The sequence below is a fragment of the Dryobates pubescens genome, chromosome 10 (genome assembly GCF_014839835.1).
Source record: "Dryobates pubescens isolate bDryPub1 chromosome 10, bDryPub1.pri, whole genome shotgun sequence".
Lineage (NCBI taxonomy): Eukaryota > Metazoa > Chordata > Aves > Piciformes > Picidae > Dryobates > Dryobates pubescens.
In genome coordinates, this window is record NC_071621.1 from 37,381,393 (window position 1) to 37,452,701 (window position 71,309).

At 49.5% G+C, this 71,309-nt stretch overlaps 1 protein-coding gene across 1 annotated transcript; it reads right to left on the reverse strand.

The window, feature by feature from the left end:
* Nucleotides 1-2,206: 2,206 nt before the first annotated feature.
* RAB30 (RAB30, member RAS oncogene family) lies at nucleotides 2,207-55,321 on the reverse strand. The gene is made up of 5 exons (XM_054164778.1): nucleotides 55,212-55,321; nucleotides 13,074-13,174; nucleotides 11,173-11,256; nucleotides 5,539-5,722; nucleotides 2,207-2,986 (listed from the first exon to the last, which is right to left on the reverse strand). The coding sequence occupies exons 2-5, from the start codon at nucleotides 13,164-13,166 to the stop codon at nucleotides 2,736-2,738; spliced, it is 612 nt and encodes a 203-aa protein (XP_054020753.1). The 5' UTR covers nucleotides 13,167-13,174; nucleotides 55,212-55,321; the 3' UTR covers nucleotides 2,207-2,735.
* Between the last annotated feature and the right edge of the window lie 15,988 nt (nucleotides 55,322-71,309).

The following is a 71,309-nucleotide window of genomic DNA, read 5'->3' on the forward strand; positions in this document are numbered from 1 at the left end:
CATGTCCCTGGAGAAGTCAGGGCTCCACTGTAACTTCAGCCCAACTGCAGCACTCCAACCCACCACAGAAGCACACCAGTGTCTGTGGACTGAGCCCTTATGCAGAGCAGATGTGCTACCAACAAAAAGAACTAATGCTCTGAGTCTCCAAAACAGCCACCTCCAGGTTAGGAAAACAGCGAGACTTTGCCTTCCAGGAACTTCAAAGTGAACATCCAAGAAAGCAAAGTTAACCATTTCTGCTTGTTCAGTCCTGATAGAGTGTTTGAGTTCAACTCCCAGAAATGCCTTAAGGATCACTTCAAAATGAATTTATAACAGCACTCAGAAGGAATGAAAAGTACAGGCCCAGCTCTGAGGCTTTTGGAAATCAGGCTGAGGAGCCCACCAGTGTTTTGGCAGACAGTCTCCTTCCTCCCTCAGTAGCTTGACCAAACAGACCTGCCCTATATGTTACCAAGTCTGCTGACAACTCCAGCCTCTGGAGAGTAAGAGCTCTGACAGATTAAACACACACAGTCTTGATTTTTGAGCATTACCTTGCTCTGCTCTGAATACCTGAAAGCTGTGAAGGGTCAGCTGTCTCAGAGCTGGGTGGCCATCACAAGCTCCAAGGAGGCTGAATTTGACAGTCTGGGGCACACTCCAAGACATTGCTCTCCAGCACAGCCTCTACCATGTGGTCCAGCACAGCCTATGCCATCAAGTCCCACACATTTCAAGATTCTCTGGATTGTTCCATGAGCAGACTGAAAAGGACCAGGGCAACACAGCAGATGACACACCCTTCAACATCTCACACTTACAGCAGCTCCTTGTTAAGCGTTACCTGAATGGCAAACAAGCCTTGTGCCACAACTTCCCTATCTCCCTTTTTATCACTAGCCATAAGAGAAGAGAGTGGCCTACAAAACAGCATGAAAACATTAAAGATGGGCATAGGACACAGTGACTCTGCCTCTCTCTGAGCAAAGGCAGCTCCCCACCACAGATCAAAGGCACAACGTGATGCGGCCCAAGGAAGTCTCTCCAGGACAATGTGAGCAAGCATTTTAGAATTACTTTTTAATCTTTTTTGTTGTTTCCCTTTCTTTCTTTTTGCCTTCCTTTTCATTTCATTATTCCTGGAAAGAGATACTGGCAGCCTTTCACGTCAGTACAAAAGCTCTCTTATGATCTTCAGCATCAGCCAAACAATACTTGATGAGCACTACGTTCCAGCATATCACAGGCATGTAATTGCCAGGAGAGATTTACCCAGATCAGCCCAAGGGAACTCAAACCTCTCCGTGCCATCCCGTTTCACGTGCTCGGGATGTTCCCATTTCACGCTGACACCACGGTTTACGTTTGCAGTGCATCGCTGGCACATGGCACCAGAGGTGTAGGAACATCACAAACTCCACAGTGCTTCCACCTCAGGAGGGTTGTAGGAAGAAAGAGAAATTGCCTACATGTTACACATGCACTGGAGTCTGGGATCAAGACTACAAAGCATGAAGTAAATTAAATGACTCAAGAGCGCCTTGGAGAGCAGTCCCACAAGGCGAGCGCTGGATGGGTCAGAGACAGAATGACTCTTGCAACCTGCTGCTATTTCCACGTGGCGTAAAGGAACCCTCCGCACAGTTGTACAGCTGCCCTGCAACAAGAACTACTAGATCTACAAGCTTTATTTTTAAGCCAGACATATTGCAGACCGCCACCTCAAACTGCTCTTTGAGCCCTGCTACATAATCCACGCACACACAGGATTCTGGTCACATCCGGTGCACTTCCAGCTCCGCCACTAACCTTTCTCAAGGCTCACTTTTAACATCAGGACACGACTAATGAGAGGAGGAACAGTTAAGTTGTTTCTGGAAAGTCTTTTCATCCTGTGCTGGATATCAAAGCAGCACAGTCCTGTCCCACGATGTTCAGGCCTAGAAAAAGAGGTAACAAGATCTTTTGTTTTGATGAGCAGTGCTTGTTAGTGTTTGGGGTTGGGTTGGTTGGCTTGGCTTTCCCTAATCAGTCTAAGTTACACATTCAGAGGACAACGATGCAGTAAGACTACGTTTGGTTTGTGGAGTATCTGCTGAACTGCTAGCACCAAAGGGAGCAACTGAGCTGTATCCACATCTTCTTAGATCTTGAAGACATTGATCAATGTAGCTTGTTTTGTTTTTTAATCCCCTGTTCCTGAAAGTGGCTGCAGCTGAGACAGAACATCCTTTCGAACACCAGAGGCCTCCGTGAAGACGCGCTTGCAGACGCTATGGACGTGTCCGAACAGCTCGCTCGCTGGCAGCCAAGAAGATTGCCAATGGAGTCCAGGGTCAGGGTTCATTGCTGGGGGTTTTTCCCTCATTTTATTTGAAAGAGGACCAAACACACTGCTCTGTAAGAGAGATTTTCATCTCTTCAGTATCTTCAAGAAAGGCTGCTCTGTTCTCCCATAGCAGGAAACACAACAGCTCATGTTCTGCATTGCATGAAGCGCTTGTGCAACTCTTCTTTTCCTAACCCACTCCACAGACTGCAAGAAAAATGAAAATTTAAGCCATGTGATATTCTGCTATGTTACCATGCAGCTAGAGCCATCAGCTGGCCAGGGTTCCAGGTCTGCAGCCTGACTCAGGGCAAGTCAGATGGGTCAGAGTGGCAGGAATTGCCTTCAAGTAGATAAACCCCAGGGAGGTGGGGGAAATCCTCTTGGCCCATGGCAGAAGGGGAAATCACATGCCAGCTCTTTAATTAAAATTACAGCAAGTCAAGTAGCTGATACTCTTCCCCTCTCCTGGCAAGGGGGATGAGACATTGTTCACAAGGGTGTTCTGTCGTGCCTCGCTGATCAACCGGCAAGCCAAGTCCAGGAAGAGCTTTTCCACGTTATCCGACTCTTTTGCTGAGGTTTCCAGATAGTACATGTCCTGGGCTTCAGAAAACTCTGCAGCTCTCTGCTGGGAGACTTCCCTCTTATCAGCTAAATCAATCTTATTACCTGCATTGATAAAATATTTCAGAAGAGGAATTAATTTGATTTCAAAAAACAAACCCAAAGAAAGGTTGATAAAGGATAAAGGAGAGCTTGGTGTTGGATGTATGTGTGGACAGTGGTTTGGATATGAAGCTCTGGGTGCTTGCTTTCCCCTCCAAATCATGGATTCCCTGATACATGCAACCAAGCTCACTTAATATCAGCTCATTTAATGGGATATGCCCTGTGAACACCCAGCTCAGTCACCTTTACATTAACAGCAGCACGTCTGTTTCCTGCTGCCAACCAACATAAAAGGCTTGCCATCTTAATATCTATTAAAACTTCTCCTTGCTCTGGGGAGCTCTTAAAACGTCAGTTATGGCACACAAGACACTAAACATGACACTCCCCACGTCATTACAAGCTTTAGAAGAAGCCTGGCACAGAAGGCAGTTTCCTATTCAATGTTCCCATGAAGGATTTGGCTGCTGAGGCTGAAAGAGGGATGGGCCTGGGGGCATCAACAGAACAAGGTGGGGTGGGAAGCCAGCCCCTTCCTGCAGAGAGCTCCCTTTAGTAGAGATGTGATTAAAGCCTCAAGCAAGTGTCTGACAGGATCCTTCCTTACTACCAGTCACTTCACTTCAAACATGATGTTTTTACCATAAATTCATCTTACAAAGATGATAACAGACCAGGAGTTGTGATAACAGCAGTGGGTTGTGGCCCAGGGAGAAACCTCTCCTGGCCTTGCTTCTACCAGCAGTTTTGTGAGAGGGAGGAAGGGACTGCTTCCACTGGCAAGCCACATCTCATTGCCCTCCTCTGGTCCAAGGCCTCTTCTCTTTCCTGACACAGCAGTTTCCTGGACCAGCTGCATACACCAGCATTTGTTTTCTACACCAAATATGACTCAACACGAGTAGCTCAGGGGTGTCACCATCTCCAAAGTGCCTGCTAAAGCTGCTGTAATGTGTACTTTGTGCTGCAGATGTTGATACTTAACTTAATGATCCCCAAGAAAAAAAATGTACACCTTTCCTAACCATATATTCATTACCTCTGCACCCCTCTCATGAAGCACAGCGAGTTTCCTGCCTGGAAGCTCTGTGACTCCCAAGGCTCACCTGCAATACCACTGAGGCATATGAGACTTGGAAGAGTTTTAAAGCTACCATAAAAACATTTTACAAGCCCCTAGATTCTTTCTTTTAAACAGCAAACTATTAAAGGTGACATAAACACTGCAGGAGGAAACTTTCTGGGTTTTCCTAAGTTATTTGACCATTGTTGTTGGGCCTTTAAAAGCCAAGTCCTGACTACCAGCTGCTGAAAGCAGAGCATGGACAAGTGCTCATAGGCAAAATAAACTTCACCTTGCTTGTAGCAGACAGATGGCCTAAGGCCTGCTTTAGCTTGAGTTGAAGGCCCACAGATTCACATAACATTCAGTTCTTTTTAGTTTCCCTATAATCCATGTAAAAATAGTAGTTTTCCAGCTGACCCACCCATGAATACTACGATCCACTCAACCATTACATCCTGATGTGGTTTCAGAACCTGCCTCACCTGAGATGTGACTATGGTTGTCCCACAGCTAGAGGCTTCAGCAACTCAAAGGCAACCTCAATTTGAGCAGATCCTTGTATATTAGTAGAGATTGGAGCTGGGAGTCACAAGGGAAAATGCTCTATTCCCAGCCCAGCTGGCCCTATGAGACCAAATGATGGGAAATATCCACCTCTGCATGCTACAGCCTCACACCTGAGACAGGCTCAGACTTTGAGAAGTGCCTGTCAGTATCCTGGGGTTGCTTGCAGAAGGAATAGTCCAAGCACTGTGTTTAAGGCATCAGCTGTACCCTGCTCCCACCTGAGGTTACAGCTCTGGTTGGCAACAAGATCTGCTGCACCAGTTCACACAGATGCCATGTGTTCCTGCTGCTGAAACCTCCACCTGCTATCAGCCCCTCAACACACACAGCTCCCCTCTTTGTCACCTCACCCTGCTAGGGACAACGTTGTGGGTTTAGAAACTGGGAAGTCTTAAACCCCGGAGCTGAAAGTCCTCCAAGTACCAGAGAGGTCCAAGGGGGGGATAGAAAATGTAACCTTTTGTTTTGCCATTCCCATAATTCTGCATCTACCCCCATGTAGGTGTAACTTCAGCTTCTGCCCTCTCCTCTCCTGCTCTCTTCCCAGCGTGGGCTCCCCTATCTTTGCTGTGCAGGGCAGCAGGGCCTTGAGCTGGCAAGCTGAATTTTTACTGCATTACTCTTGCCTGGGGAGGGAGGTATGGGGGCTGGGGGCGTTTGAGGCCTGGCTGGGGGGCAGGTTCTGTGAAGGTGGTGGCCTAGTGAGGCTGTTGGAGAAGCCTGAACAGGAGAGCTGGGCTGAACACGAATTGCTGGGTGCCTTTGTGTGGTCTCACCCCGTTACATTTAGTTGATACTTGGGTTTAGTTCCAATTCTTTCCACGCCTGTGCGGAGCGTTTCCTTCCCTGCTCTGGGAAGGGGTGAGGGGCACCTGCCTCACTCCCTGTGGAGCTAGGAGAGCAGAGAGCCAGGGCTTACCCACGAGCACGGTGATGACCTTGTTGCTGGCGTACTGCTCGATCTCGCGCAGCCACTCGGGCAGGCAGCGGAAGGACTCCTCGCAGGTGATGTCGTAGGTGAGGATCAAGGCGTTGGCGCTGCGGTAGTAACTCTGCGTGATGGAGCGGAACCGCTCCTGCCCTGCCGTGTCCCAGATCTGCAGCTTGGGGCACAACAGCAGGGCAGGATTAGCCGGCTGGGGAAAGACCTTGGAGACCACCGAGTCCAACCTCTCACCCAACACCATCCAACCAACTCAACCATGGCACCAAGGGCCACATCCAAGCCCCTCTTGAACACCTCCAGGGATGGTGACTCCACCGCCTCCCTGGGCAGCACATTCCCATGGCCAGTCTCTCTTGCTGGGAAGAATTTCTTCCTAACATCCAGCCTGAACCTCCCCTGGCACAGCTTGAGACTGTGTCCTCTTGTTCTGGTCCTGGGTGCCTGGGAGAAGAGACCAACCCCCTCCTGGCTACAATCTCCTTTCAGGTAGTTGTAGAGAGCAAGAAGGTCTCCCCTGAGCCTCCTCTTCTCCAGGATAGGCAACCCCAGCTCCCTCAGCCTCTCCTCACAGGGCTGTGCTCCAGACCCCTCCCCAGCTTTGTTGCCCTTCTCTGGACACCTTCCAGCAACTCAACCTCTCTCTTGAATTGAGGAGCCCAGAACTGGACACAGGACTCAAGGTGTGGCCTAAGCAGTGCTGAGCACAGGGCACAATGACTTCTCTGCTCCTGCTGGCCACACTGTTCCTGATGCAGGCCAGGATGCCATTGGCCTTCTTGGCCACTTGGACACACTGCTGGCTCCTGTTCAGCTGCTGACAACCAGTACCCCCAGGTCCCTTTCTGCCTGGCTGCTCTCCAGCCACTCTGTCCCCAGCAAAACCAAACCATCATTATTGAACTTTTTTCCTTTGCCAGCACTACCCTTCAGGGTAAGCCAATGCTTGGGAAAGCACTTAACTCTTCTCCCCTTTGGCTTCCCTTCCCCCAGCATTTTTGTTTCTGTTCCTGCACTTGTGGATTGAGATGCAAAGCACAAAGTCAGCTGGCACTGTGGCTGGCAGCCCCTGGAAGGCATAGGTCTGTGAGTTTCCATGGGACTTCTAGTATCTTCCTCTGCTATGGGCAGAGCTGCTGGCCTGGAGTTACAATGCAGGCCCTGTAAGGAGAAAGTCACTTCTCTCATCCCTGAAGTTCAAGCAAGAGCAGTATCCATTCTAAGAAGAAATAAGAAAGCCTCAGCCTCCCCTCCAGCTCCCAAAGCTAGCTCTGCTTATCCTGAGATAATGCACTGATGGGCAGAAACCACAGGACTGGAAAGGGAGCTCAGCTGAAGGCTGACCCAACGTGTTTGCTCTCCACAGCTTCACCCATTCCAGCCACTGCTGCCTGCCTTCCCAAGGTGTCAAACTGGCAGATGTATCCTCAACTGCTTCAAAGGCGTCACGAGTGTCTGCCGAGCCCTCCAGCTCCAGGCAGACCACAGCCAGCTCACAAGACAAACTAAACTCACACTGCTTTCAGAAGTTGGCCATCTGATACTTTTTGGTGGGTCATCAAAACCTCAGTTCTTCAAAAAGGCAAAGAAAACATCCAAACTGAGTATTTCAGCACAGAAGAGCATTTCTCTGCTTCAGCTTTGCTTTTGTAAAGCACCCCTCCCTGGAACTCACTGTGGAACTTCCAGCCAGACTCCTGTGTGCTTTGGGAAGAAAAAGTTAAAAGTATGTAAGATTTTTTCCCCACATGCTCAGCAGCCTGTAAGAGAGGAGAATCTTATTGTTGCCCAGTTCCAAAGCTGAGCTAGGCCAGCTGCTCATCGTAACTGTTTGAAATGAGAGCTCCCAGCAGCAGCTTGCAGATGTGGAATAGGATGTTGGAAAAGTACATTTGGGTTTTTTCCCACAGAGGAAGCAATTTGTGGCTGGGTCACAGCTCCTGGGCACCTTTGTGCTTAATCTCTTGGCACAGTTGTATTTAAACAGCTGAACCTGGCCCTTGCAATTGTGACGTGCCAAACCCACGAATGAAATGGCTTGTGCATGAAATTCAGGTAGCAAACAAGTCCCTGTTAAGCCAGGCTCTGGCAGATGGGGAAAGAGGGCTTGTTTTGTTGTTGTTGCTCAGCTGCTTCCCCAGGAAAAGCATCTACTGACTGGCCTGCTGATTCACCCCAGCTCATACATGTTCCACATGCCCTGAGGAGATCTCCAAGTTGATAAAAACCTTGACATGAGGACGTTCTTCCTTTCCTTCACTAGAACAGACGTTGAAAGAAAAGGGAGGAGAGGAGAGGGCTTCTTACTGCAGCCCTGAGTCTACCTCTGAGCTGACTGCAGAAGCCAGGTAAGAGCCAAGAGCCACTGACAGCCACTGACAGACTCTTCCTGCACACCAAATGTGCATCTCAGACTTCACCCACTGCTTATTTCTGCCAAATAAAATACTTCACAGCAACCATTCTACTTCTTTTTTTCCCAGATGAACCAAAGGACAGTGCCTGACTCAGCCTGCAGAAAACCCTACATGTTCCTTTTCTTGGAGCCAGATGATGCCTCCTGCTCTCCCAAAGTTTGTACACACATTTAGCTTTATGCATATAAACATTTCCACCAAGTGCAGTAAGATCACAGGTCCACAGAGCATAGCCCTCCATTTGCAGCACCGAGGGTGTTCAGCTTTGAGCAGTGTCACAGTTGCTGTCTGCATCATGCTGAGGGTGGTGGAACACCAGAACAGGTTGCCCAGGTGGTAGAAGCTCCATCCCCAGAAACATTCAAGGACAGGTAAAGTCAGACACAGGTCTGAGCAACCAGAGCTAACTGAAGATGTCCCTGCTCACGGCAGGAGGACTGGACTAGTTGGCCCTTTAAAGGTCCCTTCCAATCCTTACCACTCTGTGAGGATGTTACACCTGGCTCAGATTTGGGCATCCTCTAAGCACAGGTCTTGCAGAGAGGTTTTTTCACTTACTAGGAGAGGCCAGGGAGCTCCCAAGCCCCCCCAGCTGCACAGGGCCAGCTCAGGTCGTCTGTCAGCAAGCCCCAGCAGCCCCTCCTACCTCAGCGGGTGTGCACGCAGCTTCACGCTCTGTACCCCAAGGACCTCTCCACTTACTTTCAAATGCACTTTTGAAAGCTGGAAGCCTTTTTCCCCAGAAATCCATCAGTTATTTGGAAGACTGAATGCCTTTTTGGTAAATAGCTCTGCTCTCTCACCCTGGATCCCAGCAGACAGGCAGGAGATGCCTGGCACGGAAGGGGAACCACAGCTTGGGCACTGTTAAGTGAGCAAATAGAAGCACCTCGTCTGATTGAGCTGTTGTTTCTTGCTCTGAGCTCTGACTCATTCCTGCTTTTTCTGTTCATTAAATGTTTATTCTCACTACCACTGCTTACTCAAAAAGTTTCAGCTACAAGATCACTCCCTGAAAGAAATCCATTTGTCTGTCACACTCCAGAGCCTCATTCACATGCCCCAAGGGACTGTCCTAAGCCTGGTCATTGTGGCCAAGTTCCAGTGACTCCAATTTATTCCACTGGTGAGGTCAGGAGGGGGACTTTGATTTAACAACTCATTATTTGCTAAGTGAAATATAGCTGCTGTACCAGCTACCACTTGCTATGGCTCTGTGAAACACAAGCCAGCCCACCAAGGTGATTAAGAGATTTGCTTGGGTGGACACATGCATTTATCAGACACCTGCAGGACAGCTGCAGCTTAACCACACTGAGGAGTTTTCATTTAGCTGTTGAGTTTCCCTGAACCATCCCTGCCCCTGAGAAGCCCATGCTGGCATGACCACTCATAAGGAGTTTGCATCCTCAGCCCAAGCTAGTTTTAAAACAAGATGATGTCGTGGTGACCAGGCAAATGGAGACAAATCCCAAGGGTGAGTTCACCTGTCCAAAAGCCAGACCTCAGCTATAAGTGATGTTCTTACGGCTCCATCTGTACTTGACAGGCAACCAGATTCTTGGAAAGGAGACATGTCTGGAGTGGAAGGGATTCATCTGCCTCAAGACTCCTTTGCATTGACCAAGAAAATCTTGAGACAGATGATTTATGCCAGGGATATAAGGAGAATAATTAATTCTACCTTCAGTGCAGTACTTAAGCCATTTACCAGCTTAGATCCTCTGAGCAGCTCCACTGGACCAGGTTCTGGCTGAAAGAAGCATTTCTGCTGTCCAAGGAGCCTGAATAAGCAGCATCCATGTCCTGGCCAACCCTGCTACACAATGCCTGCTAACGAGCATCACAACCACCAAGCAAAGTACAGACGCTGCAGGGGTTCTACATGATCCCCACTGCTCTCCTGCCTGCTGCTCTGTCCCTTTGCACTGTGATGTGCTGAATGCTAACTCTGTCTTTATCTTGCCCTTCACCTGCCCAGGCTGGAAGGTCTTCTGGCTGAGGATTGTCATTTGCCCCAGGTTTGTACAGCTCCTCACACAGCAGGATGGCACCCTGCTGACATGGCTGTGGCTTCTTAAATCTATCCTAAACTCAGGAGTGTGCCACCTGACTTTCTTCTTAAAACCCTCTGTGCTGAAATACAGGTTAAAAACCACCCAGCCACGACAATCTGAGTCCACTGCTTCCATCCCATCACTTATATAACCTTAAAAATGGGTCTCAATGTCACATCCAGCTGCTGTCACACCACTGCTGCTCTCCCTTGTGCTCACTGCTAGATTTGATGAAGGCAGCAAGGGGAAACCAATGTTTTTCACTTTGATGCCTCTGCATTTAATCTAGGCAGAGTAACTCCAGGAGCAGCTCAGGGTCTCTAGACACCTGATATCAGAGGCTACCCACTCTTGAACACAATGGTGGCTCTAGTAGGATCTCTACTAATGAAAACAGTGGCACCAGCCAACATCTTTGGGCACTGAAACCCAACCATGGATGCCATTAAACATGAGACTGAACTCCAGCGTGTTTCAGCCCAGGCTCTCTGTCAAGTGATAATTTGGCTCCGTTTGGGTATTAGCACAAGGCAAGGAGAGTTTCCCAGCAGCAATGTGGTTGCCACCACCCTATTTTGGAGGGTAAAACGTTGAATATGGAGGACATTGCCCTTCTCAGTAGAACCTGTTGACCGAAGCATGAGTGTTGTGACCATCCCTGCTTCTCCCAGACCTGCAGCTCAGGAGCGGCAGTTGAGCTCTCACGGTGCAGAGCTGCACAAGCTCAGAAGCCTGCTCCCCCTAGCGGCCAGCGCAGGACTTCACAGGAGACCTTCACCAAGCGCCTCCCAGTGGGAATGCAGCACACTTCTGCCTACCAGAAGGGCTGTGAGCAGGGGTTGCAATGAAGCACTTTGTGCTTCCTCAACTCCAGCCAGGCCCGGTGCTAATGTCTCCTAAGCAAGGACTGAGTTTTGCAAGATCTCCCTCTCCCCTTTTCCCCTCAGGGCAGGCTCACTTTTGCGATCCTGACTGCAGAGAGGGGTGCAAAGACTGTTAGACCCAGCACCACCCAAGCCATGCCCCACAGCCCTGGCCCTTCCTCACAAGCCTTTCAGCAGTGGGAGGGCTGCAGGAAGAAACATCAGCTACAGTACTGTCACAGGAGTTTACACTGAAAACCATCAGGCTCCTACCTTTACTTTTTCACCATTTATCTCCACAGTTTTAATCATAAAGTCAACCCCAATCGTGGCTCCTTGACCTGGTGGGAAGAGTCCCTGAAAGAAAAGAGGAATTTCATTATGCAAAGACTCTTTCTGGGTGCCAGGCTTTGCTCTTCCCCACCCTCAAAACCATTCCTCCCTTGTCATCTTCCCCAGATACGTACTTACATCACACTTAGAGAGGAAAATGTAGCATTCCCCCAGCACAAAGGTTACCATAATTCAACCCCAGTGCTTTCCCTGCCTACACCTTCCTAGTCACGTAGCAAGCAGTTGACTCCAGCAGTGGGGAGAGGAAAGGGAAGGAGGATGTGTATAGGAAAAAGAAAAGAAAACAAAAAGCCACAAGAGAGAAAAAGCTCTTCTGCTTCTGTGCAGTGGCAAGAGGCAGGGAAGGGCACATGAGGACCCTCCACCCTACTTCCCAGTGCCTTGATAGCACCACGAGCAGGATGATTCTTCCCTCACACCTTCCCTTTCCCCTCCACCACACAGCCCAGCATGGAAAGGCATTTCTGGCAGCTCCCAGAACTGGGATCACACCCCTGCACAGCTTCCAGGAGCAAAGCACCGAGTCAGCCGCTGCCAGCACAACAGCAGCGGCAAAGGCTGGTGCGGTGCTGGTGGTATCTGCAGCACCATCAGAAAGCAGCAACAGCAAACCAAAGCAACTCTTTTTTATTCCTAGTGTCTAAGCTTACAAAAACACTAAGTGTTTGATTTCTCATGTCTAGGTCTATGAAGCTATGTTGATCTGGGGGCACATCCATCCCCTACAGCAGCTGTGCTGCCAAAGCAGCAGGAGCATCCACAGACTTTTGCAATTAACCACTTGAAGCTGAGTTGCTATATGGCCACTGTCTGTCACAAGTGGTTGGAGAGTGTCTAACACCACCACAGCTTTAGAACTAACATTAACAGTGAGGGAGGGAAAATGCTGACAATTCCTAATGCAGGGAGCAACAAAACCCCCAGAAGTTCAGTTTTATTGTGCATCTTGCAAACCCTTCTCTTGTCTGGACCGCAGAAGCACAGTCTTTTCCCTGTTGCTGTGTGACACAAAACGGTCTGGTGTTTAACAAAGACACTGGACTGACAGCCAAGGACCAAGATGATTTAATTATCTACCAGTGACAAACAACAGGGAGAACTTTGTGCAGCAGTGGCTAGGGAGGAGAAAGCACACATGAGCACAGCAGGAGCTGTGCTGGTCCTTATGACTGGCCCAGCACACCTCCAAATCAGGAGCTGTCCCAGTGGCTTTCAGAGGGGACTTTGTATCTTCAGGGAGGGGTGAGCTTTCTCCAGCACAGGATCCCAAACAGAGCCAAGCAGAGCATTAGATGCAGATAGAATAGAATAGACCAGACCAGGTTGGAAGAGACCTTTGAGATCATTAAGTTCAACCTATCACCCAACACCTCATGGCTAACTAAACCCTGGCACCAAGCACCCCATCCAGTCTCTTCCTAAACACCTCCAGTGATGGTGACTCCACCACCTCCCTGGGCAGCACATCCCAATGGCCAATCTCTCTCTCTATGAAGAATTTGTTCCTAATATCCAGCCTAAACCTCCCCTGGCACAGCTTGAGACTGTGTCCTCCTGTTCTGGTGCTGGTTGCCTGGGAGAAGAGACCAACCCCCGCCTGGCTACAACCTCCCTCCAGGTAGTTGTAGAGAGCAATAGGTCTGCCCTGAGCCGCCTGTTCTCCAGGCTGCTCCAGATGTGCCGCTTGTGCCAGTATGTCACTGTAGGTGGCAGACCAACAGAGGGCTCTGAGGCCGTGATGCTGGCGGCGCCCTGGGCGCCCAGCCGCAGGCTGCAGGCTGCGGTGCCAGCGCCATGCCCGCGGCGGCAGCCAGACGTACCTGAGTGAAGCGCCGCACCAAGCAGGTCTTGCCCACGCCCGCGTTGCCGATCAACACGATTTTGAAGAGGAAATCATAATCTTCCATACTCATTTACGCAGCTGCAAGAGAGACAGAGAGCGCAGCAGGCGGTGAGCCCAGGCGGGGGAAGGCTCTGTCGTTCCTGCCGAACTTTATTGCTCCGCACGCTCAGAGCAAAGGTCCCCGGCGTGTGCGCCGCGCCTCGGATAAGGCAGAAGAGCCTTGCCCGCTCGGAGCCGGGGCATCCACGCAGTCCGGTGTCAGCTGCTGTGAAACCTCAGCCGGGTCTCAGCTTCCACACGCTCTCACCTGGCTGCCCACAAATTAGAGATGCTGATGCTCAGCTTTCTAAGCAGCGCACCACAAGCCCGAGACAGCACTTCCCAGCTTTCTTAGAATGGCTTAGGCTGGAAAGGACCTTAGAGATCATCTACTCTAACCTCCCTGTCACGGGCAGGGACACCTCTCAACTAGACTCAGCTGCTCAACATCCCCAAGGAGGAGGCATCCACAGCTCTCTGGGAAGCCTATTCCAGAGTCCCACCACTCTTGTACTAAGAACTCCTTCCTAAGAGCCGGTCTAAACTTACTCTCCCTCAGCTTAAAACCAATCCCTCTTGAACTGCCACTAGATACCCTTATGAAAATTCCCTCTCCAGCCATCCTGTGGGATCCCTTCAGGCACTGGAAAGGAGCTATAAGGTCCCTTTGGAGTCTTCTCTTCCCTAGGCTAAACAACCCCAGCTCCTCAGAGCAGAGGCATTCCAGCCCTTGGATCACCTTTGTGGCCCCCAGATGTTTGTTTTGCTTCTAACTACATCAGCTCTGAAGGACAGAGAGGACTTTGCTACATTCTCCAAGCAAATCACACGAATTTTTTTCTGTTTAAGGCAATAAGCAGAAAATTCCCTGTGAGCTGCTGCTCCAGGCCAGGGCTGGGTACCCACAGAGCAGGGCTGGAGCACATGAGGACAGAATAGATGGGGAAATTCAGCTTAAAACAAAACCAGCAGCATTTGCCTTAAAGACACAAAGAGCTCTCCTCCCTGGGGAGCAGAGTAACAGTGTGGCTGGAGTACACCAAGGGAGGTGTTTAAGAAGAGACAAAAGAGATGCTCTTAGGAATATTGCTACCAGTATGACAATTGACTTCAGTTCTGTGAGGACTGCTTGCCTAGAGCTCAAATGGGAAGTGAACACGGAGGAGGTACCCAGCACAAGCCACCCTCATCACGTCCAAGCTCCTTGGCAGTGTACAGAGCCTGCCATCTCAGCACTGCCACAGGGCTGCTTACACAGGGGAAGACCTTCCATGGCTTCCTTAGGCCGTTCCAAGTATGGGGAGGATACCTGATGTTTACATCAAGTTTCCTCCTGCAGCTGAGCAAGGCACAAAGGACAAGAATCCACACCTCCATCTGCAGTGCACCCAAGGGTGCTGCTGATACCACGACCACAGAAGGAGCTTCAAGAAAAGCATCAGCCAGAAGAGACTGAGTTGAGGATTTTAGGCAGACTGAAAACTCCACAGACAAGGGAGCAGAAGGACAGTGTTCAAACCTGAGTCCAGAAGGGTCCAGGTATTACACATGGCATCAAAGATCTGTCTTCAAGAATAGTCTGGGTTGATGGCATAGCAGCTGTCAGGGAAGACACAGACTTACAAACTACCAGTTGATATAGCCAGTAAGGTGATAGCTAAGCATCAGTACTTAACCCACCAGCACCCATAGATGAAGCACTGGATGAAGAGATACAGCCAAAGATGGAAAGCCTGGACATGAGTGGGAAGGAAGAAATGGGGGGGAAGTATTATGAAATTGCTATCCTAACTAAAGCCCCAGATGCCTCAGGAGGGGTTTTACAAAGCTGACAGAGACAGCAAATGCAGCATGGGCAAAACAAGCCTCTCAGGCTCAGCCTAAAGGCAGAGGGTCCTCTCCTGCAGCCTCCAGAGGTGCTTCCTTTGGGCAGTGCACTGCCACACACCAGGAGGCCCCAGGTGCAGACCCCAGTTCCACTCTACAGCTGTGATGTGCTTTCTGGCCATTTGCCTATAAGCCTAAGATAAACCTGAGACAGGCTGAGTCTGCTTTCTAAGCACCACCAAGAGCCTGCTGGACCTGAAGGCAATGTGGTAGAAGACTGACTCAGCTGCTTCACACCTATGTGATCCTTGGCCTTTCCAGCAGGCTGAAAAAGCCCCCACAAACTGGATAATCACACCAATTAGTGACTAATGAACTGCATCACATCAGCAGATGGTTAGCAAGGATGCAGTTGAGTCACTGTAAGGACATGTCACTTTGCCTGGGCCAGTGACACAGTACTGCTCCTGCTTTGCTGAGCTGAGGCTACAGTCCCCTGCAAAGTGCCACCCAACAGCAGTAGCTGGAGCTGTCCTGAGGATGCTCTGCCCTCACCTTGCTCCAACACACAAGACCTCATGACTTCCTCTTATCTCTTGGTACAGTGAAAGAACAGGACTGTGAAGAACAGCCTTGGGGAAAAGAAGTCTTTTTTTACGTTCCAGGGTTGTTATTCTGTGCAATCAGTTATCTCCATTCCCAGCTTTCCCAGAGTGGGACTGGGTAACAACAGTACTAAGGACATGTACACAGTGCTCTCACAATGAAGGCTAAATGGTAATACAGGGTTTCAAGCTTTCACACAAGCCAATGTGAGGGGGAAAATGTGATCATCCACTAAGAGCTATTTCAAGACTAACAAGACTTACTCAGCACTGGATAATTATCCCTGGGATGCTTCAAATCCCAGAGGGCACTGCTCCCTCCTGGAGGGATTTCAGTTCTATTACTTGTACCCTAAACAACCCAACATTCAAATTTATCTTCTCAGGAAGCTTAAAAATAAACTTCCTCTGCAGATCTTTGAGCTCAGAAACTCTAAATGGCTCAGACATACCCTAGAGTTATGTCTGATCCCCTTCATTAGGCTCCCAAACTAATCATATGTGATAATGACCCCAAATGGGAACTGAAAAAATGAGCCAAGGCTATAAAACAAACAATGCCACAACGAGATGAAATGCCAGGAGCAAAGGGACAAAAAGCTGGGGCACAGGAGGGGAGAAAGCAAAGGAAGCAGTGTGGAAGGGAGCGAGGCGAGGCGGGAGGTGGAGCGGGCAGGTGAGGTTGAGCGCGGCTGCCCCACCGGCCCCGCTCACCCAGGCCGGGGTTTGTCCCTCAGCTGTGCACACACACTGCCCTGCCACGGCAACACTGCATCAGTTACCCTTCCGAAACACTCCCCTGGGAGCCAAACCTCTCAGCAGAGTCACCTCTGCTGCTGACTCAGGCTCGGCCCAGCCTGCCTCTCCCCAGGGAAGCTGCGTCTCAAGCCCTGCCCGGCTGGCCGTGCCCGGGGAATGTGCATGCCAGCAACACATCACACTTGGAATCAAATGCTTAAGAAATCAGCAAAAAATGATGCAGAGTGAGACTTGTTTGTCTGCTTCTGCTTTCTTGGAGGAGGTCTGGTGTGTTACCCCTTTTTCACTTTGTTTCCTTGTGTTTGTGGGCACAGGGCTCTGCCTTGCATCTCTGCAGTAGTTAAAAGTGTTTGGGCAACAGCTGCTCATCCCACCCTTTGGCAGAGACAAGGCCCTGCAGCAAAAGCAGGGGATGGGATGCTTGTCCACACTTCAGCCACCCCTCACCACATCTGTTTAAATCAGAAGCAAGGCTGGCCACACCACAGAGACGTGTCCTATCATGAGATGAAACAGGAGCAGGGCCTGAGGCGGGCAGCAGGCCACCAAATCAGATCCCTCTTCCCCAAGGCAGTTTACACAGCCCACACCCCCGTCCCTGCAGCTCCTGGTTCCCCTGGGCTAGAGCCACCAGCCTCAAAGGGGATCAGCTTTCTCAGGTTTTATTTCATCTGTGCCCTTGCTATGCTGCACTCCCTCAGGTGGCCCCACACATGGTCCCTGTGGGCAGGAGAAAGGGGCCAAAAGCGGTAAACTGAAGTGGGGTGACCAGCCAGGGAGGCGGCCCATCAGCAGGAATGTGGCTGAAGGATGACAGGACATGTTGCAGGCTTAGCTGCTTTTCTGGGGCAAGACAGTGCAGTAAATGGTCTTGGTATTTTTGGATTATTAATTCAAATTCACCCAGAAGCCTGGTGAGGGGCACCCAGAAGCACAGGGGCCAGCAACTTTCACCTCTCCATTCCCCCATGGAAGCTCCAGCTCCCATGGAGTCACATGAGAAAAGGAGGTGCAGAAGCCATAGGCTACCTTCCCCATGCAGCAGGCACTGCTGCGAAGGCAGATGCACCCCAGTCTTTGGAATAGAATTAACCAGGTTGGAAAAGACCCTGGAGATCATGGAGTCCACCCTATCACCCAGCACCATCTGATCAACTCAACCCTGGCACCTGCTTCCCTCAGGGTCTTGATTGCTAGAAACTCTCCCACACAGCATGGTCAGCAGGTCTTGGTCCTCTTTCACTATGCCATGGACTCCTCACTGCCTGTACATGTGGGACAGCAGCATGGCTGATGGAGAAGAAAGACATCCCATTTGTTTCTCCTGATCACCACAAACCACAAGGCAGAGTTAATCCACCATAAATACATGCCCAGGGAATAAGCTACCCATGTATGCTTTAGTTTATTACCCTACACAGTGTTCTCTCCCTACATCTGCTCCACTTACCTCTCAGCTCTCCCTTATCCCCTTGGGTTTACTTCCCAGTGTCTACCAACAGAACCATTTATTTTACCTTTCTGCAGTGTTTTTTCCACACATTAGTTTGGATGGGCAGAGAGGCCTCATCTCCACCCTGACCTGCTCTGGCCACACCATGCTCAGCCTCTTTGGGTACCCAACAAAGTGGCAGAGACAGTGCAAATGTTCACATACTGCCTGACAGAGAGGAATGGTTTTGGAGTGAAGAGGTTGCCCTCCAAAAGGATGACACCACTCTTCTGCCTGCTCCTCACCAGCTTGTACACAAACACCAGACTTTACACAAAACACCCAGCAAGTATGAGTGAGGCTTTTAGCTGATAGATAAATCTCTGGCACTTCTCTCACTCCTGTGCTCAGAGATTTTCCACCTCCAGGCATGATTAGAGGAGGCTCTACAATGATGGTTTTGCCCCAGTTGTTTTGGCTTGTGAGTGGGGTGCTTCAGAAGAGCAAGAACACTTCAAAAGAGCAAGCCTTTCTCAGTCAACCACAGGGTGTGCCAGCCTCTGCCTGCCTTTACCCTCCTTGAAGATCAGAAGCTAGCTCATGCTCAGGAGCAAGATGAACAAACTTCACCTGAATTAAAAAAGCCTTTGATGTCCAGAAGAATGTTTTGACACCTTCATTTTAGAAGAACAAAAGAGAAACAACCTGCTGTTCCTAAATCTCTATGGCATGTCAGTCCTTTTCTGAATTAGAGGTGCAGCAGCCATGCAGCAGCAGTTTACATCTCCACAGGGTCAGGCATCAGACAAAGACTCACAGAAACATTCAGGTTGGAAAAGCCCCTCAGGGTCACCAAGTCCAACCCAGAACCCTACTCTACAAGCTTCACCCCTAAACCAGAGCCCCAGGCCTTTAAGCACAGCCAGGGCTGGTGACTCAGCCAGCTCCCTGGGCAGCACATTCCAGTCCCTGACCACTCTTGCTGTGACATTTTTTTCCTAATGTGCAGTCAAATCCTACCCAGTCACAGCTTGAGGCCAGTCCCTCTTGTTCTGTCACTAATCACCTGTGAGAAGAGACCAGCACCAGCCTCTCTACAACATCCTTTCAGGTAGTTGTAGACAGCAATGAGGTCTCCCCTCAGCCTCCTCTTCCCCAAACTAACCATCCCCAGCTCCTTCAGACACTTCATACAGGCCCTTCCCCAGCTTCCTTGCCCTCCTCTGCCCTGGCTCCAGCACCTCCACATCTCTCCTGTACTGAGGTGCCCAAAACTGGACACAATACTTGAGGTGTGGCCTCACCAGAGCAGAGTACAAGGGGACAATCACCTCCCTGCTCCTGCTGGTCACAGCATCTCTGATACAAGCCAGGATGCCACTGGCTTTCCTGGCCACCTGGGTGCACTGCTGGCTCATGTTCAGCTGCTTGTCCATTAGAACCCCCAGGTCCCTTTCTGCCTGGCAGCTTTCCAGCCACACATCCCCAAGCCTGTAGCACTGCTTGGGGTTGTTGTAACCCAAGTACAGGACCTGGCCTTGGCCTTGTTGAAGCTCATCCTGTTAAGGTTGGCCATGGATCCAATCTATCCAAGTCCCTCTGCAGAGCCTCCCTACCCTGGTGCAGACCAACACTCCCACCTAACTTGGTGTCATCTGCAAACTTACTGATGACACTCTCTGTGTCTTCATCAAGGTCATCAATAAAGATGTTGAACAGCAGTGGTCCCAGCACTGAGCCCTGAGGAACACCCCCTGTGACTGGCTGCCAGCTGGATTCAACTCCATTGACCACCACCCTTTGGGCCCCTTTGCCCAGCCAGTGCTCTACCCAGCAGAGTGCCAGGCCAGGATTGTTTGCCTTCTTGGACACCTCAGCACACTGTGGCTCATGTTCAGACAGCTGCCAACTAGCACCCCCAGGTCCTTTTTCCCTGGGCAGCTTTCCAGCCACTCTGCCCCAAGCCTGTGGCATCACACACAGTTGTAGTGACCCAAGTGTGGAACCTGAGACTTAGCCTTGTTGGATCTCTCACTGCTGACACTGGCCCATTGATCCAGCCTGCCCAGATCCCTCTGCAGAGCCCTCCTACCCTCAAGTAGATCAACACTCTCTCCCAACTTGGTTTCATCTGCCCTCTTACTGAGGGTGCATGCAATCCCCTCACCCAGGTCATGAGAGAACTGGCCCCAGTGCTGAGCCCTGAGGAACAGCTCCTGTGACCAGTCACCACCTGGATTTAACTCCATTGCCCACCACTCTCCAGGCCCAGCCATCCAGGCAGGTTCTTTTAATGCAGTTAAAAAACCAACCAACAACCTGACAAATGAAAACTCCAGACTCCATCACTGCAAGGACTTCTCCATGTTTAGGGATAAAGATAGAAACTGTACTAATTTGCACCTCAGCTCTACCCCACCTCACATCCTCCTTTACAGCAGACTGCTTCAATTAGACACAGAAGGAGCTGAAGCCTCCTCCACCTGCTGGATCTAACCAGTAGGTCAGGACGTGTTGTGGTGCATTTCTGCAGCTCTTAATGAACAAGTATTTGCTGTCCTTCATCATCCAACAGCCAGAAACAAATTTACCTGAACACCAAGTTCAAAGAGCAGCAGTTATGCACACAGATACTACACTGATCACATGTGCCATATGAGGCAGGAAATTCAAAGCTAAGGCTAGTATTTCAAGCAGAAAATCAGCGCTTGCAGGCCAGGAAATTGCAGGGAAGCGAGGCCTGGACATGCTGCTGCCTTACGTAACTCAGCAGAAAATCTTTTCCTCCCCAAAGCACCTGCCAAGCCAAGGGGGCTCCTGCACTTAGCAAGCACAAGCACAGCTCATGCCCCTCTGCAAACAAGCAGCCAGCATCTCCTTCTGCTCCCTCGTCCACCTTCCCTAGTCCTCCTCTCTACAAGGTCCTATTTCACTTCCATGCACTCTGGAAAAGTTCAGAGAGGCTTCATCCCCATAATGGATCACCCAAGCCTCTGTGCTGCCGGTGGCAAAGCCATAGGCACAGAGGATGCATGCTTGCAGCTTGGTGTGACACAAACTCCAGGGCTGTCTTTCCCAAGTTGAAGGCAGAAAGAGTTACTGCAGGCAGCCGGAGCTTCAGAGCCTGCCGCTCCCCATGTGGCTCAGTGTGCCCCTCAGGAGGGGACGGTGCCTGGCTCCCCATGTGGCTCAGTGTGCCCCTCAGGAGGGGACAGTGCCTGGCTCCCCATGTGGCTCAGTGTGCCCCTCAGGAGGGGACGGTGCCTGGCTCCCTGGCTCAGTGTGCCCCTCAGGAGGGGACGGTGCCTGGCTCCCTGGCTCAGTGTGCCCCTCAGGAGGGGACGGTGCCTGGCTCCCTGGCTCAGTGTGCCCCTCAGGAGGGGACGGTGCCTGGCTCCCGAGCGCAGGAGCGCCACGCTTCTGAGTGCGCCTTCTCGGGCAGAAACACAGCAGCTTGTGCCCCAGGCACGCAGCACTTACAGACTAGTGCTGCACACCCCCCACTGGTGCGTTTGGCTTGCAGTGTCCTCTCACTATCACTGGCAAACTCAGGCTGAGTAAGTCCACACAACACTTCCAAGGAGGCACCAAGCAACCGAGTGCAGGGAGGTGTGGTGCTTCTCCGTGCACAACAGCCCTGCCAGCACTGGCTGACACCTGCCACTCATTCAAAAGCCTTGACATATTTGGATGCAGCTTGCTCTTTTTTTCAGCTTTCCAGCTGGAAAAAATCAGTTTACTGAGAAAGCCTCAGCCCTGCCCCATCTGCAGGAATTCCAGCTCCTCAACCCTTTGGCTCAGGCTCTCTCTCCTACAGAATCCAAGCGAGATGAGTAGGCACAGGTTCTCACGTACCACAAGTATGTTTTATCTTGCAGATACATTCCTATAAATAACAGAAAAGCTAAAACTGAAGGAGTTTGCATAAATGACAGCACAGAGCACACAGCCTCTCCCCTTACCCCTTTTGCCACCCAGGAAATTTGCAGCTTACCTGACTGCCTCGATCAAGCCGTGTTAGCTGGCCTCCAGCTCGTGCAAGTGCTACAAAAGAACTCACTGCCCACCACCTACAGATGCTTCACCACAGAAGCAGGTGAAACCAGCACCAATACCATCCCAAGGAAAATCCCAGAGCAGGATCTCTGCTCTGCTGAGCAGAAGGAGCTCAGGGGAGCAAGAAGCTCAGCTAGGATGCCCACACACAACATGAGAGAGTCCAGCCTTGCCATGGCCCACAGCTGGACATCAGCTCTCTTCACACCCAGAGATGACTGACTGTAGACTGCCCTCTTTGTCTGCTTTACTTAACAGTGCAAGTCACAGATCTCCCAGGCAAGAGCAATCTGGATTCTCACCTGCTCCTGGCATGCCCTGATGGTGGGAAGGCCACGTGTCCATGCTCTCCCCGTCGGGGGCAAGCCTTCTGTGGGGCTCGGTGTTGTGAGCAGCGCTGCCGTGCATCATTACTCATGTCTAGTGGAACGCTGAGGGATGGGGGATGCTTGGCTTGCACTCATCCTGGAGGATCTCTGTGCCACCAAAGACTCTCCAGGAAAGACCAAGCAAGCCACAGCTTGTGCAGTCATAGAATCACAGAATCATTAAGGTTGGAAAAGACCTCAGAGATCAAGTCCAAGCTGTCACCCAACACCTCCTGACTGACTAAACCACAGCTCCAAGTGCCACATCCAATCCCCTCTTGAACACCTCCAGGGATGGTGACTCCACCACCTCCCTGGGCAGCACATCCCAATGGCCAATCTCTCTTTCTGGGAAGAACTTTCTCCTCATCTCCAGCCTAAACCTCCCCTGGCACAGCTTGAGACTGTGTCCTCTTGTTCTGGTGCTGGGTGCCTGGGAGAAGAGACCAACCCCCACCTGGCTACAACCTCCCTTCAGGGAGTTGGAGAGAGCAAGAAGGTCTCCCCTGAGCCTCCTCTTCTCCAGGCTAAGCAACCCCAGCTCCCTCAGCCTCTCCTCACAGGGCTGTGCTCCAGACCCCTCCCCAGCCTTGTTGCCCTTCTCTGGAAACATTAAAGATTCTCAATGTCCTTCTTAAACTGAGGAGCCCAGAACTGGACACAGGACTCAAGGTATGGCCTCAGCAGTGCTGAGCACAGGGCACAATGACTTCCCTGCTCCTGCTGGCCACATTATTCTTGATGCAGGTCAGGATGCCATTGGCCTTCTTGGCCACCTGGGCACACTGCTGGCTCCTGTTCAGCTGCTGTCCACCAGTACCCTCAGGTCCCTTTCTGCCTGGCTGCTCTGTGTCCTCATTTAACTTTCCCACCTCCTGGAGGGAGGGGAGACTCAGGGACATGGGTAATGCACTTCAGTATTAGGAACAGCCATGAAAGCACAGAACACCACGTGAAACAGCAAGTTATTTTCCATCAGATACATTTGAGGATTGGACTGTTAGACAGTGATGATTCTCCTCACACAGATAAATGAACTAATTTGTTTTCCACATTACTAAGGAAAAATGAGGCTCATGCAGCACTTGCAAAACAGCAAGTAGAAAATAAATGTCCTTAGGAATGGCAACACTATACCAAAATGCTGACATGCATACCCCAATGCCACAACAGTGGCTAATCAAACCACACAGCACCAGCAGCATGCCCAGGACACACACCAGCTGGGGAAAACTGTTTCCCAGCATGACAACAGCCCCATACTCCACTTACTGACTGGCAAAATCTGGGTCCTTCTGGGTCAAGATTGCCAAAATAAAAAGGGCATTGCAACCCTAAAAAGCTGTTTATAAAAAGTATGTGTTCAGATGTGCTTGGAAGGAGAGACCAAAGGTTGTGTGCTCAAAACACCGCTGTTGAATTGGCCACATTGCAGCTAGCCACGAGGCCAGCAAGCTGTACGCTCTGCAGCAGCAGTTTTAGATGGAAGTGCTTAAAGACTCAGCCAGCACAGGAGACAGGCTGACTTCCAAGTACAGAGCACTGCATTGCCAGCAGTCCGGCCAAAAGTGCTGGTTTATTCACTCAAACCCAACAGCATTTTCCCAGAGGGAAAACCCCCAGAACAAAGAAGATAACCCACAACCACACACACACCCCCCCAACCCAAACAGCAAAAGCACACACATGCAAACCGCAGAAAAGCAACCCTAAGACCCCAAACAAAACAAAGACCCCTCCCAGAACACGCAAATGATCCTCAAGCAAACAACAAAGCAGTCCACAGAAAGCAACAAAGAACCAAACAAAACAAATCCCAAACCACAACCACCCCCTGACAAAAACAAAACAGGTCTGTGGTGACAGCTTGGACAGATGGATCTTTGAGGTCTCTTCCAACCTGGGTGATACTGTGATACCCAAACCAACCAACCAAACACACACTCCCCACCCCCCCCAAAACAGCACACAAAGCCCCTGAAACAATAAGCCAAACCAAAATGACTTTTTTAAAGCTGCAGCCAAGCATCAGCTGGGACATCTCCTGCATGGAGAGGGCAGGAAATCCTCCTCAGCCCAGCCCTCTGCAATGGGAAATAATGGGCTGCCTGGGGAGGTGGTGGAGTCGCCATCACTGGAGGTTTTTAGGAGAAGACTTGACGGGGTACTTGGTGCTGTGGGTTAGTTGCTTGGGCGGTGTTGGATTGGTTGATGGGTTGGACGCGATGATCTTGAAGGTCTCTTCCAACCTGGTTTATTCTATGTATTCTATTCTATGTATTCTATGTATAAACTCCTGCAGAGTCCTGAGCCACCCAAACAGGGCAATCATGCAAAAATTACCCAAGTGGGGTTGCTTAGCCTGGAGAAGAGGAGGCTCAGGGGAGACCTTCTTGCTCTCTACAACTACCTGAAGGGAGGTGGTAGCCAGCTGGGGGCTGGTCTCCTCTCCCAGGCAACCATCACCAGAACAAGAGGACACAGTCTCAAGCTGTGCCAGGGGAGCTTTAGGCTGGAGGTTAGGAAGAAATTCTTCCCAGAAAGAGAGATTGGCCATTGGGATGTGCTGCCCAGGGAGGTGGTGGAGTCCCCATCCCTGGAAGCATTTAAGAAGAGCCTGGATGAGGCTCTTGGTGCCATGGTTTAGTTGATCAGATGGTGTTGGGTGAGAGGTTGGACTCGACGGTCTCCAAGGCCTTTTCCAACCTGGTTAACTCTGTATTCCATTCTGTATTCCGTAATTCATCATCACCTTGAGTGAGAATTTCTCTGCCTTTAGAAACCAGATGCAGGATGAAGCTGAAATCCCAGGTATCACTTATGAGCTGATCAAGGTTTTGGGAGACAGCAGCCCTACAGGCAGGGAAGTAGAGGCTCCACAGCCTGCAGAGAGGCAAATCTAGCAGAGAAATGATTCACCCTTGGTCAAGAAAGAAAGGGTTGAGCACGTCAGCTGGGCAAAAGGCAAAGAAGTCTACTGGCATGCTGCTTTGCTGAGCTGGCATAGGTTCCAATGGTGTCACAGCTGTATGTAGAGGAGTTTTGACACTGGGTGACAGGGCTCTGATCAAATATTTGCAGGCAGTCTGACCCCACTGTGTTTCAGAAGATAGGAGAAGTGCTGTCATAGCTGAAGGCTTCCAGTACAGCAGTTACACGAACGCTGCGACTCAAGGGAGGCTGTAAACGTGGCAGCAGCATAAGCATGCCATGAGGCAACAGCACAACTCCCAGGAAGGCATTGTGAAACAGGAATATGCACATTAGACAGTTTGGGTTATAAAGGCATGCCCAAGAAACCTTGGGGTTTAACTGCAGTGCCGCCCCGTACTGCGCTCGGCCGCTCCGTGTTGACTGGGCTGTGGTGTGTGCAGAATAAAAACCAACTTGCTGATAAAGGTTTGTTTTATAAGGAGGCTTCTTAATAGTAATGGGGAAAAAAGGGCAGCTATTTCCACCTCTAATTTCTGCTAAACTAAGCTTGTGATTTACTGAGATTTATATCACTTCATTAAACCTAGCAGCAGTAACAAGTAATTAAACCTTCTGCAGGGCTAAGATGCTTAGCACCCTGGGGCTGGGACTGCAGGGTCCATGGAGTACCATGCACAGCTCTCCTTTGCTGTGTCACACTGGTGAGCCCACGCTGGGCCAGCCCAACAGTGTCCTTCAGCAGCAATCAAAAAGATGCAAACTAACTGCTGTATTAAGAGGAAAGCCTGTTTCAGAATGGACAACATCATGGCCCACACAAAGCAACTTTTGGCTCTTGGTTCTGCGGCCTGGGACAGATAGATCAGACCTAAAGGCACTTCTCCTGAAATACATTAATAAGTTAGCAACACCAGAAGTAAAGGGGGAAAGTAATCAGGAAGATAAAAATCATAGAATCCTATATTCCTTTGAGTTTGGAGGGACCTGTGAAGATCCAGTGCAAATGCCTGCCATGGGCAGGGACACCTCACACCAGATCAGATTACTCAAAGCCCCATTCAGCCTCAACTTGAACCCTTTCAGTGATGGCGCATCTACAGCATCTCTGGGCAACCTCTTCCATTGTCTCCCTGCCCTAGTCATAAAACAACAAGTAACAAAACTTTGTAAGACTCTGTCTTGTGCATTGTTCTTGACAATGTATTTCACCATCCACCGGTTTCATCTTACTCATAGTCACAGAACCATCAGCGTCGGAAGGGATCTCAAGCATCATAATTCCAACCCCCCTGCCATGGGCAGGAACCCCTCACACTAGATCAGGCTCTTCAGAGCCCCATCCAGCCTGGTCTTAGAAACCTCCAGGGATGAGGCTTCCACCACCTCCCTGGGCAACCTGTGCCAGTCTCTCACCACCCTCATGGGGAACAACTTCTTTCAAATGTCTAATCTAAATCTACCCTCTTCTAGGCTGGATCCATCCCCCCCAGTCCTGTCACTCCCTGACACCCTAAAAAGTCCCTCCCCAGCTTTCTTGTATCCCACTTCAGCTAGTGGAAGGCCACAATTAGGACTCCTCAGAGCCTTCCCTTCTCCAGACTGAACAGCCCCAGCTCCCTCAGTCTGTCCTCACAGCAGAGCAGCTCCAACCTCTGCTCATCTCGTGGCCCTTCTCTGGACACCTTCCAGCACCTCCTGATCCTTCCTGTAATAGGGGCCCCAGAACTGGACACAGTGCTCCAGGTGGGGTTTCACCAGAACAGAGTAGAGGGGGAGAATCACTTCTGGAGGCTAGATCTCCTGAGAAGCAGACACAGTACCTACCATTCCTCTGCACCAAATTTAACCTGCACCCAGTATCAGCAGATCTTTAGAAGAGAGATGCATGCTCTCCTACTGCAGTGACATGCACTTGTGCTGGTTTCTCTTCAAACAGCAAAATAATCAAAGCCCAAACTGCAAGAGCCAAGACACTACAGCTGTAAGAATTATACCTGCACTGTGGAAACTGCCTAAAACCAGCAGCAAACCACAGCTTAAAAAAAAAAAGAAATGAAAAGAACCCCCAAAATCACATTCCCCTGGATCATCTGAGCCAGAGGTCACCGAGAGCTCAGCCCCTGACACCTCTCACATATGGTGTCACAGCTTCAATGCAGCAAAGAAACCTCCCCAGCACAATTACTTGAAAGTGTTTTCTCCAGGAAGGAACACAAAATTACTAGGGAAGTTAATCTACCTCAAATCAGTTCTTTGCATCTGGATTTTGAGGGGCACTTCCTGCTGCCTCAAGAAGGCAGCTGGCATCCCCAGGAAAAGAGGTCACAGCGCAGCCCCCGGGGCATTCACCCCAAGGAGTACATTTACCACATTCACTCAGAATTTGGAAGGAAAGTGAAATGAAATCTACAAAAGTAGACCAAGTATGTAAGGCAATAAAGATACACAAAGTACACTTACAGGTCACCACCACCACAAGACCCCCTTGTACAGACAATCCATCTCTCTTCCCCCTTGTACAGACCCACATTCCCCTGGGCAGAGCAGGCCAGAGGGCTGTGTATAGCTAAGTTATCTCTATCCCACGCTGTACCTTACCAAACCCAAACAAATCTGCCAGCCAAGTAAGCAAGGTCAAAGGCAGAGAAGCAAGAAGCCAGGCAAGGGAGAGCCCAGAGAGAGTCAAAACAAGCTTGTGCTGCAAAATGTAAGCAGTTCTGCAGCAACTGGACAAGATAAACTCATCTTCCATTATTCTGTCCAGCCCCTAGACTCAAATCCTCTGGCAAACCTTATTTACAATTAAGCATAGCCCTAAAACTGTAACATGCATGCCCCCTAACTGAAGAGCACAGCCTCTTACTACAGAGTAGGGCTGCTAAGAGAAAAAGGGGGGTGGTTGTTTGGGCTGTTTCCAGCTTACTTGAGGAAATAAAGCAGTGACCCTGTCTTTGAGCTGCAGGCTCCCTTATCACAGCTCTACCTAACACCAGCCAGCCACAAGGGAGCTGTGCATCACACCTGTGGGCCACCACGGTAGGAAAGGTGGAGATTGCAATTGCACATTGGTATTCAGGAAGGACTTTCTGCCTGCAATGCATTTTGAAGGAAGGTTTCCTCCCCAGAAACAATGGCTTTTGTGAACGTGCAGGGATGGAGGAGCAAACCAGAGTGGAGCCTTAAAGGCTTCTGCTATGATGGCAGACTGTTCAAATCCTTATGGGAAGAGAGATAAAAAGGTGCTGGAGAAGACAAGGGCAGCTCAGGGAAGCTCGGCTCAGGCCCCCTTTCCCTTGAAATCCCAAACAAGAGGCCTCTTTCTGCCACGAAGATAAGTTTGAAGCAGTGTGTTTAGGCTATTCCTAGGCTGATTATTGCCCCAGTGTTCCCCAGTTCATCACTTCCTTGTATAGTGAGATGGGAAGCCCACTTAGCCTGTAACAGCATCCATGCTCATGCATCCAAGCTTCCCAAAACACCCTGCACCACCAGTGCAAGCACTTGCCCCAGGAAGAAGTTTTCCCTTCTGGAACGTGATGGAACCCCCCAGCTGGGATCAGCCAGCCTGTCTGGCGAGCAGCTGAGCTGACAGAGCATTCTTGGCATTTCTGGAAGAAAAGAAGAAAACCCACACCAAAACCCCCACCACACTTCAGGGCAGTTTTCACTGCAAGTATCTGCCAGAGAAGCAGGTGTTTCACAAACACAAGTAGTTCAGAGTGCAGAGAAACTGGAAATAGAAACTTGTGTGTAGCTTTCGGGGCTGGTTTAAACTGATGCAGGCCCTGCTGCCTCCAAAGGTAAGGTTCCCAGCCTTGCCCACACAGTCCTGCCTGCACACAGCACCCTCTCTTTACTATAATTAGTATCTCCATCAGAGTAATTTCATGCCATGGCCTGAGTAAGCGCTCTGTAAGGATATCACAGGTCTCCTCATAGAATAAGGAACAGTATTCATGTGCTGGGGCAGTTTCAGCTCAGCACTAACACGTAGCCTGTTTTCAGTTCCCCTTATAGTCTCATGGGGTTACATTACTTTTCATTTGCCCTAAACCACCACAGGAACACAGACACTCATCTAGGGCAGCTATCTGCTGTTAAAACCTCCTTTCAGCTCTGGGTCAGCTGCAATTCAAGAGACTGTATGGGTTAAATTTGACACCAAAAGCAGCAGCTCTTCAGTGGAAGCTTTCCACTCTGGGCTCCCTACCACCACAGGGACATGACAGAAGCAGCTTACCTAAAGCCTAAACTCTCAAAGATAATAATAATTTTTAAAAACTATGTTTCAGAGACAGGATCTTTGAGATTTACTGTTAAGAGCTGATGAAGCAATGTGGCACATTAAGGATTAAAGCAGGCTGCCCCCCTCCCCGCCCCCGGAACTATGCATCGTGTGTGTGTGCACATACATTAAAACACTCTGTTGGGCACAGCAGCTCTTGAGCCCAGATAAATCATGTCTTCACCTCTGCACACCTCCACTCCCAGATCAGCTGCTCCCCATCTCCAGCCACACAGATTAATAAATTATTGCAGATAGATCTGCAGCCAGAAATTTGCACCTGGAGAGAAAGTGCAGGAACAATCGCAGCTCCTGCAGCACCAGCATTCACCATTTGGATGTGGTCAGTGTTAACAACCCTATGAAACAGGCCAAGAGCTCCCAAAGCATGGTATTTTTGCTCAAAAATATGCTCTTATGCCAAATAACCTGTGCCAGTCTCTCACCCCCCTCATGGGGAACAACTTCTTCCTAACACCCAATCTGAATCTACCCATTTCTAGTTTTTTCCCATTCCCCCCAGTCCTATCACTCCTGACACCCTAAAAAGTCCCTCCCCAGCTTTCCTGTAGCCCCCTTCAGAGACTGGAAGGCCACAGTTAGGTCTCCTCAGAGCCTTCCCTTCTCCAGACTGAACAACCCCAACTCCCTCAGTCTGTCCTCACAGCAGAGGTGCTCCAGCCAATATTACACCAAACCAGAGAACATCCTTTGCTACTACTGATTTGGCAGCAGCCTAGTGAAGTTCTGACCTCTTTGGGACTGACATTGGGAAGCAGGAAGTTATTTCCTTTTGTTTACTTAAAGCAAACAGTAGCCAGTCCTCCATGGACACCGATGCCAACGTGTACAGCCTGGGCAGTGCTGTCACTGTTCTGCTAAGGACCTTCACCCTCACAGCTTCACGGTCATGAGGATGTGACTCGGCATGTCAGCACAGTGCTTCTGACCATTTATCTGTACTCCTTAGCAACAGAGAGGCTCCTGCCTTCTTTTTGTTGTCTTGTTCTTTTTTCTTTTGTGTTAAATCTGTATCTGGCACCCTGGGGAGATTCCTGAGCAGGAGATAGCCATCTTTTGAAAGCAAGAATAAATGTTGGCTCTTGAGCTTTGCTCACAGTAACACCATCCCCAGGTTTTTGGTTAGCATAGAGTGCTCAGACCTGGAGCTGGCAGGAGTCCTCACATGGCCTGGGCATCACATTTTCTGCCTTTGCAAAACCTTGCTCCAGCACAAGAGGGAAAGATTTGCTGGCTCAAAGCCTCTAAGCCATTTGTATGATGCATAAACCAACATTTCCAAGGCTCTGAACCTCATCACTGTTCAGCAGCACCCATCGGTCTCAATGGTTTTTGTCCTGGGGGAGCCAGGACCCCTCAGCCACAGCATTACCTCACAGAGGTTAAAAGCCAGAGAGAGAGTTCAGGACAGTACAGCAGTGCTGGACTAAGGCACTGCTCTTAGCACCAATCACGGAAATAGCGATACCCTCCAGCTCTCTACAGCTCCCAAGCAAACATGCAAACTAAGTTCTGCCTGATCTACATGAGAAAAACAAATAACACCTGATGTTTCCCAACTCTGTTAGCAATATGGCCTTAAGAAAAAAGAAAAGATTTAATCATAGGAAGGAGAGAGAGATCACATGGCTCCACAGTTTCACTGGTTGTCATGGCAAAGGAAAATCCTTGACTCCACGACTTGTGTGTTTTAGAGGAAAGGAGACAACAAAATTGCCTTTTTATGGCTTGTTTTTTAAGACTAGAAAGAAATGTTTTCCTAATAATCACTCCTGAATCCACTGCACACCATACCTAAGCAGCTGCTCCCTCCTAGGGAAAGCGCTTGCTGTTTCTTACCCAGCGGCTCTCAGGGACCCAGCAGACGTTCAGGCGTGGGTAATGAGAATCATCTGCTTTTAAATGTGGTGACTTCTTGCCTGCCAAAGGGAATCTGAACTAGTTGGGGGGTGGGGAGGGGGTCCTCAGCTCCACGATGGCTCTGCCATCAAATTCCTGGGGAGGCTGCCAGCACAGCACAGGCAGGGAAGCCTGGCAATGGCACAAGTCCCCTGCTCTGCTCCCACACACCGCAGCACCGTGGCGTTTCTTGCCACGTGTCCAACAACAGGACTTGGTTCATATGCTCTCAAAGCAAGCCAAGTCACAGGTATTTGTGCAACTTACAGGCTGCCAGGCAGGTAACAACAGCAAAAACACCCTGACGTTTGCTCCAGCTTTGGCCACCCCTTGCACCCTGTCTGCAACGCCAGCACCTCCTTTGTTGGAGTCGTTTATGAACATAGGTGGGACACAGCTTGGCTGCAGTAACTGGGTCCCCAGACAGCAAGCTCCTCCCAGCCACACTGCTCTTTGGGTTTGGCTGCACGCTAAAAATCTGGGAAGTTTAGAATATCCACACAGCAGATTCCTATCCCTCATTTCACCACTAGGTCTGCTCTGTTTGGTTCTGCCTCCAGCCCTTTCCCTTCTGCAAATCCTCCTCTTCCCTCCCGGGCTCCAGCCACAGCCTTTTGCCCAGGAGGAACAACGGGACTGTATGGAATGATGTTTATTGTACAGTGGTGTAAGCAACGCTCCTCTGGGGCTTAGGCCTTCTTTCTGCCACGACTGCACAGAGGGGACCAGAAGTTGCACAACCACACACATGTGGCTGGCTGGCAAGCAGCCCCTTCTCTAACAAAAGCCACAAGCTCCTTCCCTTATATTCCCCCCAAGAGCAGCTGTGTACAACACCACACAGCCCCGCTCCAAGGCTGCCTGCATGCATGCAGCGGGGCAGCGTCTGACCAAAGGCACGGGCCTCGGCGCGCGCTTGCACCGCAGAGCTTCATCACAACCACAAACCAAACTTCTTCCACAAAGCTGAGCCATGGTCAGGGACAGCCATGCAAATAACTAAAGGCAACAGGAGATAAGAAGGATGACTAATTTGGAGCCTTTATCTTTTGGATACAAGGCGGAAGGAAAGAGATTCAGCATTGTCCCCTCCGGGCACCTGAGCCGGCGAGACACTCACCTCCTCATTTAAAACCTGCACGTATCAAAAGGAGGTCACTTCATATCGAGTGTGAGATAAATCATTTCCACAATAACTTTTCAGCTGGACTAGATGACCTTTGGAGGTCCCTTCCAACCCAGACCATTCTATGAAACACTGTGGATTGTACAACAAGCCTCATACATTAACCCTTACCCACACCGCAGCGCTGAAAGATTGAGACTGCTGAAGTTGCTGGAGACGAAATCACATCCCAGGGGCAAAGGAACTCAGCTCTGCTGCCCAGATAAGTCAAAACCACAGAAAACAAGATCTTTCCACACAAGACTCCATCCAGAGTAGCCCCAAGCATGCTAGTCCCAAAGCATCCCTTCCCTGCAAGGGTGGCTGGCTTGCACGCTCACATCTCCCTCCCAGTTTGGCGTCCGGAGCATTTCTGGATTGCTCTGCATGTGGGTGGATGTGGAGAGGGATGGCTGAAGGAGAAATCCCAGGCTGAAGGGGAGTGAAAAGACAAGCTGAGAAAGAATAAGGGAAACAGAAAAAAAAGTCCCAAGAATAAATCCCTTTAAAGTATTAAACCGGAGGGGGCTGACATCGCTGGATACCACACAGTTCTATTCCTTTCAGTTGAAGTGATGTGACAGAGCAAGTGTTTTTATCCAAGCTAGGAGACATTGTCCTGAGGCTAGTCACAGCTGGCTACACTCAGGTGTTCAAGATCTTGACACACAATCCTGGGAGAAAAGCATTTTGGTCACACCAAAAAAGACTGCATTAGCAGCTTCTTAAATGCATCTGTACTTGGAGACTTTTCTTCAGGACACAGCTTTAAGGAGATGGCAGGAGCGCAACAGACATGCTTCTGGGGCTATGGAACGCTCACATCTGTTCTTTCCTTGCCTTTCCCCAGTTTCAGACAAAACTATTTGGAATACCACCACTTGTTCTTTAACAAAACTCAGCACAAGGTATTCTCATTTAGCAAAACACAGAATCCTCTCCTCTTCCAGTTTACCACTTATTCCAAACACAAATGGAGCCTCACTGCCCACCAGCACAGCACGCTCCTCCCAGGAACGAAGCACTGCACAGACCCCAGCTTCTGCTGCACAGCAAACGCTCACTGGTGAGAAACAGATCCCAGCTAAAGCAAAGGCCTCTCTAGAAGGTCTACATTTACCTCTAGTCCCCTGGATACATATTGCTATACTGCATGTGACTAAAATTGGATATCCAGGACCACACCACAAGTCAGAGAACACATTCATTTTCTGTGTGCATTTTTTTGTGCAGGGAAAAAAGCTAAGGGCCACAACTGGCAATGCATGATGTAAGATTACCTTTCTGGGCTCTGCTGATGACTGCTTGCAGGGCAGGTCCCACCTGGCTCTTTCGGTTTTGTTCTTCCCTAGGAACAATTATGATAGGCATTGTCCTAAAGCACCACTGCAAGACCAAACCCACCCATCCTGCAAAGCTATGTGCAAGGAATCAGCTCGAGATTTCACTTTGACAGTAGATCTACAAAGTCCCTTACTTTCTCTCTGACCAGGGAGGGTTTGAGACAACGTGAACAGCTTTGTTGCAGCAAAGAACAACGCCAGCTCTGAACCACTTTTTCAAACTACTTGTGGTGGGTTGAAGTGTGTGGTTGTGTGTGTGTCCCCCCAACATCAACTTTGCCAGACCAACTTAGAAGCAAATGGAGCTGTATTTACAAGCAAGAACTACACTCTGCAGTGGAATGCAATGAATGTGTACAAAACATACAGGAGTTACAATATGATACAGATATTTACAATTAATAAACAGCACAAGGACCTCCCTGGCCAAGGACCAGGGGAAGCTGCTAGCTTCTCCCTCCCTTACCCCTCTTAGCCCCCTGTACAAAAGGGACAAGAGAAAGGAGCAGAGGAGTTAGACTTAGCCAAGGCCAGCCAAAGCATGCAGATTATCTCTCCTGAGTGAAGCAAAACAGCCAGAGATGAGAAGAGAAAAGGGAAGAATTGTTATGGTACAGCTCCTCTTATTGTAGAATAGAATAGACCAGGTTGGAAGAGACCTTCAAGATCATCACATCCAACCTATCATCCAGCACCTCCTAATCAACTAAACCATGCAACCAAGCACCCTATCAAGTCTCCTCCTGCACACCTCCAGTGATGGTGACTCCACCACCTCCCTGGGCAGCCCATTCCAATGGGCAATCATATCTACCCAATGAATTTATGTAGAATAACCTTTTCTTTTCCTTTTCACATCCAGCAGTGATTTATTTATATTTTTCTAACTTTTCTGCTCAAAATCTGTAACTGAACTTCAAAGGCATAGCCTAAACCCACCACCCTGCTCTGTTCTACAGTGTATTTAGTTTCCCTCCAAGGGAAGAAAATTCTTCACTGCTGCTCCCATGTAACATAAGCACCTCTGTCTCTGCAATAGTCACATGCAGGACAACTTGAGCCAATTTGAACTGGATATATGCATAACAAAAAGCAAAGGAGAAGCTGCTTTGGTGGTGAGAAATAAGGCAAACCCCTGCAGGGTAAGAAGGGTTGCAAAACTGGCCTCGTCTGGACCGTTTGCTTAGCTGGCAGTACTCCGAAGGGCTACAGGTGATGTCGAAAGGAAGCACATGCATAGCTCTAGAAATGTGTTGAAACAAAAACAACAGGGACTTAAAGGAAACATGAGCCAATTTCAGATCCTTCGTGCCCCAGGGATCAGTGCCGGGCCCTGTGCTCTTCAACATCTTTATTGATGATCTGGATGAGGGCATTGAGTCCATCAGCAGTAAATTTGCTGATGACACCAAGCTGGGGGCAGGAGTTGATCTGCTGGAGGGTAGAGAGGCTCTGCAGAGGGACCTGGACAGGCTGGGCAGATGGGCAGAGTCCCGGGGCAGGAGATTGAACACATCCAAGTGCCAGGTTCTGCACATTGGCCACAGCAACCCCATGCAGAGCTACAGGCTGGGGTCAGAGTGGCTGGAGAGCAGTCAGGCTGAGAGGGACCTGGGGGTGCTGGTTGATGGTAGGCTGAACATGAGCCTGCAGTGTGCCCAGGCAGCCAAGAGGGCCAATGGCATCCTGGCCTGCATCAGGAACAGTGTGGCCAGCAGGAGCAGGGAGGTCATTCTGCCCCTGTACACTGCACTGGTTAGGCCACACCTCGAGTCCTGTGTCCAGTTCTGGGCCCCTCAGTTTAGGAAGGAGGTTGACTTGCTGGAACGTGTCCAGAGAAGAGCAACAAAGTGGTGAGGGGCTTGGAACACAGCCCTGTGAGGAGAGGCTGAGGGAGCTGGGGTTGCTTAGCCTGGAGAAGGAGACTCAGAGGTGACCTTATTGCTCTCTACAACTACCTGAAGGGAGGTTGTAGCCAGGTGGGGCTTGGTCTCTTCTCCCAGGAGGCCAGTACCAGAACAAGAGGACACAGTCTCAGGCTGCGCCAGGGGAGGTTTAGGCTGGATGTGAAGAAGAAGTTCTATACAGAGAGAGTGATTGCCCATTGGAATGGGCTGCCTGGGGAGGTGGTGGAGTCACCATCATTGAAGGTGTTCAGGAGGAGACTTGATGGGGTGCTTGGTGCCGTGGGTTAGTTGTTTAGGTGGTGTTGGATTGGTTGATGGGTTGGACGTGATGATCTTGAAGGTCTTTTCCAACCTGGTTTATTCTATTCTGAAGTGTATAAAAGAAGAAAAAAAGTTATGGGGTAAAAATACAGGAAGAGAGTGCAGCACAGAGGGTACTGCCTGAATCTGGGATAAAGCTATGTGGGCAGATGCTGCACCGAGGCATGCGAGCCCGGCCAGCAGCGCTGCAGAGAGGAGCGTCTATGCCCAACACAGCAAAACAAGAGCAGGAGAAAAACAGCCCAGAAGGGACAAGGGGAAGAACACACTGGGGAAAAACAAACAAAACTCCCCAACCCTGGAAGGACACCTGCCAGCTACCTACAGGGACAAAGCCAAGTCTTCATGGGTGCCTCTGCCAACGTTTCAAAACCACTCTGAAACTGCAAAGGAGAGGTGTATTCTGGTGAGACTGCATTGAATCTGGGAATTGGAATTCAAATGCTGAGCACAAGTTGGGTTCAAGTGCAAGCCTCAGTGCCAGCCTGAAGGACAGTCAGCACAGCCCCAGCTAACACAGGCCCGCACCAAAGCACGCGTTCACTGTCAGCGGCACAAAGCAGCCCCGGACAATCGGGGAGAATTAGGTAGTAAGTGTCAAGTGTCCCATTTGTGCTACAATACAGGGGGACAGGTTTGAGTATTGTCTTGGCACAGAAATGTAGGCTGGCTTGTGGCAAAGACAAGTGCTCCACACTTTCTGAAAAAAGAGGCTTTGTAGCCTTGGGAGTGAAAAACTTCATCAGCAGTGGGAAAACCTTCACTGTGGGTGCCCTAATCCGCTGCTCTGCTTCACAGCTCTAGCTCTGCTGCTCTGCAGTAGCCTCACATACTGCCCAGGCTTACAGCTGGCAGCTCCAAGTTCTCGCTTAAATTGCTCTGAGTTCCTTTTCCTGGCAGTAAGCTCTCTTCCTTCTCCCACAGAACTGGGTAAACAGCGAGTGAAACTTCCCAGGGACCATATGAGAGTTGCAGATAATGAGGATCAGAGAGAAAGGCCTTTATTTGCATTTATTTGTGCATTTCTTACGCTTCAACAGGCAGTGAAGGCAGTGTGTGCTCTTTCAAGCAGGTGTGTGTCCTCTGATGCCTGCCCCAAAGCCAGCAAAGGAAGATCCGGGCAAGGTCACAAGCATCCCCTTCACGCAAACACACTGTTGGAAAGGATCCCGAGACTGGTTGTGATGAACAAATAGGGATCAGGAAGCCACAATTAAATATGTAACATTGCATCCAATTACATTATTTATCTTGCCATTACAACCACCAACAATTTGAACATGAAGCTAACTCAAACATCAGTCAGGTTTAGGCAATGAGGCTGGTGAGAAGTCTGGAGCACAGCCTTATGAGGAGAGGCTGAGGGAGCTGGGGTTGCTTAGCCTGGAGAAGAGGAGGCTCAGGGGAGACCTCATTGCTCTCTATAACTACCTGAAGGGAGGTTGTAGCCAGCTGGGGTTTGGTCTCTTCTCCCAGGCAACCAGCACCAGAACAAGAGGACACAGTCTCAAGCTGTGCCAGGGGAGGTTCAGGCTGGATATTAGGAAGAAATTCTTCTCAGAAAGAGAGATTGGCCATGGGAATGTGCTGCCCAGGGAGGTGGTGGAGTCACCATCACTGGAGGTGTTCAAGAGGGGATTGGATGTGGCACTTGGTGCCATGATTTAGTTAGTCCTGAGGTGTTGGGTGACAGGTTGGACTTGATCTCTGAGGTCTCTTCCAACCTTGCTGATTCTGTGATTCTGAGATCACAAGAGAGTTGTTAAAGACTCTTTACATGAGGCTTTACATGAGGCTTTTCTGCTTTGCCCACTTCTCAGACTGCTGTTTTGTTATTGTCTACTCATTGGTACTCAGTGTGCACAGCAAGACTTCTTCTCTGTATGGGATTGTAGGGGAGGGTATCTGGACTCCAGCTCCACAGGCAGGAGCCTCGAGAGGAGGTGTGAGAGGGTTTTGCTGTGCTGTGGCGACAGAGGCCAGGGGCAGCGTTACAAATCAAAAGCTTCACTCAACAGTTAGCTCTTGCATGGAGGCAGTGCACAAGCACACCTTGCACCACGTGTGCAGACATGGATATCCTTTGAAAATGTGAAGGGAGAGCAAGCTGTGCACAAACAGTGTGCACAGTTCCCCCCTCCCCCCATCACAAACAGCAACTTAAATCTGCATCACAAAAAGAGGCTGGTGGCCTCCCTGTGCTTCCGTTCCACACCAAAATCCCTTCACAGGCACTGGTGTCCCTACCTGAGCACCCTGCACACACAGGCAAGATGGGGAAAATGTAGCAGACTGAGAGGTTTGTCATAAATTTGGGAGTACTCCCCCATGTAACTAGACCTCATGCTCTCTTGGTTGGACTATTTCACTTCTTCAGTCTCCTTTCCCACATCATCTCCAGCCCCACTTTGCTTTTATTAATTATCCATGGTCTCCCTGTTTCTTCTTCTCATTCTGCAGTTGATACTTGCCTTCCTCTGCCCCGCTTCCACGAGCTCTACAAGCACTTTTATCTTTGCCAAGAGAGGTGCAACAGGGCTAGTATTTTCCTCTAAGAGCTGTTTCTGGGCTGCAGTCAGGAAACTTTCCCTTTTAAAACTACTAAGTTTTCTATAAAACCTACAGCTACCAAAACAGAGAACTCTTTCTTCTAGCTTCTCCTCCTGCCCACTCCCAGGTGCTGGAGGCCATGTCACCTACCATGCCACAGTCTTGCCTTGGGGGTCTTCACTGTTTCTACATCTGGACAGGCTACACATCATTGCTCTGCAACCTCCCAAATTCTCCTCTAGCCACTAATGCCTTAGTGCCACATCCATCCCCAGACTCCAGTAGAAATGCTCCCCATCTTAATCTAACATTCTGCTGGCAGCAGCTGAGCTGGTAAAGCTGTGAATGGCAAAATACACTCTTTCCTTGTGCTGTCAGTTGCAAGACTCCTGGACAGCAACATTTCCAGTAGCTGACACTTATCTAGGAATCATTCCAGCTTAAAACAGCCATCATTCACCTCTTCTTAAACCCTCTCCTCTCCTTACTCCAGAGGACAGCCCTTCCCTCCCCAACCAACGCCTCACCAACTAGCAGCCTCACTGTCCACACAGGTCACTCATGTGAAGAACTCTACTGGCAAGGGAACCCTTTCCTGCAGTAGTACATCAGTGAAGTCTTCTAGAACCCAAGAAAGTCCCTTCAGGGGTCATCGAACTCAGCATCCCCTCATCTCTGTTACTTCAACTGTCCCTTTCTGACCCTGACAGGTCCCCATTCACAAAACACCCTCCACCAAACACCAGCTCTCACTGAGGTACAATCTTCCAATTTCCCTGATTTGCATCTTCAGGGTTTCCCATTGCTCTTGCTTCCCTGGCTCCCCAACTCCCCTTATTGCTTGTGATGTTTACTTTACAACCTAACCTACGTCCCCCCAGGTACTCTCCATACAGAGGAAGCCTTATCATCCATGCATGGTCACATACCCAACAAGATTTCTCCTCAGAAATATTTCTGTTACCTGTTTTTTTCCCTGCCTGTCTGTGACCATGACCTGTTGTCATCAGAAAGTGCTAAGCTCTGCCAGGTGGGAACTGAGTTTTGCATTTGCAGAGTTCTTCAGGAGGCAACAGCAGGCCACAGGATGCTGTAGCAACAGGCTGAAGAAGGGATCCTGCCTGGTGGGCCGCCCTTAAAGCGGCAAGTCTCCCCTCTTGAGACCTCTCAAACTATTCCTAAATGGAAAGGTCACGCTCTTGCTCCCAGTGCCACTCATCCTCATCCGAGTCTGACCCACACAGATAACCACCACCCCTCTGGGCTCTGCCGGGCTGCTGATGGCGAGTCGAAAGCACAGGGCTCATCTCTTTTTTGGCAAGCAGCAGGAAAGCAGGGAATTAGGAGAAAAACACAAACTGTCACATGATGTGCCCTTGATATTTACAGGGATTTCTGGGACTGGTTTGTGACACCCACACAAAAGCAGAAGTGTGATGGGAAGTATCTTTACTTTCCCAGGAGCAGCGAAAACAGCCCTTATGCGCCTGCCCTTCGCTGGGGAACAAATGACCCCAGTCACAGAGAGGCACACGGGGACCCACTTTACGGTTAGGATAAGATGACAGATGTTCCTTTTTAAAACCAGAATTGGAGAGCAAAATGTCAGAGGCTTGGACAAAGCCCTCAGATGCCAAACAAGCTCCACAAAGTGAGCTGCGCATCAGCCCTAGCCCGCAGTCCCCGCAAGGCGCATCTCTCCCGTGTGAGAAATCCAGCTAGTTCCAGTGAGCATCATAAGATTCAATTAACACATCCTCCCCTTAAAAAGGGCACACAAATTACAAGCCCTTCCTTCCTAGAAGACAGATGTTGATTACAGGGAGGCATTCTTTGTAGCAATTCTTTTCCTAAACAATAGCAATTGCCTTTCCATCTGAAAGGTGAATTTTCTGTATCTGAAGGGGAAGAGTCATTACTAGGCACATCTGAACCACTAGCCCTCAAAGCCATTGACATACCGGACACATCTTTTCTGCGTAGCACTGCTTGAATCCCCTTCCAGACAAAGTGCCATTAAGATGCAAATGAAAAGTTCACACTGCTCCTTCCCGAGGTCCTACTTGAGATGGGACACAATTAAAGTCATAAGCAAAGGTAATGAGAGGACCAAAACAGGACAGGCTGGCTACACGTGTCATGGTAGTGCCTGCAAATCCATCTCTCCTCTAATTATCACAATATTTCCAGGAGAAATCAATTCCAACAATATGGATGAATGGCATCCTGAGCCTGCAAAATGCACTGGATGGAACATTAATGCTGTTACCAATACATGCATTCCATGAGAGGGAAAAGCCCACCAAAATGTAGAATTGGTGCAAATGTAAACACCCAGAGAGTCCAGAATCCTGGACATAACATACCAACAATACCAATTCATCCATCAGGCTGTAATTATAGTTCATGTTTTGTTTTTATTGTAAAGATTGGTGTAAGCATACAGCCAGGCAGGAAGCCAAGCCTCAGACTGTGCTTATTGACTACTGAGGTCTCCATTAGCCCAGGGTGCTCTAAACAGAGAGAATGGTTTGCTCAGAGCAAGCCTAAAGATGATACAATGCAACCTCTTGCCACGCCAGGCAAGCTTTGGATGAGGTTGCCAAACAGGCATCTGAATTCAGCAAGCTCCCCTCTCTTTAAAACAAGCTTTTGCAATCCTCTCGCCTGGCCAACGAGCTCAACAGCTACTGATGGAAAGACTGTTTCAGCAGAATTACAAAGACAACACAATTGTGACCAGCACAGACTGCATCCCAGATCAGCACCTGCACTGTAACTGTGTGGCTGGCCGGGTTTTGTTTGGCTGCATCTGGCTGGTTGCTCCTGTCACTTAATGCCTGTCAACCAGGAGGACATGTAGCAGCTATGCATTTCTTCTCCAGATGTTCCTGTCACAGCTTCCAATTGTAGCTACTCATTTGCATTATTCAGTTTCTGGACCTCCATGTCTTAGTTTTCAGTGGTTCTGAGCCCTTAAAGTTTCAGCACTCAGCCACCAATGTTGAAAGCGCTCAAACCCTCTCTAAAACACACGTTCCTGTTTTGGACATAAAAGCTGATGAACCTCTTCATAATAAAGGATTTGAAAACTTGAGCCTTGCAGGTGCCCCTGCTTACTGCAGAGGGGGTTGGTCTAGATGACCTTTGGAGGGCCCTTCCAGCCCAGACTATTCTACCACTCTATGACTCTTGTGCCTAGTCTATGAAAGCACTAACTGCTCTGGCAGATAAGGGTTTAATGGACTTCAGTGTCACAGTAAATTCATAGAACTGTAGAATGGCTTTGTTGGAAGGGACCTTCAAAGGTTATCTAATTAAATTCTCAAATTACCAGGATTATACTTTCAAGTCTCTTGGATGTGCAAAGCAGACTCCAAGGGACCCTGCCTTTCACAGAACCACAGAATTTCAGGGGCTGGAAGGGACCTCGAAAGATAATCCAGTCCAATCCCCCTGCCAGAGCAGGAGCACCTACACCAGATCACACAGGAACACATCCAGGCAAGTCTTGAATATCTCCAGAGAGGGAGACTCCACAGGCCCCCTGGGCAGCCTGTTCCAGTGCTCTATCACCCTCCCTGTGAAAAAAATTTCTCCTCATATTTACATGAAACTTCCTCTGCCTCAGCTTCCACCACTGCCCCTTGTGCTGGCATTGGGCAGCACCCAGCAGAGCCTGGCTCCAGCCTCTGGGCACTCACCCTTGACATTTATAAACACTAATGAGGTCACCCCTCAGTCTCCTCTTCTCCAGAGGAGCCTCAGCTCCCTCAGTCTCTCCTCACACAGATGATGGTCCATTCCCTTAATCATTGTTGTGGCTCTGTGCTGGACTCTCTCAAGCAGCTCACTTTCTTGAGCTGAGGGGTCCAGAACCGGACACAATATTCCAGGCACAGCCTCACCAGTGCCTCCCTAAGAGGAGGACATTACACAAACCTCCACACCAAGCAGAGAAACCACTGAAATTACATTGTTGTACCATAGTATTGGAATGAAGCCCTCCAGAAATGCACTCATTCTGCAAGAACAAAACCCCTGGGAGCTAGCAAGGCTCTTTTCTGCTCGGCTGGGATTGAGCCAGCATCACAGCACCATGGGACTGCACCAAAAGTGCCATGTTTCACATGAGAGTCACTTGATCTCTAGAAATTGCTGATCACATCAAAGCTAAAAAAAAAAAATCCCAATTCAAGTAGTGTCATTCTGTCTCCCTATTGCTCTGCCTGTGTCACCTCCACCGCTCCCAGCGTTACTTCTGCTCTGCTATCCCCTCACACAGGGCTGCCGGCTGCATCGCAGTGTCCATCACGCAGCACCTCGCTGATAGCTGGGGGCTGCTAAGGCAATATTTACACTATGGTTAGCATCACAGTTTATAAAACTCCTTGGAGCTCTTCCAAAGGGAAAGCCCCACGTAAATGGAAGTCACTATTGTCATCTACAGGCTAAGTCCTGCTAAGGATCTGCCGGCGCTCGCTGGCGCCCGGGGATGTTGGAAACACTGATCAACGTGCCGAGTAATAAACTTCATTAGCAGTGCTTGTAACACTTCCATTCAGCAGCACACAATAAATCACTGATGAATATTCAAGGCATCCCTCTGAGGTTATCTCCATTTTACAGATGGAGGCAAGCAGGAGACAGAAAGTTTTGAAGTGACACAAAACAGATGCAGAATTCAATTGTCCTGCCTTCAAAGCAGAAAATGTCTTTTTAGACCAAACTGAACTGTAGAGATCATACTGCAGTGAATTTAAGGAGCCTGCCATTCCCCCAAATCACTAATGGCTCTTCCCCCCAGGTTACAGCACTCAGGTTACAGTAACACCTACAGACTGCAGAGGACCGCAGAGTCTCACAGGTAAAAGCCATATGCCAAAGAACTACTTGTGGCCAATAAAAATCCAATCTCTGCATCAGATACAGGAACAGCCAAAAAGATGAAGGCTCAAAATCTGCACCACAGGAAGGACCAGGAATGCACCAACTCTCCAGAGTACCAGACCCAGACATAAATAAACTCATTAACTAAGCATCACCCAACACTGCCCAGGAGACTTTTAAGCCTTCTTCTGTATCTCCAAGAGCTGAAGTCATCCAGCAAAATATGGAATATTGTGAAAGATGTGTTAATGAGATGGAAAGAATTTGTATGTAGTTTCACACATTTTCCAGCAAGGAGCTTGACATTTCAAGTGGCTGGCCTGGTTACTAAGGGCTACTCTAGGAGCTGGTGCAGAACGCTTGCTGCAGCCATGACTGACAGCTGCAGTAAACAAACAATCACTCAGGCCAGGTTCATCCCTCCCTGGCAGCTGCCTTGCTACAACTGCAGGACTTCAGGAGACACTCAGCTCGTCTTTATTTGGCAATCAGCCTCCTCTATTCTCTCAGCCCTAGCCCACAATGGATGTTTCCCTTGGTTATTTTGCTGTGCAAGTCAGTACTCAATTTGGTTGAAAGATGCTTTCATTATTAAATAGCAGCTAACCACCTGCATGGCTGCAAAGTGAATGGGCCTGGATGTACTGTCCCCAAAAAGTTATCCTAGCAAAAAAGGTGAATGTTAAGATTGACTTCAATCAAGTGGTTTCCCAGTCCTGAGGTACAACAGGTTACAGGCAACACTGATACAAATGACATGTCCACTGACAACAGACTGGAGGTTTACTATGGGTAAGGTGAAGTTACTATTAATGGAAGCATCCAGCCATGCAGCAGCTTGAGGAGGAGCTTTAAAACAAATCAGAATCACAGAATGGTAGGAGTTGGAAGGGGGCCCTGGAGATTTAGTTCAGCCCCCTGTCAAAGCAGGTTTGCCTAAATCAGATTGCACAACATCAGGTCCAGGCAGGTTTTGAAATCCTCCAGAGGAGGCTGCTCCACAAGCTCTTTGGGCAGTCTGTTCCAGTGCCCCACCACCCCCAACCTAAAGCTTTCCTTATATCCAGGTGGAACAACTTCTTTTCTAGTCTGAGCCTGTTGCTCCTTGTCCTATCAATGGGCACCACTGAAGAGAGAGACCACAAAGCAGTTTCAACCCAGCCACATGCTTATGCTTCTTCTCTCCTAAAACCCAGCCACATGCTTATGCTGCTTCTCTCCTAAAGAGGTTGAGCCCAGAGCTCTGTTAGCCCAGAGCTAAGATTTGGACTTCAGACTTCCAGCTTGTCTAAAGAGTTAAAAGAACACTGGGTTTACTGGGGGGGTTCTATATGCACACACACACATAGATTAATCTACCTATCCAAGCAAAACACTACTATCATAGTCTAGAGATGTGAATGCTGCTGCTTGAAAAAAAACTGGGCAGAGTTCCCATTTTAGAAGGAACAAATTGTTCAGAACAAGGACAAATGCAATAGCAAAAAGCAGGCCCCAGCTTTGCTTCTGCTGTTTCAAGCTGCTGCCGCATGCAGCCTGGATACAGTTTTGCAATAGTTGTATTTTTTGCTAGACCAAACAGTGTTCAACAACCCCCCCCATAATTTCCTAATGCTCTCAGGCAAATATTTACAGTGCAGATTTTTGTTACCAGATATATGAGAAATTAGAGGGCTGCTACAGGCAGGAGGGAGCCATCACCTGCGTGACTGGCGTGGCTGAAACGGTGCAGATATTCACTCCTCTGAGGGTGTTCCAGAAAGAAGTTGTGGAACTCATTTCAAACTGTTTAAACAAACCCCTTAAAGCAAAAAAACCCCAAACAAGCCATTTTTCTGCAGTTATGCCACAGAAACAGGGATCAGAGGAGCAGAGCCCAAACCCATCATCACACAAGTGGAACTTGCAGCTACTCCTCTAGTCAGCCAGGACATGGAACCTAATGCTGGAACCAGCCACCCTGAGGTCCTTGCCAGTTCAGACAAAGAAATTCCAAACATGTTCTTATGCTCTCGTGAAAGCTACAAATTATGCCATTCCTTGCTGGGGGTTTAATTAAACTCATTGCCACAAGTTTATCAAGGTTAATACCTTTTCTCCACAGGACATGCTGCACTGATTCACAGACTGCATCAGCTTGAGAGGGATCCTCAAAGGTCAACCCCTTTGCAGTGGGAAAAGACACCTCCAGCTGGATCAGGCTGCCTAGGGCCACACCAATTCTGATCTTCAGTATCTCCAGAGACAGGGCCTCAACCACATCCCTAGGCAACCTGTTTCAGCACTTTAGCACTCTCACTGTACAGAACTTCCTCCTTATGTCCAACCCCAATCTGCTCCAATTGAAAATCACTTCCCCTCGTCCTGTTGCTACAAACCCTTCTACGCTGTCCATCCCCAGCCTTGCTGCAGGTCCCCTGCAGACACTGAAATGTAGTTAAAAGGCCTCCCTTCTCTTCTCCAGGCTGAACAGCCCCAGTTGTTTCATCCTGTCTTCACAGGAGAGGGGCTCCAGCCCTCTGATCATCTTTGTGGCCCTCCTCTGGAGCTGCTCCAGCAGGTTACAGTCTCTCTGTTGGGGATCCCACAGCTGGACAGTGTTCCCAGTGAGGTCTCCCCAGAGCAGAGTGGCAGAATCACCTCTCTCATTCTGCTGGCCACATTTCTTTTGATGCAGTCCCAGATGCAATTTGCTTTCTGGGCTGCAAGTACAGACTGTTGGCTCATGTCCAGCTTGTCATCCACCAGTAACTCCAAGTCCTTTTCTGCAGGGCTGCTCTCAATTTCATCATCCCCCAGCCTGCACTTTGCCTTATTAAACCTCAGGAGATTCTCCTCAGCCCACTTCTCCAGCCTGTCCTTCTGGATGGCATCCTGGCCTTCAGTCCTACCAACCACACTCCTCAGTTTAGTATCCTCTGCAAACTTGCTGAGGGGGCACCCCATCCTACTGTCCATACCACTGATGAAGATACTGAACAGCACTGGTCCCAGTACAGACCCTTGAGGGACACCCCTTGCCACCCTCCTCCATCTGGACATTAAGCCACTGACCACTACCCTTTACATGAGCTCTTCCAACCAGTTCCTGAACAGTCCACCCATCAGATCCATCTCTCCAGGTTAGAGAAAATGATGTTGTGGGGAATCATGTCAAAGGCCTTACAAAAGTCCAGGTGACATCCATTGTCTTCCCTTGCCCACTGGTGGTGTTACACCAGTGTAGAAAGCCACCAGGCTGGTCAGGCAGGACTTGCCATTGGTGAAGCCGATCACCTCCTGTCCTCCATGTGCTTTAGCACAGCTTCTGGGAGGATCTGTTCCACGTTCCTCCCAGGCACAGAGGTGAGGCTGACAGGTTGGTAATTTCCAGGGACCTTCTTTGCACCCCTTGTAAAATGGGGTGTAATGTCTTCCAGTCTTCAGGGACTGCACCTGACTGCCAGAGCTTTTCAGACATTATGGAGAGTGGCTTAGCAGCAATGGCCTGCATCAGGAACAGTGTGGCCAGCAGGAGCAGGGAGGTCATTCTGCCCCTGTACACTGCACTGGTTAGGCTGCACCTCGAGTCCTGTGTCCAGTTCTGGGCCCCTCAGTTTAGGAAGGAGGTTGACTTGCTGGAACGAGTCCAGAGAAGGGCAACAAAGTTGGTGAGGGGTTTGGAACATAAGCCCTATGAGGAGAGGCTGAGGGAGCTGGGGTTGCTTAGCCTGGAGAAGAGGAGACTCAGGGGTGACCTTATTGCTCTCTACAACTCCCTGAAGGGAGGTTGTAGACAGACGGATGTTGGTCTCTTCTCCCAGGCAAGCAGTACCAGAACAAGAGGACACAGTCTCAGGCTGCGCCAGGGGAGGTTCAGGCTAGATGTTAGAAAAAAGTTCTATACAGAAAGAGTGATTGCACATTGGAATGGGCTGCCTGGGGAGGTGGTGGGGTCGCCATCACTGGAGGTTTTCAGGAGGAGACTTGATGGGGTGCTTGGTGCCGTGGGTTAGTTGTTTGGGCGGTGTTGGATTGGTTGATGGGTTGGACGCGGTGATCTTGAAGGTCTCTTCCAACCTGGTTTATTCTATGTATTCTATGTATTCAATGTCAGCCAACTCCAACTGCACCACCAGCTTTGGGGTAGGTGCAAGAATAAAGAGGCTAATGTTATTTCTCTTAATCTTTTTCCTGAAATGACCACCCCCTAGCAATTTCAGAGCACCTGGTTCTCACCTCCAAAGATGACTCATCTCAGGATGGAATAATCTGATGCCTCCAGAAGACTAAGAGAGATACCAAACGAGTCAGGAAAGTTTGGTTGTTTTCAACCCTACTTTTATTTGTCAGGTATTTGATTTAACAGTTATAAAGAAAGAAGGGGGGAAACTGGATTCTTTTTCCAAGTGCAGTCATGTCCTCTCTCAGTTAATCAAGCTCAGCATTGTAAAACACAAAGCTTGACTGTCCAGTGCTGGAGAACATGACATTTAAAACTCCTTTCTGCAATCAAAAAGCAACAGAAAAATAAGACCACACAGCAGGGAGCTCCCCTGGGGGATTGCTTGAGGTCACTAACAAGAACTCACATTGCCCAAGACACAAATTTATATGCAAGCATTTGATTTTTTTTAAGAAAGGATGTTATTTTGAGTAAATATTCCTGTGCTGCAGCCCCAGCTCCGATGAAAACACCATGCATTAGAGCCTGGAACCACAGAGATGGCACCATGGAGAACTTCTCCTCACTAATTAGACATGAAGCTGGATTCCTTTAAACACTTGTTAGATAAAAAGCCTTGACTGATCTATTTTCCATTGCTCTGCGCTCAGGCAATGAAATTTAAATCACAGAGAAGTGCTAATGATTATTTTTCAAGTCAGCTTTTCATTACTGAGAGCATTCTCTGCAACACAGCAAAGTCCAAATCTCTTTTCTAATCCTAGCAACCCCTTTCACTGGTTCTTTGATCAGCCATAAACCTGAGCGTTGCCATTCACCTCTCAGCTCAAGGCGTCGATCTACATCGTGAACGTGGATCTGGGATCTCTCTGGGTCTCCCACCACTCTTGTGGATGGGTAAGTGGAACAAAAGAGTGACAAAAGGCTCCCGACAAGCTCCTGTACTCAGGTTTCACCTGCCACAGGAAAGAGCATAGGTGGCCTGATCTACTCCTCCGGCACACATTCCCTACTGCAATCATGTCTTCTTCAGGTGAGAATATCCATTTACACCCATCACAGCATTCCCCAGATGAATCTGCAGTTGGGCAACATCCAAGCTCCCAAAGCTTATTGCTGAACATCACTAGAGAGATGAAAACCAAAGGCAGAAGAGGAGGTGGGGCAGCTGTGCTGGAGCAAGAAAATGCTTAGACACACGGCAAACAAGGACAAAGAAAGATGGGGACAAGCATGCCAGCAGTTCCCCTCGAGCTGGTACTGGTGACATGCCAGGTGAAACATCCTGTACAACCCGTACAGGTTTGTCAGAGGACAACAAAGCTGGTGATAGGGCTGGAAGATATGCTCTGTGAGGTGCAGACAGACTTTGGGCTTGCCTAATTTGGAGAGGAGGAGGCTGACAGCAGCCTCATTGCTCTCAACAGAGGAAGTGCAGAGGGAAGTACTGAGTTCTTCTCTCTGGTATCCAGTAACAGGACACATGGTAATGGCTCAAAGTTACACCAAAGGAGGTCTAGGCTGACATCAGGAAGCATCTATTTACTGATCAAACACTGGAACAGGGGTCAATGCCCCAAGCCTGTCAAAGCCCTTGGTAACATTCTCTGACTTTTGGTCAGTTCTGAAAAGGTAGGCAGTTGGACTAGATGACCTTTCTAGGTCCCTTCCAAGTGATATATTCTATTCCAACCACTTGATCACTCCAGAGAGGGATCCCTTTACTTCCACAGACAGCAGTGGTGGGCAAGTGGCTCAACTTGATGATCTCCAAGGCCTCCTCCAGCCTCACCAGTTCCACAGGAGCAATCCTCCTCCTGAAGCAATAAAAGATTATTATTTTTTAATGTTTTGTGAGGATGTGAGGGGCTGGCCCAAAGCACTCTGGAAAGCTCATGTAAATGACTGCTGCTGCAGGAGGCAAAGGCCTCACAATGCAGTGGGATTCGTTTTCTTCACTGCTACCACAGCCTGGCACCAAGGCCCCGCACCAGCCTCTGGGACAGGAGCTGTGTGACGATTCCCCTCCACAAATAACAGGCTGGACTGACAGAAAGAATCACTCCCACCACACATGCAGCCCTTTGAGCAACTGACTGTTTGCTTCCTCCAAGAGAAAAAGCAGACTGTAGTTTTTGGTAGCTTCATTTCAGATGAGAGAGAGCTCAGCACAGCAATGGGCTGGGCTGCTGGGGCCCTGCATGAAGTTCCTCTCCCTGTGGAAAGCATCTTTAGCAGGACGGTTTCCCAAACACTGCTTGACTTCTGTATACTTTGGCATCCCTAATGCCTTTTTTTCCCCTTCCCTTTTAAATCCACCCTGCAGGATACAGTCTTTTGAGAAGCATGTGCAAGCTCTTTTTTTTTCATGCCAGCACAGCCCTTCCTCCTCTTCTCTTCTTCCCTTTCCCATTACCCTTTCCAAAGTCTAAAAGAAAACACTATTCAGATACTTGAAGGTCACAGTTGACTTTTTTAGTTCAGCACTACCTAAAAGAAAGCATTTCTGCTAAAAAGGAAAATAAAACCAAACAGTATCCAGCAGTAGATTTCCATGAGGTTCTCTATATCGAGCAAAACAAGACCTTCTCCATCACAGCATTCCTTAATTAGCTGAAGAAATTAATATCGAAGCTAGTTTAGCTAGGTGGGTTTAATTTTGTCTGAAGTCTATCAGGGAAGAGTGCACCTCTGCAGAGAGAAGCTCAGGGCAGTGAGAGCAGTCGCTCCAGGAGAGGCAAGATGACAAACAGCAATTCAGACTCAAGCTGCTCACAACCTAAATACCTATCCCCCAGCTCAAAGCAACAAAGCTCTCTAATGATTTTTATCTACACAAGGTGAAATCAAATGACATTACAACACAGACCTCACTAATTCCTCATTCAGGGCCAAGGTTTAATAGCACAGATTAGTTATGAAACTGCTGTAACAGCAACAGACTTTAATGTGGTCTTGACTCTGACAATAATTTTAAGGGACAAGTTCATCCTTGTTCTGCCCTAATTAATTCAATGTATTAGCACCAGAGGAATATTTGACTCAACCTCCTCCCCCGGTTTAAATTCATGATTTAAGCACAGGCTGACCAAGAGGCACCAGGATTATATGACAAACATGACAGATCAGTTGTTTCATGTTGTAAGAGAGTCATTAAAAATAAAGTGAGGATTTAGTTAGTTATTGACAGAATCACTGGGGGAGCAGGAAGCTAAATGACTTGCTGTAAAATGAAATTACAGCAACTGGAGAGTCAATCAAAACATTGCCTTAGGTCATCTCATCACTTCCAGCCAAAGCAGGGCTGTTGCTGAGCGTCTCTGCCCCGAGGGTTGATGTTTTTGGTGTCAGAAACCCATCTGTAATACATAAGATTGTTTTACTGTCTCCTACTTCTCCTGCTGTGAAGTCTGGATAGCATCCACGTGAGCTTCCTGGTTTGGACAACCTCATGGCAGGGAGGTATGCCCACCCTGTGCCACCTCCTGCACTCCTGCCATGCCACACTGTTGCAAAGAACCTCCTGAGCTTTTGCATTGCCTGGGTGGTCATTTGGCAATACACACGAATTAGCTCATAGCATACTCCCCACTCCTCCTTCTGTACTTGCCAAGAGCAAGGCTTGCACTCAAACTGTCGGCCTGTCCTAAAAAACCCAAGGGCAACAGTCCCCAACGCTGGGAAAGGAATTTACCCAGCTCTCAACTACAATTTCTCCTTTGGCTATGTTTTATGAACACATAAGAAAATGCCAACAACCTCATAGCCCAGCAAAACCAAACCCAGCTGCAGATACACCTATCTAGGACACACTCCACAACTTACCAGAAGCGCCTGAAACTGCCACTGATGGACACCAGCCTGGCTGTCACAGGCAGGACCAAACAAGGGCAGCTCCAGAGCTAGAAGCTTTGCAACTTGTGATGGAGAGCCCCAACGCTCCAGCTCCAGCTGCAAGCAACATTACCACCTGCAGCTGGGCTTGGGAAGAAGGGCAACACTTCACCCAGCTCAGCAAAGGGAGGAAAACTCTTTCATGGGAAGGTGACGGAGGTTCAGTTTGCTTGCAAACACCTTCCCTCTCCATACCTGTTTGGGAAGTAACTGCTCAGTTCCCCTCAAACAGCCTTCTTAGAATCACAGCATTGTTTTGGTTGGAATAAACAGATCATCAAGTCCAGCCCCCAGCCTAACATTTCCAAGTCACAAATAAACCATAGAATACATAGAATAAACCAGGTTGGAAGAGACCTTCAAGATCATCGCGTCCAACCCATCAACCAATCCTCCAATGACGGCGACTCCACCACCATGTCCCTCAGCACCCCATCTAGTAGACCAGAGATGGTGAGCAGCCTGTTCCTGTGCTTTATAACCCTTTGGGTAAAGAATTCCAAATATCCAACCTAAACCTCCCGTGGTTCAGCCTGAGGCCATTTCTGCTCATCACTTGGGAGAAGACATCGACACACACTTCGCTACAACCTCCCTTCAGGTAGTTGCAGAGAGCAATACTCTCCCCTCAGCCTCCTTTCCTCCAGGCTGAATAATCCCAGTTCCCTCAGCTGCCCCTCATAAGACTTGTGCTCTATACTCCTCACCAGCTTCATTGCCCTTCTTTGGCCATGCTCCAGCAACTCAATGTCCTTGTGGTGAAGAGCCCAACCTGAGCACAGTGTTCGAGGCACAGCCACCTGCTCCCTTCAGAAACTCCAGCTGCCTCACCAGACCCCAAGTCCAGGTTACAAAAATCATTGTCCTCTCACAGCTCAGCTTTAGGGCACTGAAAAAAAAATGAAGCTTAAAAGACAGTAAGCCTGTCCCAAACTTGGCTCTTCCCAGCTCACCTCATCTGATCAGTTTTTGGGTTCCCCCCATATGTGAAGTTAGAAGGCACCCCAGAATCCCAGGGCAACTTAAACCTCTTTCTGCAGTAATTCTGGGACAGGCAGTTCAACGCAGGGCCCTGGTGCTGGGAAAGCCAACTCACAAAGGTGTGACTTCTGGTTTCCCCAAGAAGTCAATCAATGGCATCCAACTCAATGATTACGAAAAGGACTAAAGTACAAAAAAAAAAAAAGGAACCAAACAAAAAAAACAAAGCACAAAACCAAACTGCACTGCACAGGGTATGGCTATCAGAGCATCTAGCCCTAAATCCCCTTTTAGGCACTGGGCATGAGGAGCAAATTAAGCTGGGGGTGGGGAAAGACCAGAGAAATTACTGAGAGCTGCCTTCTCAGGACAGTCTCTCTGCTCCCAGCAACTGGCATCTTGGGGACCACTTGACGAGGTCTCTGCAAGATCAGAACTCAAAACACTGCAGAGGGAGGGCCCCTCAGCTCATCTGTGCTTTTCCACAGCAATCACTCATCTATTGAGTGATTTGCAGCCTTAGGTCAATTTTTATGTGCCTGTATTTCTGTTGCAGCAAGACAAAATTTCATCTTACAACAGTGTGGGTTTCTGAGGCACATTTCTAATCCCCTTCTTGCTGTAGTACAATATCGCTTGAAAATGCAAGTACAAATTGTCACAAATATTTCTTAATTCAACAAATGTAGTGTGAGGGAAGCAGCAAAACAAGCATAAATACAATACATATTTGTAAAGATCTATATAGATACAAACATGAAAGCAGAATCCAAAGAGGGACATCACACAAATGGCATTACTTGCACACAAAATCCCTGGCCATGGATTCCTAGCTTGTTCTTCCCAACTTCTGTATCAATACTTCCCAGAATAATGCCCAGGCCACTCTTTCAGATTATCACTCCATTCCCTATGCCTTCTCTCCACAGCTAACAAAATCACTGCTATAAAACTTCTCCTTTTATAGCCAAGATGGGAAACCCTCCATTAGATTATCCGTTCCCTTCCTTGTAAAATAAAGAGCAAGATGCCATTCCAGGAAACAAAAATGCCTTTAAAAGACCAACCAAACAAAGGCAACTGCTGGACACACTGTTGTTCTTCCCCTCTGAGTCAGTATCAAAGAGGAAGGAAGGAAAAACGGATAAACCCAAGGAGGAGGTGTGGATGCAGCATGTTTGCTCCACTGGAAGAGGGAAGGCTGCAAGGCGTTGTGCATTGCGTAGGGACAGCCCAACCACCGCCTTGGTGTTTACAAACACTTTGATCAAACCAAACAGGGAGTTTCATTGTCCCCGCTGCACTCATGCCATTTGTCCCCCAGTGCTGTGATTCCAGGCAGAGTCTGCCAGAGGACACACAGTGCCAGTTACACAAGAGAAGCGCAGAAGCAAATTATGCAGCAGAGGGAAAGGAAAGGGAGAAAAGGGAAAAGCCCGATCAGCTCAGCTGCACACTCTCTTCCTGCTCTCACAACAGCCTCCAAGTCAGGCTTTGGAGTGGATTAACTTTAAAGGGCACCAAAAGATGCTGACAGATTTGAGGCAAGCAGGACCCCTCTGTGTGCACACATTTCACTGCCACCAGCACAAAAGCAGATGTCTGGGGGCCACAAGTGCAGATGCAGCAGTAGCATAGTTGCAGAAGGGGCCAAAACCTTCTAACGTTATGCACCAAGGGAAAAAACACAACACAACCATCTACTATCTTGCACGAATATCATAGCACCAGTCGAGTAAAGCTCTGAACTGCGCCTCGCAAACAGCAAGGGAAACAAAAAAACAACTTGACACGAAGCTCTGCAGGACCACAAAGTTGTGTTACCAAGTTTAAAATACACACACTTCTTGTATTTACAACAAAAGGGAAGAAGTCTGGAGTGAGAGTTGGGGAGCTGAAAGAAACCGTCAGGCTATCCAACTGACGGTATCCAGCTGACAGTTCTTAAGATGCAGGCTCATGATACGATTCGCAAGAGAAACCTGGACCAAGCACACAACCAGAATGGAGAGTCAGTTTGATTCCCACCCCATTCCCCTGATGGGGAGGAGGAACGCAGGTGTCAAAGCATACGACGTAGCAACCAGCGCCCCAAAAACCATCCTAAACCACACCTCGCTTACTTGACTTGTTAGAAAACGCATTTTCCCCCCGCAGGAGCCCGGGCTCTCGGAGGCGTTCAGCAGCACTTAACGACAACAATTAGAACCCCATCTTATTTCCCGCTGTTACGCAGCGCAGAAGACAAACGGGGCAGGGTTCCCCCGCGGTGTCCGCCGTTGGGGATCGCGCTACTTCAGGCCGCCCGGGGCATCCCAGAGTTGCGAGAGTTCGGGGCCGGCTGCGGGACGCGCTGCGCGGCCGCGGAGGTGCCGCCGCGGAGGAGACACGCCTGCCCGCCGGGTCCGAGGAGCGGAGAGGGCAGCTCAGCTCCGCGGTTCTTCTCTGATTTATGGAGGCTGGAGGGTTGCCCCCTCACCCCTCACCGCCCACCCCTTTTTTTCCAGCAATGCGAAGGGAAAGCGGCGCAGCCCAGCTCGGCAATGCTTCTCCCCGCTGGGGAACGCATAGCGCGGGGAAGAGCACGGGGAGATGGGAAGCGGTTGGGGAGAGATGTAAAAGGAGATGGTAAAACACACACACAGGGGAAGGGGGAAAAAGGCGTAGAACTCACCTGGTTTGGGATTTGTCCTCCCTCTCCACGACCACAAAACGAGGCGGGAGCCAGGAGCCGGTGAGCGGCAGTGAGAGAAGGCTGGCAACCCCGGGCCGCCCGACAGTGTGAATAGAGGGGTGGGGTGCGGTGTAGCCCCTCACTCACACAGGGGGGAGGTGCTGGATTGCCCCCGGCGCGGTGCAGGCCCTCCGGGATGGGTGCTGGCAGCCTTCCCGGTGCAGGACAGCTCCCCGAGATGGGTGCAGCGGGACTGGGTGCAAGACAGTCCCGCTCAGGGATGGGTGCTGAGCTCCTGTCCCTGTGCAGCGCAGCCTCTCGGGATGGGTGCTGAGCCACTCTTGAATCAGGACAGGCCCCCACCCCGGTATGAGTGCAGCGGAGCTGGGTGCAGGGCAACCCTCTTCGGAGATGAGTACAGAGCCACCCTTGGTGCAAGACAGCCCCCCCCCCCCGCCCCGGGCTGATAAAGAATCAGGGCCGCCCCGGGCCGGTGCTAGGGGGCCGGAGCGGAGAGGCAGCAAGAGCAAGGGCCCCCCCGCCGTGGCCGGCAGCGGGAGGCGGCACCGGCCGAGCACAATGAACGACGGCGCGCCCCCGCGGCCGCCCGCTGGGCAATGACATCACCCCTCTCGCCCGCCGGGGCGGGGCGAGGGGGCCGCGCTGCCTCCTCCCCATTGGCTGGCGCCCGCCATCGCGAGAGCTTCTAGGACTTGTAGTTTCCTGAGGAGGACAGTTCGTCGCCAGCTCGCGAGGCGGAGACTCCGTTTCCCAGCAGCTCCCGCGCTGCGCGGCCGCAGAGTGGCGCGGGCGGGGAGGCAGGGTGCGGGGGAGGAGGGGGCGGCTGCCGCCATGTTGATGGCGTGCGATGCGTTTAGCTCGGGGCGAGCGGCCCGGGAACCTGGTTAAGATGTCGGAAGAGGGGGAGAGTGGGAATCAGGTTCTGGTCCGGGGTGTAGAAAAATGGCTTGTACGAGGGGGTGGGAGGGAAAGAGGAGGCTGAGGGGGTGCGGCGAATTGCGGAGGGCCTTGAAGGACGTTATGTAGCGGCCGGTCGTCCCTCGGTGCTGGCTGGCTCTTGATACAGCAGTGCTTCTCCATGGCGGGAGCGAGGTGCGGGGTGAGAATCAGGTGTCGGGGCTCATCCTCTGCGGGCCGGGAGGGACCCCTTGCTTGCCTGGAGCGGGGCGCTGGCAGGCGCAGCCCGGCGGCGTGGGAGCTGGAGCGGGCCCGTGCAGGAGGCTGGGGGGTGCGGAGGTGTGGAAGCGGCTGCGGGTCGGGGTTGTAACGGCAGGCGGCGGCGGTGCGTGTCGGGGCAGGGATGGCTCTCGTTTGGCGGGGGCAGGCAGCTGTGTGTGGCGCAGTTAGCCGGGGCGGCTGCGATGGCTTTCGGCAGCCGGAGGTTTTGCGCCGGCAGGGCAGAGGAGCCCCGCCTGGGCCTGGAGGTGCCGGTGTGTTTAGCCCCGGATGAAGTACGGCCGGGTTTGAGGAGCGGCGCTGAGGCCCTCAGCAGGGAGCAGGCTGCGGCCTGTGGCACGCCGGGTGACAGGCTGCTCGCCGAGTCGGGGCTCTTCCCAGGGTTGTGGCGTCTTGTCTGATGCGCGATGGCTGCGCTAATGACCTTTGGCTGTTGTAGGTATATGGCTTAGTGTGACCGTCAGGAGGAGCTTTTCTCCCTCCTAAAGGTAACCGTCTTTAGTACATCCATAGAGAGGAAAAGCTGAGAGAATGGATAGGGTGGTCTGGTACCTCGGGTGTGGTATGGGAGCAGCCGAGCTAACTTGCTTCCCCTCTTTCTCCCTTGTGCTTGCTGTCTAGTGTTGACACGGCTTAGCCAGGTGACTGGATGCTCTGAGCAGTATACCCCTCTGGAGTGTAGGAGGTAGATTTTGAGCAGAGGGTTGTGGGCTTTTCTGTACTGAGCATCACCCCTGCTTTTGCTAGTCACTGTGTAGAGAAATGGGAAATGATCTGTTTGACAAATGAGAGATTGATTCAATCTCAGTTAGGACACTCCAGTCCCCTTAAACCTAAAATACCGTGCAGAAGATCTTTGCTCAAAGCTAGAAGGGAGGATACTCACAACATTGATGGATTGTGGAATAACTCTGTTTCTACATACAGCTGATTCCTGTGAAATAAAGTACTTTATGACTTCGAGAAGATCCTCCACTGAAAAGAGCTGTGAAGAATTTCACAGGCTCATTGGAAGTCTTGATTAGAGTGGAGGGGTGATAAGGCTCAGGAAACACAGTGTTACAAGTTCTTATTCTATACTTGGGCTCCTCCTGGAGGTAAGTACAATGCATTTCCTCAGCATACTGCCTCCCACTAGCTACACACTGCAGTGTTTGGAAAAGGGTGGTGTAAGATGGTGGTGCAGTTACTTAACCTGAGCATTGCAGCCTTTCAGGCCTGTTGATAGCACAGCAATGCATGTCATTCTGTCTCTTAAAGCTGGCTCACTCCAGGTAAAGAATCTGAGCCAGTTGCTTGCCCTCTTGTAAAATGTGCAGTGTCCTGAGGCAGGAGCTGCTTCTCCCCACCATGAGCTTGTCTGGTTTTGCCATATTCATCACTGAAGAGAAGAGCAAAGTGTAATGTTCCATTGCTACTACAGCTTCCATTAATAGTTGCATACATCTGAAGAATTCTGAGTTGCAGGTTAAGCCCCTTTATTTATTTCCTTCATAAGGTTCTTTGTGCAAATGCCTGCAGATGAGGTGTGCTGTGGGTGGGGAATGGGGGCAGCAGTGTGGTGGCCTCTCACAACAGTTGCACCCTGTAAACTTCAAGCCTGTTTAAGCTTGTACCATGTAATGATGGTAAGTATTGCAGTGGGCTAATTGAGGAGCTTGGTTGTCTTTCTATAACTGGCAGAAACTTAAATGAACCTTTCCTCCAGGATAAGTCTGCTGAGTTAACAACTAGCCTTTGTTACCCAGGTTTAGAAACAATTATTTGTCACCACCATTGATCCCCACTGTTGCTCCACTTTCCTGTTGTGTCTGTGCTGCTGTTGTGGGGAGGAGATGAGGATGCATCCTGCTCTACAGATTAACTGTATTTCACTGGCTTTACCATGCTGCTTTGTCTGAAGCTGTAGATGGTACTGATGTCTCAACTGAGAGTTACTATAGCATATTGAAATGCAGGAAAGGTAATCCAGAACTGCCCAAAGGAATGCCTGATGCAAGAGACAGAACAGTTCTGTGTGGGTGTATGGCTCACTTTACCTGTGTGAGGTGTCTGGTATTTGTGTGGATTATGCTTAGTGGCCACAACTTCTCAGATGTGTAATTGATAAAGTTCATGTTCTATGTCTTGGATACTCTGTTCACCTGAAAGTGCTAATGTCCAAGTCTCTTCTGACCCCCCAGATCTTAGTGGCAAGATCCACCAGAAGCTGGCAGTTGTATTGCAGGAACAAGTGTTGTCTCCTTTCATATGACAAGGCAAAAAGTGACAGTGGAATCAGAAGCCTGCCTCTGGCCTTTCCAAAACCTACAGGTGTCCTCTGGTGTCATGCTGTCGATGGAAACTCCAGTGTCTGTAGAGTCCTGAGCCTGTGAAACTGATAGATTGGGACTACTGTGCTGCAGAAATGATGGTTTGTGTGTTACCAAAGTGGTTTGGGTTGCTGTGGACTCAAGTAAGCAATCTCCCGGTCTTCAGGATGCTGGGTGAAGCGACTGGAAGACCACGCAGAAGTGATGTGGAAAACAAGGAGTGTGTGATGCCTTTGCTCAAAATAGAAATGGCTCAAGTTTTAAGTAGAAACCTAGCTTCATACCAGTCTCATTCTGACATGGTCTTACTCAAAATGAAAGCTTCAGGGTGTGGGTGCTCTAAATGGAGCCTTCCCAAAGCCAGCTGTGCAGTCTGTGTGAGAAGCACATGAGGTCAGTGAGGTGAAGCGTATGACTCTCTACAGCACGGGTTTTAAGGTGTCTGATGTGCTGCTGTCAGGGTGGCAACACTCCTGTCACTGCAGCATGGACAAGTGGCAGCTGTCATCCTTGTCTCCACTCCTGGAAATCATTGTTGGGCCTTACCATAATGCCTAGTGTGCAAATTAGCTGGATGAAAAGATTTCCACGTGTACTCAAGGGTTGGAGTGTGGTTTCTTCAAAGGGTGGTTGGTGCTCTCTGTACTAGTCAGAGCACACAAGGGTTTCTAAACCCCATTTTCTTAATTACCCCAGCTGTAAAACTTAGCTCCCTGTGAAGGAAGGACAAAAGTTTGGAAGTGTCACTGAGCAGCTTCAAAGTCTATGGGGGAAGGCTGTAAACTCTTGCACATCAAAGTAACTGCTCAGCTTCTGGAGGCTGAAGAAGCTGCTGTGAAGGTTTTGTCACTCATCATGCTATTTCTCAAAGAGGTACTGGAGTTGTGAAAGGTGAGGGTGAATTGAGCTGGGGGAGTAGGTAAGTGCTGCCTGGTTTATGTGCTTGTGTCCAAACAGCAGGACAGAAAACATGTCTCTTGTTCTTAAACAGGGAGAGCTTGGGGAAAACAAAGTGGAAGGCTTCTCTGCCTTAAGAAGTGGTGTCCTGTGGGGAGACAGCTCGGAGGCCTGTTCCTGGAAGCCAGTGTTCCTGCATTGTCCAAGGAAGTTGGTAAAGACACTCAGAAAATAATGGTACCAACTAATTGTGAAGTGTTGCCTTTTTGTCTTTCAGCCCAAGAGGAGTGCTCTGAGAGCAGTCAAGAGCCTCTGCAGACAGCATGAACGTGTTCTGAAGAGCCACAGTGCGGCAGCACACAACAGGAAAGGGTGTGCAGGCCGCTGCACATCACTGGGGCTCAAAGAACTGGTCTCTGACACAATTCATTGTAGCAGAGAACTGTTTCTTACACAACTTCAACTCCTGTGGATTGAAATGAGTTCCTCTCACACCAAAACAGGAAATTACTTCCATTACAGACGCTGCAGATGGGGATCTGAATAGGGGACTTGGAAGTGTTAGTGAGGACTCTGAGTCTTGGAATGGCTGCAGGTAGTTGAAGAGACTTTAGTTGTGGGAGCTCTCGGGAAGCCACAGTAGCAGCCAGGGGAACTTGCTAGCCAGGAAAAGCAGAAATGCAGTTTGTTCTGCAGCTGTGTCTTGGCTACGTGCAGTTGTATCTTCAGGTGGGATGACCACAGATGACCACTGGAGACGGGGGGTTGTAGGGAGACCACATTTGAGAGCGTGTGTCCAACACCAGACTTGCCTAAATGGCTTCAGTCTTCACTGAGCATTTTTTAGTTTCAGAAGAACAGGTCTGGTTAGTCCATGTAGCCTGCAAAGCCTCTTGGCTGATTGCAGCACTGCTCTGAGGAGAAGCAGCTTTCCACGCCCATGGCTTGCTGGAGCGAGGGACGCAAACATGAGTCAGAGGGGCTGGAGGGCCGAGTGTGAATGCCCTGGTTGCCCGTGTTCTAGCTGTAACGCGGGGAGAGGCTGCGCGGGGCCTTGGGTGATTGGTGTGTGCTCGTTCGGATGTGTGAGCACTGCCCTCTCCAGCACGGAGCCTGCCACAGCCGTGTGTTGCACAAAGCAGGCTGGCTGTCCCGCGGAGCATGTGCTGGGTACGGAGCGCAGCCAGCTGCCGCTGAGCCTGGGAGGGTCTGGTTTGGCCGTGCAGTGGCAAACGAGGCAGTAACTGATACTCTACAGCTGATGGCCGTGACAGTGCCAGACAGGCAGTGCATGAGCTGACCTCTTTAAACACTGCAGCAGCTTTAACTCGTTTAAAAACACAAAGGGGAGAGGCAGCAAGGAGTATTTTTCCAGGTGTCCAGCTAACAGAAGGGTCACAAACTATACTGCAATTTTGTGCCAAATTCTAGCCCACTCTATTGTCTAGGGCAGTCCTGTGGGGAAATTGATAGGCTGGAGTCCCTGGCTATGCATGGCAGTGTTCTCGGGCTGGGTACACTGGTACAAACTTCTGTGTCACTGCCTGTGTGATTCAGCTTACAATAGATGGCTTGGCAGTGTGAGCATCTAAGCAGCATATTAGGGCATTCTTTCCATGCACAAACCATTTCCTTTCTGGTAAGTAACCCTGCACTGTGGCAAAAACACAGCTCTGAGGAGAGTGTCATTGCAGTGTCTCCTGTGGCAGAATCTCCTGGCTTTGCTCTTCCGTGCCTGGGACTCTGCAGCATACCCAGAGCTGTTTGTAGCCTTTCTGTACAGGAGCATCGGTTGGCTCTTTCCCATCACCTGGTTGCTTTTTCCTTTGGGCTTTTTGCCCTTTCTTTGCAGATGCCTCTTCAGGGGGAACTGGGAGCAGCAGTATGTCAGGTTCCCAGCCAAGTTTCCATTCACGTGGTTTCACTTGCTCCATTCCATCAAGTTATTTCCATGCAGTGTCCTAAGAACATAATTCAGTGGAGTACTAGTAAGCAGCTAACCTTTACATCTTGGCCCCAGCCCACGCAGGTCAGGTCTGCATAAGCCTGCCTCATGCTGAGTTCAGTGGCTACTCTTGCAGCCCTTGGTTTCCCTTGGCAGGTTCTATGAAAAAGATCTGCTGCTGTTGCAGAGATTCAGAAGTGGACGTGCCAGGGTCAGTCACTTCACTGGGCTGCGTGACCCAGGCTCTTGAGTCTCACCTGTCTGCATGCGTGAGACCTGTGGCTCTCAAGGGGAGGGAGACACATCTTCCATGTCTTACTAGGTCTGACACGCTGCAGTAGAGGAGGGGTTCTTTCAAAAGCAGTGTGGAGGTGTGCAGGTGGCTGAGCTAGCCTGCTCAAAGCCGAGCTTTATCCTCAGCTGCAGCCATGCATGTCAGAGTGGGTTTGTATCCAACGGCGTTCGGGGCATGTGCTCCCAGGGGGCACGTTGCAGTTGCATGATGCAGAGGCTGTGGTGACATTACTGGCTCAAGGAGTTGGTGTTACCTTTTGCCCCTTGCCTTCCTGTGCCATAGTACACTGTTCCCTTTCATGCCAACACCACTATCAAGAGCTGCCTGTGACTTAATCAGGGTGTTAATGCACACTCCCTGCGCTGTGTATGCCTTGGTGTGGCTCGGTGGAAGTGGAGGTTTGCAGCTGTGCAGCTTTCTGTAATCTGGCTGAGGTTAGTGAGCTGGTTGAGAACATCTGCAAGAGGGCATTAAAACCAGGTGGCTAGGTGCACAGCTGAAGTCAGATTCTGGGCCTTGTTGCTGAAGCCTGTCTCAGAATTGTGCATCTAGGGATAGGGTTTATTTGTGGGGGGAGGAGCAGCAGCAGCAGGGCATCCCTTGTGCACATGGATGCCTTTGTTAACCTTGTTTTTCTGCTTTAGGTCCTGTGACCAGCCAAATGGTTTGCTGTGTGTAGCCTTCTGACCAGGCAGTGACAGCTGGAGAAACCCTGATGCCTCTAAGCAGCACTGGTGATTGCTGGATGTTTTCCAGACAAATTCCAGTGGGAAAAGAGTAAGGTGTGAGGCAGTTTTTCCCCTAAGTTTGGGTTGGATTTTTTTACTGTGACAGTACCAGTGTGTTCTCCTACAATGGAACTAATGTCTTGCCCTTAGGGAGTTCTGTGTTCCCCCTGCACATGTAGCCACATGCCTCTTCAGCAGCAGAGCAGCTCTGCCAAAAAGAGACCTGGGTACTGAAACGTTGCAGGTGTGATAGAGGAAAAGCCTAATCTCGGTGTTCCACGTCAACAGTTTTGCACTGCTCCTGCTATGACTGAGGTCAGCTTCAGTACCACAAAACACAGAAGACAAATAATGATGTGCTGCTTCCCTGGTGCCAGTGGTGCCAGTTGCCCTCTGCTGGGAGCGATATGCTGGCAGCTCTCTCGGAGGGACGCGCAGTGGGTTTGTTGCACTCGCTCTGCTTCAGCAAACCTTGGCTAAATAGTAATTGCATCCCCTAAGAGTTAGGTTATTGTGGTAGTTAACCTTTCTGGAAAAACAGATGAGGCAGATGCAGTCCTCACTTGAATTGGCAGGAGGGTGTTGTATGGCCAAGGGGGAGCTGTATCTCACTGGGGCTGAAGGCTCGGGTCAGTGATGTCTGCTTGCCGTCCTGCAGATTCCTGACCGCTAAAACTTCCTCTCATCACCAGGGTAGGTTTTATCTGGAGCAACCACTGTGCCAGTGCTACTTCCTGGAAACGAGTGGGGGAGAAAGGAGAGTCTATTTCAGTAGGTCCAATGAGAAGAAATTTATTTGCTTCCTCTTATTTATACACTAAACCCCTATTTGAATTAAGTTGTGCCTGTTGTAATGACGTACCTGGCAACAGGTGCATGTGTGTGCAGCCACACACGTCTGTGCTGGGAAATACTCATGCCTGCATTAGCAACTTGGACATTAATGAGCCAGGGGAAACAGGAAAATAGAGAAGCTGTGTGTTGCCAACAGACTCCTGGGATGTAGTAACTGTTCCCTCCTGAGAACAGATCAAACTCAGTCTGGTCCCCAACAGATGAGGTTGAGGTGAATCCTTGTTAGCATTTTGTTAAACATTTGTAAACCCTCGTCCTTGAGGTGATGTGGCTGTGGATTAACCTTGTCATGAGCACAGAGGCTTGTGACATGCTTGGCTATGGAGGCAGGTGTGAGGAGGTCTCCTCACTATTTTCTGTCAACACTTAAGTGCTGCAGCTCTCCAGAATGGGTAGAATTGCTGCCATTCATTGAGTGGCACTGCAGCTTTTTCACCTGTGTTTGATGATATCTCAGATACCCCAACCTTTTGCTCCAGGCAGGTAAACTTGGATTCAAATCCTAACAGCCGAGATCCAGGGTTTAAAAGATGCTGCTTCTTTCTGTCTTGTTTTTGGGCATGTCCTGAGCACTCCAGAACTGGTGCAAGTATCTTACCAAAAGCTGTGCTCCATCCATCCTGGGTGGTAGGACAGTAGCATCCCCATGGGAGGAGATGAGGGGACACCAGTCTTAAGAGGTGCCATCTTCTGCCTTTGTTGCCTTTTGTTCCCAAGGCTTCTGTGTCCCCCTTCCTTAAGCTTATTCCCAGTATTGTCTGAAGCAGCTGTTCTGAGATGGCCCCTTAGCACAAGCAGCCTTTAGATAGAGGAGGCCTGAATGTCCCTTGGCATGCCATCAGATGCCCTTTTCTCAGGTCCTTAACGGGGTTTGTAACAAAAAGGACATTAATGCAGACAAGGTCCTAGAATCTGCACCTAGAGCAAATTACCTCCCATGGCTCAGAGACAGCAGTGCTGTTTTACAGACTCTAGTGGTTTCGAGTCAATCCATGGCACAGATACCCAGTGAAGGTGCAGCACCATCATATTGCTGAGATCCAACCAGTCACCACTGAAATGCAGCAATGCACAAGGCTGTCATCAGGCTGGGCACTCCCAGCCCTTCTTGCAGTGTTATGCCTGCAGTGTTTTGTCTAAACTATTTCAAAGAATCAAAAACTCAACAGTACCTCTCCAGAGTTCCTCGTTTTAATGCACTCCTAAGTGCAGCCAGCTACCACTCCCACTGCAACAAAGCTGATAGGAGAAGCCTGCCCTAGGTAAGATGTAGCTTCCTGACCCTTGGAAGAGCCTTAATGCCAGTTTGTGGCACCATGTTCCTGTTTCAAAGTGCAAGACATGAAGTGGCTTGGTGTGTTTGTGTTGCTTCCTGCGGAAAGCAGGCACAATGCTGAGTGGAGCCCTGATTTTCAAAGCAAGAACAGCAGATGTGTACATAAAACGAATGCATACACACAGAGGCAATGCTCAGGCAGGGACTGGGGCTCACTTAGCCCATCTGTTTTGCCTACAAACTAGCAAAGAGCACGTGGATCATGTTAGCAGTCATAAATCCTTCTCTTGTACCTTTTTCCCAATCACAGCCTCTACTAGGGATACTCCTGTAAGTTTAAACCCAGGCTGGACGCAGCTGCAGGGGAGTGAGGGAATGCAGAGTTCCCCTGTTGCAGAGCCCCTGGCACCCTGTAACACTAAGAGGCAAAGACAGGGTCTCAGCCCCTCTTATCTCCCCACATCCCCACCACTCCAGTCACACCTCTGACTGAAATCTTCAAAGTACCCTGAATACTCCATGGTGCTGCAAAATGCAGTCAGAGGGGCTGATCTCTGCTGGCTTTGAAAGTGGAGAGGCTACCCTGGCTGCTAGTCTGCTGTACTTGTGGGTCTCTGCCAGCAGAGGGTGGCTCTAAAACTGTTTATGCTTTGCTTTAACACTTGAGCACAGGCTGGAAGTTGAGCATGATGGCCTTGGTGCTTTTGTTATGTTCTTTTAACAGCTCCTTATAATGATTAAGATTTCCCTTTGAGCCTTTTCTCACTGTTTATTTTGCTTCCAGATGAGATTAACCAACTGGTGTGATTACATTTAGGCAGAGGGGTTTGAGGTATTGTTGCTGTTGATGGGAAGCTGCTTCCATCTAGGACCAAAGCATTTGAAAGACATAATGTTGTGAGTAAGCTGTCAGTGCTGCAGCTTGTGTTAGGAATTGTTTCCTCCCAGGAAGAGAGATTGGCCACTGGAATGTGCTGCCCAGGGAGGTGGTGGAGTCACTGTCCCTGGAGGGGCTCAAAAAAGGATTGGATGTGGCACCTGGAGCCATGGTTGAGTTAGTCATGAGGTGTTGGGTGATAGCTTGGATTTGATGGTCTTGGAGATCTTTTTCAACCTTACCGATTCTATGATTCTATCAATTGAAACTTAAGACACTATTGGTGGAATTGATTTTGCCAAACCTCAGACACCCAGCAAGTGCCCAGTCTGTGCTGAGGCTCTCCTTACATTCTGTGGAGGGGCCTGCACACATCCCAAGGCTGATTTCAATAGGTCTTATCCTAATTCAGGAATCAAAGTTTACAGAACTCAAGCTGTCAGGGGCCTGATCCCACACAGCATTTATGCATGTGTAATTATTCTCATGTGGAATCCCACTCTGTGTGGCAGTTAATGACTAGGCAGTTAATTATGGGAGTAACTGTTATGCAGACATGGGCTCAATCCTTGTGCCTGTGTTACAGAGAGACTAATTTGTCTCTTGAGATGTTTGTTTCTTTGTTAGCTACAGAGGGAGCAGAGGTTAGACTGCTGTGAACTTGGACTCTAACCTACACATCTAGCTTAGATACATCTCACCCACTGCTGACAGTAATGTTCTGCCTCATCTCTAAAGGTCTGTAGACAATAGATTTTAAGGATCTGATTTCACATCCAGTGGCATGAAGTGTGACATTTATGTAAGTAGTAGGCAGTCATTATCTTTTCTGAGATCAGTGGAATTCCACATGGGGCCAGCTGCACATGTGTAGATAGTTCAGGCTGTTGTTGCCTGAGGATTTGTGAGGAAGCTGACCTTGTAAAAGGTAGTGCTGATGGTGGAGAACTTGCCATGTTCTAATACAGAGTCGTTTGTGTTCTCTGTCAGATGTTCTGTGAAGGTTTCTATTGAACAAAAATGGTAATGTTCCTGTCCTTGATTTCAGTTCATTTGCCACTCAGAGCCTATGTTTTCAGAGTGGAATTCCTATCTAAAATTCTGTAATTAAAAAAGCAAAAAACCCCAAACCCAAGCAAAACACCACAAAACCAAACCCCCCAAACCTACAAAACACTCTAAGTACCAAGGGTCTTCATTTTGAGCCATTCAGAAGAGTAGCATAGGTGAAGCTTTACAGCAGGTAACATTCCCCTCTGCAGAAACAGAGCAACCTGGTGACCATCTCAAGCAAAAGAAGGAATGGCTACAAACAGCAGATAACCTCTGGCTTTCCCTTCCAGGGAACAGGCAGTACCAAACACACACCAGGAGAAACTGCATCCTTCTGCAGGCATCAAGCCTTTAGAGCCAGTCTCCAAACTCATGTCCAGAGTGCAGGAAGCATGTGTGATGTATTTGAACTCAAGAGAAATGCCTCAAGAATGATGAAGGGATTAGAAGAGGGTCAGAAGGGTAAGACAAAGCTGTTGCAGACATGGGGGTGTAGTCACAGCATATGCTGTAGCTTTCCTGGAACAGTTTCCAGTCTACCCCAGACTACAGAACCTTCTGCAGAGCTTGTGTGTGTCCAGCACTTGTGTTCTGCTCGAGGTTAATAACATGGAAGAGCTGGTGTGTGATTCTGTGCTGCAATGACCTGTTAGTATCCATATGGGCTTTCAAGTTATGGAAATAACCTATGATTTATAAAATAGCCTCTTCCTGTTTGCAGTAATGCAGTGAAATATTGAGTCATGGCTAACCCTTTAGCCTTCCCAGGGCAGGCTTGCTGTTGTTTGCTCTCTGTTGCCTAGGATCTGGATTGATGAGACCAGAGAGCAGTTTCTACTTGAGCTGGCCTCAGTTTTGTGAGTTTGAGATGAATTGCTGCCTTTTCCTAGAGAAAAAGTTGGAGCTGCATCACTCTCAGTCTGAATTCTAGTAAATTGGTTTAAAGTGAGCTGTGTGTACTTTGGGTTAATGAATTCTTGCTTTTGGGGATTGATTTGCATTCACTGCAAGCTCTAGCTCTTGATTCCCTGAAGTGTGGTCAGTGATTTAGCCCTTTACCTTTTCACAGAGAGGGCAAACTCTAGTTTGGTTTTCCCATGTGATGACCTCTATGCAGATTGATCAGGTGTGGGAAGGTCATCCTCTAGTGTCATCTTAAGAATGTTGTTGGGCTTTGTTAAACTGAGTCAAGCTATAGAGAAAGTGTGTCCTAAAACTGCACTGCAGGTCTATAGTTAGCAACATCTAGTTAATCTACATCTGTGATACTATATCCATTGATGGTCTTACTCTTACAATCTGGTTCAACTCCTGACGTGGTTTTGGTTCCATCTAGTGAAGTGAAGTCTTTGTGCATGTATTAACGAAGGCAGAAGTGTATTTAACTGTGAAGACCCATCTCTCAGTCCCCTGTAAAGGTCTCTTCTGCCACCTGCAGAAGTCCTTGCTTTGTAGGACATGCAGTGGTTGGTTTGTGTGCTCTAACTCTATGCCTTGAATATGTCATGGCAGTAAATACTCTTGTTCTCGGCTCCTCCAGGGTCTTGTAGGGCAGTTTTTGCTCCCCCCTCCTCTTTTTCTCCTCATGGAACATTCTGATGGCTATGCACAGCTGTCCCAGTGGGATCTTACTTTCTTAGAGATTAGTCACCACTTAGCTTGACTTTGCTGAACCTTCTGCCAAAGTCAATGGGAAGGAATTGACAGGATGGACTTCAGCAGCAGGGGAATTGTGCCATGTTTGAAGAGCATGCATGCACCGAGGAGGGGCTGCTTCTGTGTCAAACCCCAGCTGCTCACCAGCAAAACAAGCTCTCTCTCCACAGATGTCTCGTGTCTGCCTTGCAGCAGTGCTGAGAAGATGTTTTCTCTTGTGAGAAGCCCAGGGAAAGAGATTCCCTGTAGTAAGAACATCTATGCATGTTATTTAAACTCCAGTCTATTGAGCTGAACTAAGACAAGCATTAAAACCAGCTGGGACTGTAATGACAGGAGTCTTTGCAATTATTCCAGGAAGTGGTTCTCTACTGAATCAACAGATGCTGGAGCTTCTGTGACAAAGGAAGGAAATGCATGTTGGTACAACCACAGACGGAAATATCGGCCGCTGCCCTTCTGCCAGCTGGGCAGGGGCAGACACTGCAGGGCGTGAAAAATGCTTTTGGGTTGGGTTTTTGGTTGGTTGGGTTTGTGTTTGTTGGCTTTTTTCTTTGGTTGGGGGTTGGTTGGTTTGTTTTTAATACACAAAGGTTCATCTTAAAGCAGGGGAGATGGTCAAGCTTCAGAAATCAGAAGTGGCTGGGAGTCCAAGAACTGGCGCAAAGCAGCGATGATGCCACTTAGCTCCTCCTTGTCCTCACTCTCCCCTGAAGTGAGCCCAGGTGGCCAAGAGGGCCAAGGGCATCCTGGCCTGCATTAGGAACAGTGTGGCCAGCAGGAGCAGGGAGGTCATTGTGCCCCTGTACTCAGCACTGGTTAGGCTGCACCTTGAGTCCTGTGTCCAGTTCTGGGCCCCTCAGTTTAAGAAGGACATCGAGACACTTGAACGTGTCCAGAGAAGGGCAACAAGGCTGGGGAGAGGCCTTGAGCACAGCCCTGTGAGGAGAGGCTGAGGGAGCTGGGGTTGCTTAGCCTGGAGAAGAGGAGGCTCAGGGGTGACCTCATTGCTCTCTACAACTACCTGAAAGGTGGTTGTAGCCAGGAAGGGGTTGGACTCTTCTCTCAGGCAACCAGCACCAGAACAAGGGGACACAGTCTCAAGCTGTGCCAAGGGAAGTTTAGGCTCAAGGTGAGGAGAAAGTTCTTCACAGAGAGAGTCATTTGTCATTGGAATGTTCTGCCCAGGGAGGTGGTGGAGTCACCATCCCTGGAGGTGTTCAAGAAGAGATTGGACTTGGCACTTGGTGCCATGGTCTGTGGTGACAGGTTGGACTCGGTGATCCTTGAGGTCTCTTCCAACCTTAGTGATACTGTGAAGTGCTACAACCAAAACTGGTGGCACACCATGGCTTCCCAAGCCTCAGTATTCACTCACAGACTTTGTAAAAGTCACTTGATAACTGGGACAAGAAAACCTTGTTTAGCTATGAGTGGAATGTCCTCTTATAAAATGCCACACAGTCTTGTGGGCTTCAAAAGCGAACAAGATGAGCTGTGAGCTCTTACTAATTCTTAAGTTTCTTCACAGTGAAAATCTGGAGTGCTTTAAAAATGCTGAGAACGTGGCAGTGATTGACAAAAGTGATGTAAGGAGATACTGTGCCAAGACCAAAATTGGCCCTGCTGAGGTCTTGCATTTGCAGTCCCAGCCGGGAGCCAGGGTTAAGTTTTCTCACACAGGGCCCTTGCACACACGTGGCCCTTGCACCAGAACAGGGAATTTGGTGGGATCCCAGAGTGTCTTTAAGAAGAGAGAAGCTAAGAAATTAAGCAGTGGCCTGATTAGGGGTTTTTAACTTTTCCTCCATGAGAGCACATCTCGGTGCATCTGCACTGCACGTGTGGGGCTGCTCCCATCGTTTTCATTGCTGCATCTGTGCACCAGTGCATCCCCAACATGCAGGTTTAGCTCCACGTAGGTGTGGGCCCATGACCACGTTTGCACTGAATTAAGTTAGGATGTGGAGCTCCTGCGAGTTTTATAGCCGCTGGTAGCTGATACCTCACCTGACATCGTGTGACAGTGGCACAGGAGACAGTGGCTGTAATCACACTGAGTTGGTACAAACTCATCAGGACTTGTAAAGACGTTTTAGCAGCATCAGCTAAAGCTGGGCCTGCATCGTGGACAGTGGTTGGGGCCTGCCTGCTCTGATACCAAGGAGCCCAATGCCACACTTACTGTGTCGTTAAGCCGCAGTCACTGAGGAGAACTGTACTTCACAGTCACTAAACAGGGGCAGAACTCTGTCACTGGTATGTTCTCTGAAACAGCCAGTGAGTGCTCCTTGAAAACTACTGCAGGAGGTGATTCAACCATCCTCACTCTGTGCTGTCCCATAGTGTACTGGCAGGGAGACGTGACGTAGGCATTTGTGTACTGTGCTTTGATGAGCTGAGTGTGGGTACAGTTCTTGCCTGTTTGGAGGCTTTTGCTGGCCTAAGACCAAAACACACACTTAATATTCAACAGCCACCTGTGCCCAGCAATGGCAGCGTCCTCCAGTGACGTGTTAGCTACGGCAATAAACTGTTAGCTAAACAGTAGCTGGGAGTCTCTGGTTAAAAGGGAACTAGACCTTCACTGGATTCTAAGAAGAGGGTTAAAAAACCCAACAATTCCCCTCCCCCCCATTATGTAACGTGCTTCTCTGCCATGATTCTATGGTAACTGGATGACTGGATCGTTTGGATATGCTCATTACTAACTGAAGTCGGAGCCTAAATTGTGTCAAGTACAGCTCAGTGCTTTGCTTGGAGTCAGCTTGGTGGAAAGGTGAGTAAACCAGGTAAGCAACGGGCTTGGTGAGGCCCATGCTTGTGCATTCACCCCTTTTATGCAACCCAGCCATGGGACACAAGGTGTGTTTACTTCATCAGACCACAACCTGGGTCACACACAAGCTCTGATGTGGCATCACCAGCCTCTTGCATCTGTCTCCAGTGTGACTACTTACCATCCCTTACGCTCCACGGGCTGTAACATCCCTGCCACAACAGAACA

Coding starts and splice junctions, on each gene's coding strand:
- RAB30 (XM_054164778.1), bottom strand. CDS start 13,166: ATGAGTATGGAAGATTATGATTTCCTCTTCAAAATCGTGTTGATCGGC. Junction 11,257..13,073: donor TGGTGCGGCGCTTCACTCAG/GTACGTCTGGCT, acceptor CTTTTCTTTCAG/GGACTCTTCCCACCAGGTCA. Junction 5,723..11,172: donor TAAATGGTGAAAAAGTAAAG/GTAGGAGCCTGA, acceptor TTGTGCCCCAAG/CTGCAGATCTGGGACACGGC.